The sequence below is a fragment of the Acartia tonsa genome, chromosome 2, assembly GCF_053477335.1.
Source record: "Acartia tonsa isolate MP-2025a chromosome 2, ASM5347733v1, whole genome shotgun sequence".
In the NCBI taxonomy this organism is placed as follows: domain Eukaryota; kingdom Metazoa; phylum Arthropoda; class Copepoda; order Calanoida; family Acartiidae; genus Acartia; species Acartia tonsa.
In genome coordinates, this window is record NC_137261.1 from 56,091,330 (window position 1) to 56,163,418 (window position 72,089).

The following is a 72,089-nucleotide window of genomic DNA, read 5'->3' on the forward strand; positions in this document are numbered from 1 at the left end:
CTCGTAAAATTGTTTCTTTTCAGTCTATTTTAAAATCAGCAGGGCTGTGTTTATTGTGTTTGTCGATTTCTTTGGGAAGGGTGGTGGTACCCTTCGGTACAAACATACAAACACAGATATCCTTTATTATAAGGATAGGATACAAAATTTTTTACAGCTATACATTAAAATACCCTCAAAATTGGTGTATAATTATTCTTAAAATGCACAAGAGAAAATGTTTCATTTGCGGAAGGGGAGTAGTTTTCAGGGATTAGATATATATTATGTCAAATAATTATGTAGTTATCATATCACCATAAACATATGTACATTGTGTTTTTAAATAGAAATAGAAGAATAGAAGCATATTCTGAACCCTTTTTTCGTCAAATCTAAGAAGTAACATTTCTAGCAGACAAAAGTATTGTTTACTTTCGACTCAAGCTGATGTGGATTCTTAAGAAATTATAGACTCGCTACTCGATAGTGAGGCAAAATTATTTTTGTGAAAAATCATACAAAAGCACATTAAAAATCTACAAAAATTAAACAAAATCATATGTTAATAACCCTTTTAAGATTTTATTTAATTTTTGTAAATTTTTTTATTTGATTTTGGAGGATTTTTCACAAAAATAATTTTGCCTCACCAGCGAGTAGCCAGCCTAACTTTTTTTTAAAGAATCCACCTCGTAACTAAGCTTTCAAATTTAAACGGAATTTTTTGGCAATTAATTCTGATTCCGCAAAGCTTTCTACTAAGAAAATATACTGTTTACAGCTGACTTTTATCTAAGTGTGAAATGAAAAAAAACATGCATTCGTAACAAGATGTGTACAAAATTTCAACCAATGAAATTAAATGTATGTACCGATGTGATTCTCCTATTGGCTCAATCAGAAATTCCCTCTCTTTCTTAGTACCTTTATTTGTTTTTATTTAATGGGACAAAAGTATTGCTTTATTTAACCCACTTACCATTGGCAGAAGATGAAAATCAATATTTCATTTTCTTCATTAATATGGGATATTTTGTATTAAAAAAAATTTCATAGTTTTCAACAAACTATCCTTTTTAAAAGTTCCTTATTTTTGGATATTAATGGAGCATGGCCATAGAGAAAAAAATAAAAGAGAGGAATCGAAGCAACTAGAAGACGAAAATAGGCAGTGGGCCTAGAGGCCTACTCAGCGCTGTTGCCGCGCTAATATTTATTGCTATTCCACTACTTTTCAAATGGGAGGATTAAAAATTATTTTAAAAAATATTTTTTTACTTTTTACTATTTCCATATTTAGGGCAAGAATATTAGATTAGATATTTTCGTTTTAATGTTTTAATTAAAAATTACATAGAATTTTATTTTTATTTTAAAAAATTTGTTCATGAAAGATGAATCCTTCTATTTCTAAAACGGGGGAAATTTTTTTCATAATGAACATTCAGCTGATTCTGACCGCCTACGGCTGTTTGCTAAATATCGCTTTTCTTTTTATTCGCATTATTATTTATGATTGACTTACAAAAAGCCCTGGGCGGCTTTTGATTTTCGTCTGCTTCTAAATTTAGGGATGGGGAAGTAGTATTTTACCATGAAAAAGGGGTGAGTATTCATCCTCTTATCCTTTTTCCTTATGAGCATGGCCAATTTAAAAGATGGGCAAAAATGCGTACATTTTTAAATTCAAATTGCGCAGCTTGTGTTAACAGTAGAAAATTTTTATGCATACCGTTAGAATCATTATAAAATGTATTTTTTAAAATAAGTATCATTTATGTGCTATCTGTAGTTTAGGAGCTACGGGGGAAAATGTGGGAAAGGTTCAAAATTTTTAAGTCAGTTGGAACATTTTTCTACGTAGTTTTTAAATAACCAACTGATCCAGATTTAAACTGTTTTTAACCTATTTTTTAGTCATATATCAAAAATATACTATGACACCAGTAGAATAAGACTGCAGAGCCCAAATTTGAATTAAGTCCCCAATAAACTTTTTGGGGGGGATTTAAAAATTAATTTTATATGTTGTTGTGATCATTTTGACGGGAGCAAAAGCAACTTTTAGTTTGGGGTTAAATTGTTTCTTACAGAACAATTTTATATGATTCAGTTTATATCAATACAATAATAAAAAACTCTACTCTGTTTGATGGAAATAATTTTTTTTCTAAAACAATTAATTTCAGTGAAAAATTTAACATAATACAATAAAACACATAATGCTAAAGTCAAACCAATAAAATAAAGTTTGAATAATCTTATTTTATATCATATTTGTATGTGTCAAAAATAATTTTGTTGTATTGCATAAACATTTGTTAACATCTTGTCATGTTGACATCAAATTTAACCCTTTACAGCCAATTTTTATGTGTTTAAAATAGGTGAAAGAACAGAAACATGTTAATGTTAATTCATTGGTATATTGTAAAGATTTAACTTTTTAGTGAATTTTTATAGTAAAATCATAAGGCCTAATTTTACTCTATACCAGAATACAATATTTATGAAGCAAAACACTCTAAAAGCTACGAATTTTACCCAAAGAAAAAAAAGACTTTTTGCTCCCGTCAAAATAATCACAGCAACATATAAAATTAATTTTTAAATCCCCCAAAAAAAGTTTATTGGGGACTTAATTCAAATTAAGGCTCTGCAGTCTCATTCTACTGGTGTCATAGTATATTTTTTTATATACGTTTTAAAAATAGGTTAAAAACAGTTTAATAAGATCAAGATTTAATAGGAGTACCTACAACTATAAATTACAGACCATTTTCCTTTCCCTCCCTGAAAATAAGGAACTTTTTTAGGGGAAATATGGGAAATTAGAAAATAATTAAGTGTATCAATGTGTGTGTCATATATGATTGCTTTATTACTGTGTAATACGTAGATTTATTGCCCTAGATGCACAATCAGATACAATAATCCTTACAATTTAAAAAGGAAATTTTTAGCCAACGAAGAGATTGGTTCATAATTAGTCCCATAGACGAAATTTTTGGCCGTTGTGATTAGCCCCTATAGAAAATCATTATCCGAAATGTTTTGAATTACGTCATATTAGAATAATTCATTTGTCTAATATGACCTCATTCGGGATACTTGAGCCAAAAGTTTTTAAATTGAAGCTCTACTGGTATAGTTAAACAATTGGGGATCTAGGATTTCTAGTTTTATTGTGTAATTTCTATGTTGTTGTAGATTAGGGGGGGGGGGGGTGGGTTAATTGTCATTAACATTTATCCGTAACCTTTTTAAAAACGAATCTTTTCTATAATTATAACATGTTGCTTATAAACCTATATACCAACAATTTTTATGTGATATAATTACTTTATTCCTCTGATTTTCGGAATACTTATTCCTAATTTATCAAGGTACAATGTAATAAGCGAAGTTTATCTTTAAACAGGTCCTTAAAATGTAAATATGTCCTAAATTTACGCAGTTTTGCAACAAATTTACTTAGAATCTATTTTAGATTTATACATTTATATTCAGTTCTGACGCTCAACACGTGTAAATGCTCGTTAGTACTACCATTTTAGAGCTTCGATTTTATGGATGTTACCATCCTTGTTGTGGACTAAGATACGGTTCACTGTGAGCTACAATTGAATCAAGACAAAAGTAAGTGCCGAGCCCTGGGACCTATGTAGGGTGAAAATAGACATAAATCCTTGATGATTCCAGGTGGAGACAAAATATTTCAGCGGGGTCTTTTGGTTTTTTTTTAATTTTAAGTTCTGAAAAAAAATTGAAAAAAATATGAAAATCTTTAATAAAAAACAAACAAAAAATAATTTTCAATATTTTTTTTCACAAAAAGATACAAACAACTTATATAAATACTATAAGCTTTAAAAAAATCACAATTTTCAAATTTAGACTTTCAATAAAAAGATTTGTAGAAAAAACCTAACAACAAATTCTAACATATTTCTGATCAACATAGCAATAAAACATCTTTTGCAAAATCTTTATCATCAAAAATAAATAGCACTTACTAAAGACTTTTTTTCATTTAAACTTATACTTTTCACATTAATTAACTTTAAAGATTGATTTTTTTAAAAAGAAAGGTTGCGTGATTTTTTTATTCATAATTAATTGCCTAATTTTGAGATTCAGATAAAAAACTTTACTGCTTTATATCATGGGATACTCTACTAGCAGCGGCTACGCCTCTAGAGGCATATGAGGCCCTTAGGTTGGGGGGGGGGGGGAAGACGAACCCTCCCTTACAATTACAGTTTTTTTTAATGAAAAAGTTAAAAACATTTATTTTGGAGAGTTAATTCTCTTGGGATAGTGATGGTAGCCTTCCCCGAAATAGTAATAAACCTTACCAGGACATATAAGAAGCTACCATGTAAAGGAGAACCATATTGGTTCAGTGGTTAGTGAGATCCCTTGGTGCACAAAGACTCACATAGAATCTGTTACTTTATTATAAAGATACATATATACACAGAAACTCTACAATCAGAGTATGTCTGTTTGTTCATCCGTCTGTATAAAAATATTACAGAATATATTTATTTGGTACTAGCGGCTACGCCCCTAGAGGCCTTTAGGGGCACTTGAGAGGGGAAGAAGTGGTTGAATTCTACAACTAGATTTTTATTTTAGACTTAAAAAAAGAAGTTATTTTTGTGTGTGAAATGGGGTCCTTTTTTAGGGGGTGATTTCTCCTAGGATGGTGGAGGTACCCTCCCAAAAAAAGTAATAAAACTTCCAAGAACCAATGAGAATCTACATAGAAAAAAAAGAACCATTGATCATTGTTAATTACTATTCAGGGATCTAAAGGGATAAGACAATGACCGCTAAATTGATTTACATTCCCAAATATGATACATGGATAACCCTTTTGTATGTTTCAGTTAATGGTTGAAACGTTGGGCACCTAATTTAATAATCCAACCAAACAAAAATCGAAACAAGTCCCCTAAGTAGTTAAGGCAACGAATAACAAATTGCTATATTAAACAATGGGGACAAGTGTAATAAACAGTCCATTGTCCCATCTCGCTCTGATTTATATATCTTTGCATCTGTATATTACACTTGCTATTTTCTTTATTTGTATTCTTTTAAACTTAAGAGCCTCACTAATTATGGATGTTGTCTTTTTCCCTTGTTAAATCCAATTACCTAATTCTGGATATTCTTTGAGGTTGATAATTACAATTATATTTTATTAAATGGAAAAAGAACAATTTAATCAAAATTCAAGATAAAAATTATTTTATCACTAGCGGTTTTGCCCCTAGAGGCATCTAGGGGCCCTTGATAAGTGGGGGGAAGTTGACCCCTCCCCTACTTTCAGTTATAGTATGTAAAAGAAAAAGTTTTTTTTAAATGTTGGGTAGGAACTCATTTTTTTCTAAACTCAAAACTTCTCAGGACCATGAAAAGCTGGAACCAAAAGGAGAACTACATCAGTTAAGCGGTTACAAAGAATCTTCGGTACCGATAGACACCCTCTCACACACACACACACAAACAGACAGACACAGAAACTGTTACTTTTATATAAGGATTAATAGACACTAAACTACTCCTTAATATGTTGATCCTATCAGTCTAAAAGATAGGTCAATAAAGAAGAACTAAATTGGTCCAGCGGTTAGCAAGAACTTTAGGCACAGACAGAAAAAACACACAGACATCCTATCTTTTTTATACAGGGATATAACTTTTAAACGATAGGAAAAATTTTTTTTCCAGATGATATTTCTCTCACTGCTTTAAAGCACTATTTATGATACAAAATAGATTGATGTCTGTTTGTCCATCTTTCTGATGCTTAAGAACTAATATGGTTCTTTTTTTACTTTACTATGTAGCTTCTCATTGGTCCTTGGAAGGTTCATAACTTTTTTTGAGAAAGAGAAGAGAAATCGCCCCTTAAAAAAGGACCACAACAAACAAACAAAACTTTTCCTTTTTAAGCCTAAAATAAAAATATAGTTGTTGAATTCAACCCCTTCTTTCCCTCTTAAAAGCCCCTAAAGGCCTCTAAGGGCGTAGCCGCTTTAGCAAAATAAATATATTCTGTATTGTTTTTATACAGACGGATGAACAAACAGACATACTCTGATTGTAGAGTTTCTGTGTATATATGTATCTTTATAATAAAGTAACAGGTTCTATGTGAGTCTTTGTGCACCAAGGGATCTCACTAACCACTGAACCAATATGATTCTCCTTTACATGGTAGCTTCTTATATGTCCTGGTAAGGTTTATTACTATTTTGGGGAAGGCTACCATCACTATCCCATGAGAATTAACTCTCAAAAAAAAATGTTTTTAACTTTTTCATTAAAAAAAAACTGTAATTGTAAGGGGGGTTCGACTTCCCCCCCAACCCAAGGGCCTCATATGCCTCTAGAGGCGTAGCCGCTGCTAGTAGATTATCAATTAATATAAAGTAGTAAAGTTTTTTATCTGAATCTCAAAATTAGGCAATTAATTATGAATAAAAAAATCACGCAACCTTTCTTTTTAAAAAATTCAATCTTTAAAGTTAATTAATGTGAAAAGTATAAGTTTAAATGAAAAAAAGTCTTTAGTAAGTGCTATTTATTTTTGATGATAAAGATTTTGCAAAAGAAGTTTTATTGCTATGTTGATCAGAAATATGTTAGAATTTGTTGTTAGGTTTTTTCTACAAATCTTTTTATTGAAAGTCTAAATTTGAAAATTGTGATTTTTTTAAAGCTTATAGTATTTATATAAGTTGTTTGTATCTTTTTGTGAAAAAAAATATTGAAAATTATTTTTTGTTTGTTTTTTATTAAAGATTTTCATATTTTTTTCAATTTTTTTTCAGAACTTAAAATTGAAAAAAAACCAAAAGACCCCGCTGAAATATTTTGTCTCCACCTGGAATCATCAAGGATTTATGTCTATTTTCACCCTACATAGGTCCCAGGGCTCGGCACTTACTTTTGTCTTGATTCAATTGTAGCCCACAGTGGGTTGTCATAAATAAGAGATGGCTTAATTATAACACAAAATTCTTTAATGATGAGAATAGTTATTTCTCGTATCGTATTATAAACGGCTTTCCGCGGATATAGAATGTACAATTATAAGATTAAAACTAGTTTTTTTAGCCCCGTGGTGCCGAAGGCACCGGCTAAAAAAAATAGTTTTAATCTTGTGATTGTACATTTCTATATTCGTAGGAAACTGGATATAATACGATGCTAGACATAGTTTTTTCGTATGGATGAGAACCGGTTCCTATCCACCGGATTCGAATGAATACGAGAAAAGTTATTTATCGCATCGTATCATAGACAGCTTTTCGCGGGTATTAAAAACTAGATTAAAACTAGTTTTGTTAACCCTGAGGAGCCGAAGGCCTTGCTAACAAAAACGGGTATTAATCTCATGATTTTTAAAATTTCAATATTTGTGAAAAATTGCACTGTATATTATACCTAATGGTCAAAAAAAAACTAAAAAAACGACCCCTTATTGGTCGACTTAAAAACCTATCATTAAATCTTGTTTTGGTTGTATAAACTTTTTCACCAATAATATTATTCTACAGAAGAGATAATTTTGTTTATTGTACTTGGGATTATGAATTAATTTATCGCCCATTGTCTTATCTCTTCAGATCCCTGCATGTAAGTGTGTTATAAGGGTGTTCAAATAAATCAACCCAAGGATAATCAACAAATTTTCCATCTGTAAATTAAAGCCATTTGTGGAAAAGTTTGGACATATCCAATTAAGATTATTTAAAAGTCCCCAAAGATTTTCCGCCATTGATTTCGAGATCGTTTATTAAAAACTTTGGGGACCAGTATAATTCACAGTCGAATGCAGCGATCTAAAGGGATAAGACAATTGACTATAATTATCATCCCTTATGATGATACCCAAATTACCCCTTCTGTAGATTATAAATAGTGGTTGAAGCGTTTGGCCACTCAACTTAATGAACCAAACATTCAAAATTAGATATGTCTTCCAAGTTTTAAGCTAGCGAATATAAAAAAACTTTATTATAATACTTTGGGGACTAATGTAATAAACAGCCCATTATACCCTCCCTCCTTTTTAAGAACCCAAATAAGGATCTTTTGCCACACGGTGAGATGATCTCTCGGAAGTTGTGTTATTAAATCACGATTATGTGTCGTGAGAGAATTACTTCAGATATCAGAGTTAAATTAGAGGGTGCTACACCACCAGGTATATTAAGGGGTAAGACAAGTGATGTGATCCCCATTGATGACAAACAAAACTACCACTAAGGTAGATTAAAATTATTTGTTGAAAAGTTTAGACACTACTAGTTTGGAGTCTACCAATCAAAATTCAATTAAAGTCCTAAAGATTTTAAGCCAACGACTAAAATAAAATGTTTAAAACTTTACAGTCCAATTTCCCCTCCCTCGTTTGTTTTACACATTTTCAATCATATAAAGTAACAGGATGTTTGTATTGTATTGTATTTTTTTGGCTACTTCATGACCAAGAAAGGATGACAACAACCCTACGTAGCGAAGCAGATGGAAAAGGATAGCCTAGCAGATGAAAGGGAAAGTGATTTTAACGATTGGACAAAACAAGTTTTTAATAGAAAATATGTGCATTGTTCACCCAATCCTTAAGAAAACGAAGCAGTCTTGTGAATTTTGCTATTAAAGAAAATCCCTCAAAAAATCACTGGATAAAAATGTGTTGAGTCTAGATTCATGGCTCTAATAGCTAACAGAGTGAAATTTATACCCATCCGTTAAATGGTGACGGATAACCTATAGTCACATAATGTACGCTAGATTTACAAGTACAAAAACAAATAACCAATAAAATACTGTTCTACAAGTTGAATTAATATTTGGCTTATAAAATCTCTTTGTTTTGTACATTTCTGTAAATAACCCTTTTTAAAAACAGTGATTGGAGGAGGTGGGGAGGGGGGGTGCAAACAAACATAGGGGGTCCATTTTTTTACTTAGCAACTTGGATTACAAATCAAACCAATAAAAGGGGTTAGTAAATATTGCTTTTGGGGTTAAAATTGAATAAAGGGGGTTAACAAAAATTTATAGGGTGATCAACTTTTCATGATAGGGATATAAACTGAAAATTGGGTGTATAAAAATTAATAGCTAGGGGTGGGTAAACTATCTATGATGTGGGGGAAAAAATAGCATGAGGGGTGTAATGAACAATGCTTAGGGGGTTCAAATTGAAGTAAGGGGATACAGAAATAATTCGTATTATTCTTTGAAAATTAAAGGGACCAAATTTTAAAAGGAGTTCTTATCTTCTTCGTGTTATTATTTTGTCAGAAAGAGGGGAACTTTTACTACGAATGTATGGGATGGTGCCCTGTACAACATCAAACCCTGAATTTGCCTGTCATCCCAGCCTTTACATACTTTAAGTTGGGTATAAAAGATCTAAATACAATGTTTTATGAATAAAGAATTATAACAAATTTCCTGTAAAATAAAAAGTTTATGTTAATTTTTGGCCTTTTTTAAAATCAAATCTCGAGCAAGAAATAGTCAAGGACGTCTAATTGAGGGGATAATTTTTATAGAGAGTGGAAGATGGGCTGTTTAATACACTAGTCCCCAAAGTTTTAAAATAACGTTTTCTTATTCGCTGGCTAACAATTTTGATGATTTCAGTAAATTTTTATTGGTTGATTCATTAATATGTGTGTTAAAAAGCTTCAACCACAAATTTCAAGCTAAAGAAGGGGTAAATACTAACATTGTGTATCAATAGATATGTAACATCAATTTATCGGCCATTGTCTTATCCCTTTAGATCTCTGATAATTTTATTAATACATAGAAAAGATTATTAACCCTTACTTTATACAAATCAGGTGAATTTTATGCATTGCAATTGGATTTTATCGCTTATCCTGTTATTAGCGTAAAATACTAGATGGAGAAAGGGTTAAATAACTGTATCTTCCCATCGCAACCTTTCTATTGGGTCATTAAGAATCAACTAATATGGTGTCGCTTATATTAACACATCAAAGTAGCAGAAAATAATTTAGAAGCAGACGAAAGAGGTCTTTGAAAAACGAAGGGAGATTATTGTCTGTATATTCATCTATGCTATAGATCTGTTATCCTGTTTTTGTATTTTTTTCATTCTTCACCCCCTTAAACTGATTTCGAAGCATTTTTGAAATGGGTAACAAAAAAACCTGTAGAATCATACAGCAGAGATTAAAAGAATTATGACCCGCATCAATTTTAACAACTCCGCTCTTATTGAACTTGTTCATAGAGATGATTCGCTCACAACATTGTTAATGATTATTCTAAAATCAGTATTTAAAATATTAAGGTAATGTGATAATTTTATATATTATAAAGCTAAAATATCTTTGCGGACTTTTTGGCATTTATTAAAAAGTTCCTACACGTTCTTAATTTAACTACGACATTAATCATCAAACTAGGTTTGAAATAGATATGACAATTCTAACATGCCTAAATTAACAACAAAAGCTTTCCATTACGTACAATTATATTAAAACAATAGGTAGAGGGGGAAGGGGTCAAATAACTGCATGTCCCCATCCCAAGGACCTTGTTCAGACTCTCATAAATCAACCAATAGTGACAGGGAATATTGGCACAACCAAATAGCATTTGCTAGCAGACGGAAATGTAACATGCGAAAGGGGAGCAGGTAGTTACTAGTATGTATATACATATATACTATAGATATGTTGACAGACGTACGGAACATACGGGAATAGTCCCTTTCGTGGCAACGATTGGTCGTATTTTTTAAATGACTTTTTATAGGTTAGGTGATTGCCCCACAGGGTTAGGCAATTGGCCCCGCAAGGTTAGAGACCCCACCCCCAGGGGCTAAAAATAGGAGAAAAGCTACTGTGAAAAATACAAAGAATCGCCCCTTAAGGTGCATTGCCACCAAAGGTCTATACCCGAACATACCCAAATGAAGAAAACTTTCGCTTTTTAAATGTACCAAAAAAAGAAAAAATGGGAACAAGACAATTTTATTATTCATGATAATAATAATATTAATATTGCATCATCTTTGTAGAAAAGTTCATACACAAGCATTCAATAATAATAGCGCAATTTAGGAGATACATAGATAGATAGTCTGCAGAGATACTGTATACTAATTTAATTAACAATTCATTAACATAAAACAATAAAAGGATTGATCATAGAAAAATTTGTAAAGCAGACCACATTTAAAACATTGAAATTTTCTGTATTAAAGAATTACTTTTTTATTATGAGCATTTAATTTGTAAGACATAAAAAATTATAAAAAGAAATTCTTTAATTTTAACAGTGCTTTATATAAACTAAGAGATTCGCTTGCGCTTAAAAAAAATATTCTACAATATTTTTATAATTATAAAATAACGAGTAAGGTTTCTTTAACTGTATGCAATATTTATAAGGACAAAATTTAGAAGAAAAAAATACATATTATTTTGTAGGTTTGGTTATAACATAAATTTTCCTAACAATTCTACGAAATAAATAAAAAATAATGCCATTCTTTTGTAAAAAGTCATTCAGTTAAGATATTTAAAAGCTTTTTTGATATGTTGCATTTTTTATAAAATTGTATGTAGCTCTAAAAAAATATTTACTATTGAGTATAATGTTTATTTACTATGCAACATGATTCAAATCAAGCATAATGAATATATAATAATAATTAAAGAATATAAATGATCATAAGCTTGAATGGTTCTTTTGTAGTGAACTTGTACTCTAGATTTGAACTTGACTTATATCTCCTCGCAACAAATTTCATAGGAAAAATATACAACTTTGTCTTAATAATGATTAATTCAATAAATTAAGAAAATAATAAGGCAATGTTATTTTTTTAGTTCACAATGTTTTTGGATTTTATTATTAGTTACAAATAATTTTCGTGAATTTTTTCAGGGCTTAAGAATATTATTTAAAAAACCATTGAAATTTTTTTTTCTTTTGAATAAAAATAATATTGACTTTAGTAGATTTATTTATGATATCTATATTACTTTATTAGTTAGGTAATGTTATTTTCTTTAAAAATAATCTAAATCTATTTTTTGATGCCCAAAGTACAATGTAAATTTTCATGGATTTTTTTAACACATAATTTAAGGAATGTACTTTACACTTTTTTCCGTATCGCTTCGAAACCGATTAATATCTGGTAGATTAGAACCGGTTCTCAGCCTTACGGAAAAATTATGTCTAGCATCGTATTATATCCAGTTTTCTACGAATATAAAAATGTACAATCATAAGATTAAAACTAGTTTTTTAGTTCGTGCCATCAGCAACTTGATGCTAAAAAAAACTGGTTTTAATCTTATAATTGTACATTTTATATCCGCGGAAAGCTGTTTATAATACAATGCGAGAAAGAGGAAAGTAAACGATAATTTTGATATTACACATCCCTTCATAACACAACACGGCTATACTAATCTAAATTTTGTGACTTGATGGTTCAATTTTTTCTAGCTATAATAATACTAAACAATGGTAGCTCCTCCTTCGGTTTTCACAGGTTGTTCAGGTTCTTTAGTCTGTTCTTCGTCGTATGATTCCAGGAAAGCTATACAATCTTTAACGGCATGGTACAGAATGTTCTGAAAAAGTAAAGTTTTTGGTGGGATATTACTATTATAAAAAGTAACAGGATGTCTATTGCTTTATATCTTGCTAACCGCTGAACCGATGGGGTTCTCCTTTGCAGTGAAAATTCTTATAAGATCAGGGAATTTTTCATAACTATTTTGGGACAAAGTCCCCAAGAGAAACCGCCCCCGAGAAAAATGCCTCCGCCAACCCCCCCCCCCCCCCCCCAAAAAAAAGTTGGTACTTTTTTAAAAGCTAAAGTGGAATGATGAGGGTCGACTAATCCCCACTCCCTTTCCCTCAAGGGAATTAGAGGGATAATCCAATGGATGATAAATAATACCTAATACATCCCCATTTCCCAATGATGATAAATTAGATTATCCCTTCTGATTTTAATTCAAGTCCCCAAGGTTTTTGACCGAAAAATGTAAAAGGTATCATTATAAAACTTAGGGATCCAAAATAATTGAATGTCGTCCCCCGCCCCCTAATTAATAACTCACCTTAATTTGCAGTTTATCTTCGTGGTTAGTATGCGAATCAGTGAGATGTCTGAACTCTTCAGTCTGATAGAAACACCACTCCAAGTTCTCTGGGGATACAAAATCCTCCGCCACCTTGATACAGTTGTGGATGTTGCGCACCTGAAAAGCATAAACAAGTTAGTTTGCATTTTATTAACGCAGCTGCTATGTGATATAGGCACATCAAAATTATCTCTTAACCTATGAATGCAGGGATTTTAAGGGATAAGACAATGGACGGTACATTTATGTTCATTCTAAAGATGATAACAAAAAAACCTTTAGCTTGAGAATAAATGTATTGGTCCATAGTTTAAATACTGTTAGTTTCAATAATACAATCAAAAGTCCTCAAAAACAAAAGTCAAAGAATAAGAGAACATGTCTTAAAGAGGATATGTGACTTACTAGGTTGTTTAAAAAAATTATACCCAAGACTACTATACGGAGCACCTACTTTATAAATGTACTAGCTGCTACACCCCTAGAGGCCTCTAGGGGCACTTGAGGAGAGTCGAATTTAATAACCCATCTTCTTATTTTAGATTTTAAAAGAAAAAGTAAAAAAAATTTTAGATAAAAAAATAATTTTTTTTGGGTGGGGGGGTTAGGGGTGTCCCAGCCCCCATGAAAATAGTTAAAAACCTTCCCGGGACCTATGAGAAGCTTCCCTGTAAAGGAGAACCCGATCGGTTCAGCGGTTAGCGAGATCCTTCGGTACAAACACACAGATACACAGACAAACATCCTGTTACTTTAGTTCCCTAAGTTTCATCAAAAGTTTTCTTATTCGTTGGCTTAACAACTTTTGGGGGCTTTTATTGAATTTTAATTGGCTAGACTATAAAGTTGAGTGCCCAAACGTTTCACCCTCTGATTGTAATCTACAGAAGGGGTACTTTTGTGTATCATGATTGAGTATTTACATCAATTTATCCACAATTGTCTTATCCCTTTAGATCCCTGTCATATTTAGTGGCTGTGTTTTTGAATTATCCTAAGGGTAAACATTTGTGGTTACTTGTGGTAAAAACATTTAAATAAACAACCAATTATAGTTTTCAACAGAATAAAGCCAGTTTTCCTCAATGTGTTGTGCATATTCGCAGGGATCTAAAGGGATAAGACATTACACTACTTCCAATAATGACACACAAAATTACCCCTTCTATAGATTAAAATTAGTGTTGCAACGTTTTAACACTCAACTTATTAAACCATCCAACCAAAATTCAATAGAAGTACCTACCCAAAGTTGTTCAGCCAAAGAATAAGAAAACGTTATTATAAAACTTTAGGGAATAGTGTAAAAGAAAATTACATGGGTATAAAGGGAAAGACAAACGAAATCTGTGGATTGAAATAAAAATGGTTTACAAGTCTAAAAACAGCTAGTTTACACCAACGAATCAAACCCAAAGTTTGTAAGTAAACAAATGAGAGATTGTGTTTACAAAACTTTGAGTGCCAGTATAATTTACAACCCAATGTCCCCTCCCTCTTTATAGAATTAAGTTTTTTAGGGAGGGGGAGCCCCACCCCCTAAGAAAATAGCTTAAAACCACCACAGGGCCAATAGGTATATAACCTGAAGAGTAGAATCCGATCGGTTCAGTGGTTACCGAGATCTTAAGGGACGGACGGACAGACAGACATCAAGCTACTTTGTATAATAGATATAAAAATCTACTGTATTTTATGAACATATTAGTTTCCAAAAATTGCAACTGTAGGGTTTGCATTGAAGCTGTAATGGTATAAAAAGGACATAATAGCTATTCTAAGAAAATTTACAACCGTATCATAATCTTTAATGCAACACATTGCGTTCAATAATTAACTTGAAAAGCAAAGCTACTCGAAAAGTTTGTGTTGATTAAATAAATTCACTAAGCAAAGCTATAGGCATCATGAGAAATTTAACTATCTAAAAAATTAAAGCTAACTAACTTATCATCAGTTCTTTTTCTTGTATTCATTCGAAACCAAATAATATCCGGTGGATTAGAACCTATTCTCATCCATACGAAAAAACATCGTATTATATCCAGTTTTCAAAAAAAAATGTACAATCATAAGATAAAAACCTGTTTTTTAGCCCGTGCCTTCGGCCTCACGGGGCTAAAAAAAACTGGTTTTAATCTTAAATTGTACCGTTTCATATCCGCGGAAAGATTTTTTTTTATTTTTATGACAAAATAAGAAACTAAAAATTCAATTAAACTCCCAAAACGGAAGTATAAAATGTGTGTGTGGGTCTGTGTGGAGAATACGCAGGGATTTTAAGGGATAAGTAAGATAACATCCAATATATAAATACACCCCTGATTATGATAAATAAATATCCCCTTCTATTTTTAAACATTATTATACACCAATCAATTAAGATTTGATATAAGATTTAAATTTTCTAAGCCAACAAATATTAGAACGTGTACAAAAAAACCTTTGGTTACTAGTATAAATTACAATCCAAATTCCCTTCCATCCTGCATATCCGAAACTTATAACTTTTCAAGAAAATGATAATTATTATAGTTAGCACAAGGCTTATTAGGTTCAAAGGTAGGACAGCAATTCTAATGTTAGTCTGTCTGTACCGATGGATCTCGTCAACCGCTGAACCGATCGGGTTCTCCTTAACATGGTAGCTTCTCATAGGTCCCAGGAAGGTTTTTATCCTTCCAAGAGAAATTACAAAAAAAAATCGATTTTTTTTAAATATTCGTAGGTAGAGACTTAGAAACATAGAAATCGCACTTTTCACTTTTTCTTTTTATAACTTAAATAAAAAAATTGGCCGTTGGAATTCAACTCTTCTCAAGTGCCCCTCGACGCCTCTAGGAGCGTATCCGCTAATAAAAATAAAAGTAATAGCAGGGAAGGAGAGGACATTGCACTGGAAATTAAGTGGCCCCAAAAAAGTTTCATAAACATGATTTCTCGTATTCATTCGAATCCGGTGGATAGGAACCGGTTCTCATCCATACGAAAAAAACTATGTCTAGCATCGTATTATAAACCGCTTTCTACGAATATAAAAATGTACAATCATAAGATTAAAACCAGATTTTTAGCCACGAGGTGCCGCAGGCATGGGCTAACTAAATAACTGGTTTTAATCTTATAATTGTACATTCTACATCCGCGGAAAGCCGTTTATAATACGATGAAAGAAATAACTATTCTTACTCGTTGACTTAAAACTTTGAGGACTTGATCAAGCACTACAAACTTAATAGCAGTGTCTAAACTTTTCAACAACAAACTTTTTGTCTATCGAAATCAAATTATCGTCCAGTGGCTTATCCCCTAAAATCCCTGGGGATAATTTTGGAAGCTAATTATCCTGACACATGAACAATGTAAATATGAACAATTATTTCTCAGGGAGGAGGGAGGGGACAATGGGCTGGACAATCACATTAGTCTCCAAAGTTGTGTAATAACGTGTTCTTATTCGTTGGCATAATAACTTTGGGGACTTCATAGAATTTTGATTAATTCGTTTATTATATTGGGTATCAAAACGTTTTAACCACTAATTTGATAGGGATAATTTTGTGTATTATCATTGTGTATGTACATTTATTTATATTCCATTGTCTTATCCCTTTAGATCCCTGATTATATCTAGAATTATGTCAAGCCTGTGGCTATGCAGAGAAAGCTATTTTAATAATTCACATTTTCTTTATTTTATGAAAACAAGACTAGCGGTTGCGTCACTGGCATCTAGCGGCTTAATATTCGAAGTTATATCGAGGGGCAAAAAAGCCTGAAACCATACCCAGACTTACAAAGAAATAGCCGAAAACAACCTCAGGACCTTTAAGAAGCTTCACTGTAAAGGAGAACCATACTAGTTTAGCGATTACCTAGATTCTTCGCTACAGATAAAAGCTTACAACTTTATATAATAGGATTTATAATAAGATTTTAGAAAAATAATCGGAGTAAAAAAAGCTTTATACATTATTTTATCGTTTGTCGTCCTTTAAAATCCCTAAAAATTCTAGGGCATTTGTAGCTGCTACGCAAATGTTAAAATTAGATTATAAAGTAATAAAATTTGGTTTAGAAATTTTTATAACTAAGAAATGTTATTTTATTTTATACTAGCGGCTTCGCCCCTAGCCTCTAAAGAGGTGATAAATTTTTTTTTTTTGGCGAAATAAGTAAAAGGACCAAGGAAATCTTCTACAAAAAAAAAATGGGGGGGGGGGATTTTTTGTGTTTTTTTTTGGGGGGGGGGACGGGGTGTCCCACCCCCAAAGAAAATAGCCTAAAACCACCACAGGACCAGAAGGTATATTCCCTGAAGAGTAGAATCCGATCGGTTAAGTGGTTACCGAGATCTTAAGGGACGGACAGACAGACAGACAGACGGACGGACAGACAGACATCGTTCTACTTTGTATTATAGATAACTGAGATCTTAAGGGATAAGACATTGAACATATTGTCAATGATGATCAACAAAATTACCCCCTTTAAAGATTAAAATTATCGGTTGAAAAGTTTGGACACTGCTAGTTTGTAACCGACCAATCAAAATTAAATAAAAGCAACCAATATCCCTTCTTCCCTGGATTTGTTTAAAATAATTCCCACGAATTTAAATAACTGAATTGATTCTAATTAGAGATTATCAAATAAAAATATGTATGTAATTCAATTCAATATTTAGCAGGGAGGGAGGTGACACTAGCACCAGTTTTTTTTACTGGGTTTTCTTATTTGTTGGCTTAATAAATTATCCTTATTTTTTGTTAGTTTTAAATTTGCAGTGTCAAAACTTTTTAACTTGGTAATAACTTTCTTCTAAAGAACATGTAATTTTGTCTACAAGGAGTTTTTTCCCTCTCAATTTATCATTCACTGTCTTATCCCTTAAGATCCCTGATAGTTAGAAAGTGAAAATGTACAGTATGGAAGTTACCAGCATTGATACGTATTAAAATTATCATTCAAACAAGTTACATTTATATATCAAACTCTGGGATCTTTATGGATAAGACAATGGACGATAAGTTCATCTCTGATGATGATAATACTTATTTCTCGCATCTTATTATAAACAGCTTTCCGCGGATATAAAATGTACAATTATAAGATTGAAACCAGTTTTTTAGCCCCAAGATGCCAAAAGCTGGTATTGATTTAATGATTTCTTATTTTAATATTAGTGGAAAATTGTCTGTAATACGATGGTATAAATGATTTTAAAGACAGCGGAGAACCGGTTCTAATCTTGCGGATATTAATAGGTTTCGAATCCATACTGGAAATATTCTTCTAGCCATCATATGAACACCGTTTAATATTAAGTTGTATTGTATTATCAAATATGGAAGAGTTTTATAAACAGATAGAAAATTACTGTGTCCGGTATTTTTTTTGTACGATATTCTAATGTTGGCTTGAAGGATTATATAAGTATTATTGCAGCAAAGAATAACAATTGTATTTATAAGTTTCGATACAAAAATAATTAGAATTTAATATTTCAAAAATGAAGTTCAAAAGTGTAAGAAAAGTGTCTTTTTTATTGTGACATCCGTAGTAGAAATAAACTTAGTTTAAAGAGCATATATCTATTAAGAGATATAAGTTTTCCGGAATTTTAATGTAGGGAGTAGATTTGAAATCTGCATCAAATTTTAAGGATTTTTTATAAAATTCGTTTTTTGTAAAATTCTTTATCTAAAAGCGAAAATACATTTTAAGTGAATTAATTTTGACCAATAGGATAGGTGGATTTTAAACTACCTGCGCTCTAATTGGTTGAATGATGTACGACATCCAATCAGAGCGCAGATTTTTTAAATCCACTAATCACAGATGCCAAAATTAATTAACTTAATTTGTATTTCCGCTTTTAGATAAAGAATTATACAAAAACGAATTTTATAAAAAATCCTTAAAATTTGATGCAGATTTCAAATTTACTCCCTACATTACAATTCCGGAAAACTTTTATCTCTTAATATCTATTCTTACAAACTAACTGATAATTTGTTATTTGTTAGTAATTAAAAAAAAACTGAAACTAAGTTGATAACTCTACTTATGAAATGTCTATTTTTGTATATTGATACCAACAATATGAAAAAAAGGCTAACCTGATGCGGAGCTCCCGCAGGGATGAAGATAGTATCTCCCTGGCACTGTGGATATGCATATCCCACCACGCCATACTCGTCAAACAGTCTCTGTCTCAGTACCCCGTCCAGGTACACACTCTGGTCGTGGATAGGATCGTTGTGCGGCTCCAGCTTTTGGCCTTTCTCCAAAGCAACCTATACAAATAAATAAATTGAAATTGCCAAACTGTAATTTGCATAAAAATACAAAATAAAAAAAGCGAGATCAGAGGTCATGAAAACTGATGCCTTTATGAAATAAAAAAGTGACTCTCTTTGTGAACATACATACAGATCAAAGTTCTGAAGATTACAGGCAAATTTTTTTTTAATATGAAAGGAAAAAATACAAAATTTCATTTAGACAGACACATACATCCTACTACTTTACTTTAGCAGACAGGATTCCAATTTAATTAATGCTTAACAATACTTTTTTTGCGCTACTGATGAACATAATCATCTTTTCTTAAGTCATAACAATTACTTTACCTTATTAAGGAAGCTTCTAATTTTGTCCGCGTCTCTGGGATGATAGACGTGCCAGAGAGCCCCCACAAGCACACCCTTCTCCCGGACACGCTTGCGGGTAGCATAGTCGCACCCAGCCTCGTCAACAGCCCGTATGCCCGCCTGAATATGCTCGTCCTGGCTCCCGTCCTGCGGGATGCCAACATACACGATCACGTTCACGGCGTCCGACATGTCAAGATGGAGGTTGGTTGATCCGTATTCGGGATACAGCGGGCTGCCGTAGGCGATGTACATCTTGGGGCCCAGATCTGGACGCACAAAGAACTCTGGAATGTAGGAGGCAAGGTTGAAGCGTCCCTCACGTCTTGTATAGTCAGGTAAAGGTATGCAGCGCATAAAATCTTCGAATCTTTTGGGGAAATATTGCGCAAAATCCTCTTCGGGCGGCCAGTCTTTCAGTTTCAACAGCATGGGCATGCCATTCTGATCCAACATTCGAGAATTAAGATTCTCAAATCCGTCCCAAAACCATTTCAATGGAGCTTTGGGAATAAGCTTGTGAGTCTTGCAGTTGATGATGTCATGTTCAAGATGTCCAAATTCTTCGTTGAATGCATTTGGATGCCATAGCTTCATATCAAGTTTGGTGGAGACATTGGCGACAATTACAGGCTGACCACGCCGCCACTGTTCCTGAAACAGAGGTAGGTTGCTTTCACTTGCGCTGTCGGTCAAAACCAACAGACGGCCGTCGCAAAGCCACATGTGTGGCGGGCCTGCTTCGTCCAGTATCATAGATGTCATAATTCTCACTGGCGGCGGTTCTTTGCCGCCTTTCATGATGGATGTTAGACGGCTGCCGCGGTTTTCCTCATCCGCTTCGCTGGACATGGATTTGACCAGCCGGCGGAAATCAAATTCTTGGTGAGTTTTTAATTTTTTTCTTGGTTTATATGTTGTCTCGGTGCTTGGTGTCGACTCTTTCTCTTTTTCTTCTTCAACTTTCTCTGGTTGTGGTTGCTCTTGTGTAACATCAGCCTTAACATCTTTTATTTCAGAAGCATTTTGACTATCAACAGTATCAGCAGGTTCAGTTTTAACAGTAACATCTGTAGCTTGAGATGGTGCACTTTCAGCATGACTGTTCTTTGGCATTTTAATGTTAAAATTCTGGAGTGACATCTCAAGAATGGATTTCTTGGCATCTGTGACAGGTTTCTCATTGTCCTCGCCTTCACTTTCATCGCTGGATGAGAGGAAATGTTTCTTGGATGGACTTGTGTCCTCCTGCTCCGGCTGCTTAGCTGGATGTTTTACTGGCATACCCCGAGGTCGGGCTTCATATTCTATACCTATAATAAAAAAGATTGTTTAATTTTATGAAGAATTTAAGGCCTTTGTTTAAGTATTTTTTATCAGGAAAGTTTAAACGGGTTAGGTAGGTATAGAAAGATAAATTGGTTAAATATCAAAATAATATTTTTGGCTGTTAAAATACTGCAAATTGGAATAATTTTCATCCATTTAATTAGGTACCTACATAAAAAACTTAGAACATTACATTATAATGTATAAAATTGTAATAATAGAAATTGTAAAAAAGTATTAATACCTTGATCTAATAGCCATTTCTTGAGGAATCCATGCTGGGTCAAATAATGTGTGGACAGATTCAGGAAATGTTTGTGCTCATGATGGCAAACCGGACAGATGAACGGAGCAGTCACGGGCAAGATTTTGCGCAGCCTGTCCTTGAAATGCTGCGAGGCATAGTGGACCTCCCGACGAGCTGTTACTCCTCCATGGCAAAGATTGCAGTACCATTCCGTTTTCACATTGGCAGCTGAGGCCAGCGGAGAACTCAAATCACCGCCAAGCTCGTCAAATCCTTCGTTGTCAGATGTTGTAAATGAGGCAGATTTGATTGGTGTTGATGGCATTCTTGGGCTTGTTCCAGCGGCCGGCGTAGATGTCTGATACTTATTGCGACCCCGTGGTGGGTTGGGATCGAACCATTCAGGCTTTTCTTCACCCTGGCAAAGGGCCAGCCATTCATCATAGATCTTATGTCTACCCAGGTAGTGGCAATGCAAGTTCATCTTAGACTTAAGTTCTTCCTTGCAGACAGGACATTCAAACGGACGCTTGTCCGACATCTCTGCATTGAGCCGCGGCTTGAAGTGGCTGACAGCAAAGTGGTAGATGAGCGAGTACTTGACGTCCTCGCCGCAGATGTTGCACTTGCCCTTGGCGTACTTGTCGTCCCCGTGGGAGAACTCGCTGTCCATGTTGGTGGACTCGGAATCAGATTCCTCCACTAATCCATCCACCTGAAATTTAAAAAAAATATTTTTACTTACATCCAATAAATTTGAAAAATGTTGAAAAGACCATAAAATAATAATTTGGTACCTACTGAAATACAGCATGACCCTCGAAAAAGTATTTTTAAGCATCTGCAGCCCATATTTCTCAATAAATTATCAAAAAATGTATATGTCCTGTCCTTGTTCTCTGTAGATTTCCACATAAGTAGATATAAAAATATTTTTTTTTACATCAATTAACAGCTGAGATTTTTAGAGCCAAAGTTTTGAAGAAGTGGCTGAGGAAAAAGTAACTTTTCAAGAAAAAAGTGAAATGACATGTTTTCTACATAATTTCAATACTTTTTATAAAACTTTTATAAAGATGTTCCTAAGAAATTTATTTCAAGCTGAAAGCACTTTTTTCACTTGCTCTAAAAGGCATTTTTAGATTAGTGTAAATTGCAAAAACACCCTTACAGAAATAAATCCTATAAAAAATAGTAGCAAATTGAAAGTTTACATAAACAGAAATCAAACACTTTTTATTTTATCAAAATAAGTTAAAAAACCAAAAAGTTACAGCTACAAACTTTTATTAAACATTTAACAATTTAAATGATTTTTATGTGTCTTAGATTAATTTGATGAGTGGGCGTGAATTTATTGGTAAAGGTGGCGCTAATCCTTCCGGTAATGAGCATAAATTGGGGAGGGGTTTATTTAAGGTCATATTAATAAGTGGGAGATATTGTAAGATTTGAGGGAAAATGGTTATAAGAAAAATGTATTCAATAAAATTTGAAAAGTAGTTTTTTACATGTAAAAGTAACGTTTTTTAATGCAATAAAAAATGTATCAATTGTAAACTTGCTCTTCTTTCTTATTTGTTTTTTAACTGGTTGATAAAAAGTAATATACTAATAAAAAACTAAGAAATATTTAGCAATATCCAGTTTCTCAAGCACTTTTTCCAGACTTTGGCTTTAAAAATCTCGGCTGTTAATTGATGTAAAAAAAATATTTTGATATCCTTTGATGTAGAAAATTATAGAGAACAAGTACATATGAATCTTTTAATATTTTATTGAGAAATATAGGCTGCAGATGCTTAAAAATACTTTTTCGAGGGTCATTTTTAAAAATAAGTGGAATGGTTGGGTGAGGGGGTAGATTTCCCCCCTATAAATAACCCTAGTACGGTTAGCCAGTACCCACTATAACCTAGCCTTACCTAAAGTAATAAACGAACTAAAAACTATCCTCTCCCCCCTATTTTCAATTAATAATTCCAAATTGAGGAAGGAGGATACTGGGTGGGGGACAGTGTAAAAATAGATACTATGTGAAATAACGCCGATTTTTCTATAAAAGTACTTGAAAATTCATTTATCTATGTAAATATTTAGGTAAAAAAGTTATTTTTAAAAGTAGTATTTTCAGGTATTAACAATAATTTTATGTTATGTCTTATGTTATAGGTATATACTTAGATTTGAGTAAGATTGAATAAATTCTCCCAAATCCCATTATTGATTACTAGCATCTGCGCCCCTAGCTTCTATGGACTATGTATTAAAAGATGAAGGGAAGGGCAGAAAAATAGCCTAAAACCATCCATGACTTAAATTTAAAAGTTAAATAAGCTTTAAACCTTTCGTCGTAGACCTATACAAAGCTTCTTTAAACTGGAAAAGCCAATCTGTTCAGTAGTTATTGAAATCTTAAGCTACAGACAAAAAAAACTTTTATATAAAAGGATTGAATTATCCTACCTGACTGTTGAACATATAGATATCTTCATTATCCATAGACATTCTTGACAAGGAATCAACAACGTCAATATGTTCATCACGACCAATAGTAAAGCGATGCTTGTTGACAGCTTGGTTGAATATCATCTCTACCTCCATGTCTGCTTCGTCTAATCCATCAACCTTAGATAAAAATATTAATAATAGATGTATTACTACTAGATGGCCAATTCGAAACAATATGGATATATTATTAATTGGACCTAACACCAGATTTTTTATGTTGTCCAATAAAGTGAAACAGGCAGCAGCGGGCTAAAATAACGATACCCCTCATCCACCCCCTTTACTCCCTCTTCCCTCTTACTGGATGAACGAACTGGCCAATAAACGAGTTCCATGTTATAGCAACTATATTAACGACATTTTATCCCCTGCTATAATATCCACGTATATTTTACATCAATTAAAACAACAATCTGTCCATTTAAAAATGTTTGTAGCAAACTAGATTGGTTAAAAACTTATTACCTACTCAAACTCATAGCTTAAGAAATTCCACTTTTTATAGCTGACTTATTTATAATAGAATTTATTTGAGGGGATTATTGAAAAATGAACAGACACTTCACATCAAAGAAAGAAAAATCAATATAAATGATTATATTTCTTTTACACGATAAATTGATTTTCATCCCCATCGATGATTAATTACAAAAATACCCCATCTGTAGATTATAGGTTGAAAACTTTTGGCACTAATTTCTAACAAACAAATCAAAATTCGATAAAATTATTTGAGTCAACAATTAAGATAACGTGGTTATAAAACTAATTTAAAGTCAAAGTATCTACAATAATTCCTTCGCCCTTTATAATTACAACACATAAAAATTACCTAAATATTTAGTAAACGCAAAATAATCGAGAAAAAAATGTTTTTACCTGCATTATTTTTTCAGTCTTGGAATCCAGAATACCACCGCCAGTATCCATAAACTCCGCCAGAGTAACATGCTGAGATCCCAGTCCTGTGTCTTGATGTCCTGACACACCTGCATCGTGGTGGCCATTAGCTGTTGTTGACGGCTGTGGCGTACTTTCCTTGCTCAGGCTAGCCAAGCTTGGCAGGGTAAACTTGGGCAGTGTTATATGATGATGTTGTTGATCTATTGATGTTGTAACAACAACATGTTGTGGTGGTGGTTGTTGTAGATTTTGGGTTCCATTCACTGCTCGGCTTACAATTTGATTCAACTGATCATCTTGTTGGCTAAGATCAAGCTGTTGTTGTGTTGGGGGTTGCTGAAGTAATATCTGCTGTGGTTGAATCACTTGATGGTGACCATTGTTAATTTGCTGTTGGTGATTAAGATCATTGACAAATGGTTGTTTGCCCTCAGCCTTCATCTTTTCAACAGCACATTGGAGATAATGATCAAGAACTTTATGTTTGCTGATCATATGTCTAAACAGCTGTTGCCTGTCCTTGCTTTCAAAGCTATCACACCGGGGACACCTCATAGGCAGATCTTTTCTTAACTCGGATATCATTTGATCTCTAAAATGTTTCATAGCCAAATGATCCATTCTTTCTCTGGACTTATTCTTGGTTTTGGGTTCAAATCCGCATAATTCACAAATTCTTGTCGCACTCATACCAACATTTGGAGTATTCATTGACTTGCGCCTGTTGAAGACCGGTGTACTGGTCTGCATAGGAACATCAGCACCACCAACATTATCATGTTCAGAATGATCATGGTTAGCAGCAGCTGCAGCAGGTTCAGGAGATGGTAGAGCATCAAGAAGTGTTTCAAAATCACCCGCATCATCACCATGCATGGAGGATAGTGAAGCCTCCAGGTCAGCATTAGAAAACTCAAGATCAGTTGACTCAACTAAATCTGTAGATCTCATAATGCCATGGGCTGACGAGTAGTGATTTTCAAGGTGATCTTGATTTGGAAACCACGGCATTTCAATGCAAAGCATACATTGGACTGGATTATTTGTAGTTGATGGTTTTGCAATAATACCAGTGCTATGACTTGGACCCTTTTCTAACTGCTGTTGCAGAATTGATGTTCGTGTTACAGTCTGCTGAAGTTGTTGTTGCTTCTGCTGATGTTGTGCAGCAATTTGAGGATGGGGCTCTGTTGGCAACAACATTTGTTGCTGTTGTAAAGTCAACTTTGTGGTGGTAGTTGATGTACTTGGTGTTACAGTTGTAGATTTTACAATTTGCTGTTGTTTAGTCTGCTCAAGATGTTGTTGGGATTGTTGTTGTAACAACATTGCTAGCTCACTAATCTTCTGCTGTTCCGTCTGCTTTTGTTGTTGCTTGATAACTTCATCCATAACCTCTTGTAGTGATGAACCACTTAAACCAGGTTGATTGCTTTGAATAATGATCTGTTTGCCTGGCTCTATAGGTTTCTTGGCTCTAAACTGGACCAGATATGTCCTACCGTTGTGCTGAACAATTTTAGATTGAATAACTGGCTCAGCATCCTTAGATTGCACTGAAGCAGCTGCAATACCTGGATTGGACACAATTTGTTGCAATGAATGTCCAGCAGCCTGTTGTTGTTGCTTTTGTTGTTGAAGCCTTTGCAATAATAACTGTTGTTGCTGCTGCTGCTGTACTTGAATCTGCTGTTGAGGTATTTGAGCAACTTGATGTTGTGCAAGCTGTGTTTGTCTGCCACTACTTTCAACAACAACTGTTTCATGTGTTATATTCTTGCTCTGTCCACCAGCTGGCTGTAGTTGCACATGATTACCGTTAATTATCAACTGCTGTTGCTGTGGTTGATTTTGGACAACTATCTGTTGTTGACCTTGAGTTGTTATTTGGTGTTGTTGTTGGGCCACAGAACTTGCGATGGAAGTATGGGGCACCTGTACAACCTGTCTGGCAATTTGAAGTTGTCCACTTGGTGTTGTTTGAACTCTAACCAATTGTTCTCCATTTGGAGTTTGAATCTTAAGATACTGTTGTGTAACCTGTTGCTGCTGACCGGCATGCTGTAGCTGAACACGTTGACCGGACGGCATTTGTAGCTGAATTGTGCCTCCCTGGTGACCTTTGATAAGATTGGGTGGTAGTTGAATCTGAACAGTTCTAAACTCTTGCTTTTGTTCTTGCTGTTGTGGAGCAGAGGCTGTTGTCAGCACAAACTGTTGGGCAGGTTGTTGTGTTGATGGCGCAACGGTTGTTGTATTAACAACATACTGTTGTGTAGATACTGTTGTTAACAATGGAATATTTGCTGATGTAACTGACTTAGATTTTAACTCTTGTTGAATAAGAGAAACCGGAACTGGTTGCTGTGGCAAGGTTAATAAACTACTTCCACTTGAAGATTTAACAGGAATACCTTTCTGACTGTCGATTATCTGCTGTTGTTCATTGATCACATTCTTAACCTTTTGATCTAAAGATACTTGATCAGTGCTGAGAATAATCTTTTTATGATTACCTTGGTCAACTGCATGAGGAACATTCTTATCATTCAGAACATTTGTTATAAACTTGGTAAGGTCTGATTTGGGCAGTTCAACAGCAAGTCTACCTGACATACTTGTGGATGGTTTAGATTCACCAGCAGTGCTTGTAAAATTACCCTTTTGTTGTTGCAATTCTTTGATCTTGCATAATAATCCTTCGCCGGAATCCAACTGATCTGAATTAGAGCCTGATATTTGAGAGGAGGGCCGGGCAGTTTCTACTCCTGCTGTGACAAGAGAAGTATTGCCGCCAGCTATGGTCATACTGCTCATAGGCAGCTGCTGTACAGGTTTAGCTGGATTGCTATCCTTGGCCATGATTTCTCTGTTGCCAGGCTGATTAGCCCACGCCTCCGGGTGCTCGGCTAAATATTTTGCAAGCAGACGTTCAACATGTTTGTGCACAGAACCAAAATGTCTGGCCCAGTCAGGCTTGTGCTTCGTCTCAAATTTACATTCTTCTTCGGGACACTTAAATGGCAATGGATCACCATCTATTTTGGGTGGTAAAGACTCATATAGGGTTTCTTTGAAGTGATGCACCATGTGTTGAACTTTATTCATGCTTCTATTTTTACCTTCATACTCCTTGCCGCAGATTTCACAATACTTTTTAGGTGTGGGTGTTGTAACACTGGAAGGAGTCATTATAGTTCTACTAGGACTCATTGAAGACTTATTCTTTTCGGGGGTAGTTGGGTTCGAAGCCCCACCGGAACCGTCCAAAGACTGATCCCCAATGGATGTTGGATCAAAAGTGCCGTCTATCTGCGGCTCAAACTGCATGTGATGGTGGGCAGGCGGAGCCGCCTGGTGGTGAGAATATGCACTATGATGTGCCTGGTGCGGATCCTCGCCTCCTCCGGTATTGAATGAAACGCCTGGATTGTCCAGGAATTCAGACAGGGATGGTATGGAGAAGTCTGAAGGATTGACAGTCTCCAGATTGGTGTCGTACTGTTGTGGATGGGGGGCTGGAGCAGCGGCTACAGGATGGTGGTAAGAGGGTCCAGCCGCAGGATGGTGATACGCCTAAATAAAAAAATTATTAACATTTGTATGAAAAAAAACTTTTTACCGGCTTTATAACTGTTTAATATCAACTGGATAGAACCGGTTCTCAGCCATACTGAAAAATCATATTTTAGACAATTTTGCCTGATAATTAAAATAAAAGTCATAAATTTAAAACCAGTTTGTAAGTCCGGGCCTTAGGCCAAACAGGGCTAAAAAACCTGGTCTTAATAGGGTAAGGGGGGGGGGGGATTTCGTTTTTTTTTCGTTTTTTTTATAAAAAAAAAATGGGGTAAATATTAATATTTTCAAATGAAACCAAGACCACTAGAAAGCTTACGGAAAGGACTATCAGGTCCTAAAAGGACGTTATCCTAGGACTTTTAGAAGTTGGTCGAAATTGGACTCGAAAGAAATTACCGAAAATTCCCCACCAGGGGGGGAATTTTGGGTAATCATTTTCAACCTAACATAAATCGATGAAAAACGGCCAAACGGCCAGTCAAACATAAATAATCATAATAAGTATAGGTTGTAGGGATTATCCACAAAAATTTTCATAATGATCGGACTATTCCTTCTATGTTAAAAATGAATTTTTTTAAAAGACGAGGAATTTCGAATTTTTTTTTTGAAAAAACTTAAAATTAATTTAAGAAAAAAACGTATTTTATTACTTTTTAGGCCTGATCCTAAAAAAGCTCACATTGAACTTTAGATTTAGCCCAAAAAACATGAAAATTGATTAAAAATTGACCTCAAAAATTGAATTTGAAGCAAAAGTGTCATCTTTGCAAAAAATCTTTACTACATTTTAACCTAAAAAAAATCGATGAAAAAAGGCCAAACGGCCAAACAAGCGTAATAAATCATAATTAGTATAGGTTATTGGGATTATCCACAAAAAAATTCATAAAGATCAGGCTATTCCTTCTATGTCAAAAATATTTTTTTTTCAAAGGACTAGAAATTTTGATTTTTTTCTCGCAAAAATTTGCTTCCAAAAATAAAATAAATTTTTTTTTATTTTTTATCTGTTCCATTCATTTTTAGGCCTAATTATTAAAAAGTCCATATAAAATAATAGATTTGACCAAAAAAAAACATGACCTTAAAAGTTGAATTATAATTTCTTTTGAAATTACCGAAATTTCCCCCGGCGCCAACTTTGGTCATTTTTGAAAAAAAATACTACTCGATTTTAAAGCTCTCAACGGATTTGGAATGGGCGGGCAATTCTTAGTTCAAAAGGTTTTTAAGGATCAGCTCTAGGTCTTACCAATTTTTGTGTAGGTCGATCTTTACACACCTAATAAAAATTTTTTGAAAAAAATTTTTTTTTGTCCGACTTTGAGACCCAATAAGTACCCTTAATATCCATCTTTTTTTTCTGTCATTTGAAAGGAACATGGAGATAAAGGTCATTTTATGAAGGTAGGTCGAAATTACCGAAACTTCCCCCGCTTGACCCTATTATTATTTTTAGATTTATTATCCGTGAAAAACTGTCTGTAATATGATGCGATAAATAACTATTATAGAAAGTATAAAAATGGAAGCCTATTATTTATTATGTAAATTATTATTTTTTTGAGTAAAACTCCAGATCTTAAAAAAATCTTTTAATAAATGAATCATGATAAAAAAATTTTTCAGGAAAATCATTAATCTAACCCTTTCTCTCCTTCTCTTTAAATGATCATTTGAAAAGCGAAGCTGTACTACAATTCTGTTACGTTAGTATAAACTTTGTCCTTTAGGAGGAGATACATTTTTTTATCTGTTTATCATTTTCAAACAAAGATGACAATATCCAATTGTAAAGAAGCACAAAAAATCAAGGATTGGCTAGATACGGACAGTGAATTATAAGGCGAATGAACATTGTTCAGTGGAAAAAAAATAGGAAGAAAAAAAATTGAAGAATAATGATGAAAATTACAAAAACTCAGAAATTTTTGTCTATTGCAAATATCTATTTTTTAAACCCCCAATAATTAAAATTAAATTGTGCATTTTTGCTAATTTATCAAAGATTTTCCTACAGCTTTGGTAAGATTTCAGGGGTGGATATATATTCTGCACAAGTTTTTTTTTATTTTTACCACCCTAGTTTTTTCCACCAAGGAGGGGGGAAAATGGAAAAATATTTAAAGAACTCTCTATTTTATTTACTTTATCTCCCTCCAACATATTGTTAAAAAATTGAAGAATAATTAAAGGGGTAGTTTCACGAAATGCATTTGAACTTAATTTAGTTACCGCATATTTTATCCTAGTTAATGGGTCTAACTATACCTATTTATATGGCATATAATTGAAAGAATTTTAATTTTCTACCACGTAGTTTTTAAATTATCAAGACTTGAACATCGTCTTTTTAAATTGGTTATATCACAAAATAACGATTTTCAAGTCTTGGTATTTTCAAAACTACGTGTTAGAAAATTGAAATTCTTTCAAATATATGCCATATAAATATATAGTTTAACCCCTTAACTAGTAAAAAGTATGCGGTTCACTAAATTAAGTTTAAATGCATTTCGTGAAACTATCCCTTTTCTATTATTCCAATAGATTTCATTGTGCATTTTTGCTGATTTGTCAAAGATTTTCCTATAGCTTTAGTAAGATTTCAGATTTTTACCACCCTAGTTTTTTTCACCATGGACGGGGGAAAATGGAAAAAAGGTTTTCAGTTCTCTTAATTTTTTCATTTCTCTCCCCCCCCCCCCCCCCCCAACCACATATTATTATTCCGCCCCCCCCCCACCCTCCATTGTTTTCAGTACACTTTATTTTAAATTTTATTTCCCCTTATAATCTTGTACCTGATGATGAGGAGAGGGAGCACCATAAGTAACAATACTCTGTTGCGGACTTGCCACAGCCTGTTGGTACGGATAATGTGCGGCCACACCTCCCACATAACCACCGGCTGCCGCAGCGGCCGCATGATGTCTAGCCGCTGCATAATCATAATCCATACTCGGCGAATTCATACGGACAGGCGTCCGTGATCTGCTTCGCGATGCTGACGGCTTTGTGGGCGTTGCAAATTTGTCAGTTGCCATAAAATCTGGAAACTTTTGTGCCAGAATTGTCTGTACAACTTTATGCGTCATACCATAGTGGCGTACCAGGGCTTGTCTGGAATCTTTGGTTGTATAATTGCATCCAGGTATAGGACACTGGTAGGGTGTACTTGGATTGTGATTTATCATCCGTAGCAGGTCTTCCTTCAAATGTTTGTCACACATGTGCTGCCAGAAAGCATACCTGGCGGAAAATTCAAGCTCGCATTCGTCAATAGGACACTTGACACTGATCTGTGGCGAGGTGGGGACCATCTGTTGTGGGTTGCTGTTGTGTCGTATCTCCGGAGGTCCTGTGTTCACATACTTGCCGACTATTTGGACACCAATAGCATCCTTGATTTTCTTGTGTGTCACTCCCAGATGTCTAACGGCCTGAACAATGTCCTTATTCTCATATGGACACATTTGTACAGGACACCTTAACGATCCAGTAGGACCAATGGGAGGACCAAAGAATTTCATTAGGTAATCCTTGTAATGTGTCTCGGCCAAATGTCGGAAAAATTCACTGGGTTGACGACCTTTGACGGCATCACAGTAACAGCACTGAATCCCGAAGGGTCCTTGCACACCAGGCTCCGGCTGTTGAATATTAGAATCTTTTGGCGGCGGCGAAGACGCGTCAAATGACGGTTTGTGCTGGTATGTAGGACTAGCAACGCCATGGTTGCCGGCCGCAGGCAAGTGTGCCGGGTTAGAATGAATAACAGAGCTGCCGTAATCTGGACCCGGATGGTGGGGTGTAGCAGGTTGGGAATAACTAGCCGCCGGCTGTGGCGTTGACGGGTTAGTATAATTGCCGGTGCTGGATTGCGGCGTTGGCGGTTGTTGTTGTTGTTGTGCAGGACGGTAGGCGGGACTGAGCGCAGAAGATTGTGGTGTACCAGGCTGGGAGGTATGATGTTGGGGTGTTGGAGGAGCGGGAGTTCCAGGGTTGCTATGCTGAGATCCTAAATAAAAAATAATTTTCAAAACATACGTATAACATTTCATTTGAAATAAAAAATAAGATTATTGACCAGTCATCTATAGACACAACAACCCCACATAACGAATAAAATTTTTTCAAAATCTGATAAAAAATTACCAAGATACCTATGCAATATTCTATATGGACAAATATCATAAACTTTGGAATCAAATCACTGCAAAAAAAAGGCAAATTATTTTTTTATGCTTATAACAAAAAAAAATATAAATCCAATGCAAATTGGCCAAGATACGCAAAATCTAATTTAAAAGACACATTCTTCTTGGGTACCTAGACATTTAATTACTGCCTTAACCTATCATTTTTATATTGTGACATAGATTTAATTGTTTTAGAGGTATTTTAAATTAGGACTAGGTATGTATTTTAGAAATGAAGAAAAGGTACCTAAATCTAAAGAGGCATAAATAATATTTTTTTTCATGCTATTCAAAATCATCAACAAAAATTGTTCTCTTAACTTGCAAATTTGCAAAAAACTTACACCTACAACTTTATATCTTTTTTAAAATTGACTTTACCAAACTAAATTGAGTCATACAGAAGCGACAAATTTTCGATATTGTCATCGAATTAATGATTGGCATAATAATAATTATCAAATAATACATTTGTTGTGCCTCTTTCTTTGATGATATAAATATGACAGTATTTTTTTTCTAAACCAAAGGGACTAGAAACGAAAGAGATCACCTTCCAGCATTGCTGTAAAGCATTTTTATACTTGTTTTTTTTTTACATAGGAATAAAAATGAATAAAAGAAATGTAATGTCTACCATTGTCTTAACAAAAAAATCATTTATCATAAAATGCTTTATAACATACGTATACTTTTTTGACAAAAAATGTATATTTTAACCTACCAAACGGGGTGGTAATTTAAATAATATAAACAGTTTTTTATATGTATTTTTGCATTTTACAGCATCTGATGATGCTTTTCTGTGATATTTTATTTTGTGCTTTGAAGTCTAAAAATAACCTAATATTTTGTTAAAAATGCTTATATTTTTTTCTCAAAATAAACCTATGGTGAAGATTATTTTTTTAGTTGATGGGTATAACTATATTTAACATTAAAATAGTATATTCACCAAAACAATACTCAAAATCACTGCTAGAAGGTGCTTAAAATCACGTGCTCTTGTTCGTGCATACTCCCTTTTAGATTGGAGAAAAAAAATAACTTTACCTGGAGTCATGGGCATCCCAGGTGTGTGGGGTGGTTGTCTGTAAGGATCATTCACCATCACATTCAACGGCTTCTGCAGCGGCGAATACTGATTCTGTCCACCACCTTGGGCTAGGTTCACCGGTTGACCGCCCGGGGCTCCGGGCGGATATTGCGGCTGTGGCTGAATTGGCTGGTGCTGCGGGCTTGGATGGCTGGAAAAGTCAAGAGGCTGGTTGGCCTTGGAAAGATCTTGCGGCGCAGAATGTGACATGCTTAAATCTTGAGGCTGTTGCGAGCTTGAAAGATCTTGAGGTTGGTTGTGATTATAGCGTTGTTGATGATCATAACCACTGTAACCACCTCGATAGCTGGAGAGATCCTGGGGCGAGGCATGACTAGGAGTTCGCGGGGATGTTAGTCCGCCCGCGCCTCTAGGCGATGGCGCAACATACGAAGGTGATTTATATTGCGGGGAAGGATAGGGTGATGAGTATTGTGATTGTTGTGGGTCCACTTGGTGGTAAGCTGGACTTTGTATGGGTGTATGAGGACTGTAATACCCAGGACTTCCCATCTGATCAGGATAACCGGTGTGGCGGGGAGAAAATGAATCATTATGGCTGTAGCCGCTAGGAGCTGGCGAAGGCGATGCGCCTGTTTTATCATCATCCAAACTATGTATCCCCATTTCATTTAGATATTTAATAACCATTCGATGAACAATTCCGTAATGGCGGACAAACGACTGTCGATCCCGCGCCACCTGCGGACATTGCGGACACTGGTAGATAAGACCCTCCCGGTCAGGCATGTTGTTGCACATTCTATCCTTGAAATGGGTATCAGCCAGATGTCTAAGCAACAGCTGCCTGCATTGAAATGATCCTTTGCACAGCGGACATTGTTCTCTTACACCGCGTATCTCATACTTTTTTAATATTGATGTGTCAAAACAGTTTGGCTTTCCAACTTGTTCATTAAAGATCTTAATTGCCATTTGATGCGACACACCCCAATGCCTGATCATATTAATTTGATCCGGGAAAGTTTTGGGGCATATGGGACAGCCAAACGGCGGTGCTATTGGCAGTTCACGAGCGAATCTTTCATAGAAGTGGAGATCAGTGGCGTGTTTGCACAGCGAGGTTGCATTGGGAAATGTAGAGCCACAGTTCATGATTGGACAACTGTAGGACACCTCTTCTTGTCTGAGTGGAGAGGGTTGTTGTTGTTGCTGTTGGTGACGCAGGTGCTGTTGTGAATGGTGGGGTTGTTGTTGGCTGTGGCCGTAGTGGTCCATCCAACTTTGTCCATACCTAAATAATTAAGTGTTATTTATGAATTTGAAATACAGAAATAATGTGGAATTTAATACTGGCGGGTGTTACCAGGAATAAGCCAATGACCGATAAATTAATGTACATCCCCAATGATTATTACCCGTTCTGTAGACTATTATTAGTGGTTGAAACGGTTGGACACTCAACTTAATAGACCAACTACCAAATTAAAGTTTAGTAAAATTCCCCAAAGTTGTTAAACCAACGAATAATAAAACGTCATTATAAAACTTTGGGGATTAGTGTAATAAACCGTCCTTTTTTTCCAAAATTGGCTAATTGGAAGAGAAAATGCAAAACAAATTCAGCGGGAAAGGGCGGATTCTGGCAGGAAATGGCGGTAGCGGCGTTCAAAGTTCCACATTGAACCACATAAAAGCAAAGGTCATGCTAAATTTTAGTGCTGTAATAAAAGTTTAATTTTTAAAAGTGTATAATCCACCCACACAGCGGTCTAAGGCCGGACATTTCGCCAAAAATCAACTTTGCAGTTTCTCTAAATTAGTATATTATTTTGAAAATATATACCCTATCTCATATAAAACCGAAGAGTTTTTGTCTTTTTAACTATTGGTTGATGAATTATGAACTTTGAAACATGAAGGTTAAGGATTATTTTCACGTCATGAATTTTACCTTTTGAATTTTCACCATCTCTGGAAAAAATATGTTTTTTCAGTGTTACATTGATACAATGAAGTTTCTTCACCTATTTATATTTATAATACTACATGATCTATTAGTAAACTGGAGTGAAAATTTTTTTTCTACTTTTTTCATCCATTTTTTGTTGTTTTTGAAAAATTTTCATGTCATTTCTTAAATATTTTTGCAAAAAATTTTGGCAATAATTTTCAGTTTTTTAAGTTTTTCACCAAAAACCGGGCCCCGCAACATACCAAACCATATATTATTCTTAATATACAGGTATAATGCCATAGTTTGATGTTTAGTTTAGGTTGTTGCAGGGCCCGGATTCTTGCAAATTTTAACTTTAATTTAAGGGGCCAAACTCTAAAATTACCTACAATACAAGAAGAAAAAATTGTTGCAATTTTTTTCTTTTCATTGTTAATTTTAATTTCTGATGCATTTAATATTTTAAACTGCCCATAAAGTGCCTACGATAAATTAAGAGACTTTAAGAGATTTAAAATGAATGTTTTAATCTTTTTTAAAGGGGGGGGGGGGGGTGTTTAATGCATCCTTTTCGTAATCATGCGCAAATGGCACTTAGAATCCGAATTTTGTTATGAAACTCGCATAAATATTCCTTGGTAGGTCTATTTTCCCTAAATCAAACAAAAAGTTGGAAAAGTAATGGCTAACAACTGGCGGCACAGCCGTTTAGCAGTTTTTTTTTGGCTATTTTCAGGGAAAATCCATCATTTATTACATAGGAAACAACTTCTTGAAACATAATTTTGCTATAATTGATGTTAAATGTTACCAATAGGGATGGGAATCCGTCGAATTTTTGGGCCGGATTCGGATTCCGGATTCTGAAGGAATCCGTCAAAAAAAGTGACGGATTCTTGCGGATTCCGGATTCCTATTTTTGGCGGATTCCGGATTCTAGCAGTATTTTAAAAGGCCGTCCGTCACAGAGGGATAGCTTTTTTCATTAATTTAACACTATGTTACTTGGTTGAAGCCTTGATTTGTTTAAAGTGTTAAAGTGTTAAACTTTTACATCACATTAGTAATTATTAAAATTTGTTATGTACAAAAAAATTTAAGAGGGAGTTGTAAGAAAAAACTCAAGACGGTAATTTTAGCCTACCAATTTAGAATCCGGAATCCGCTATAAAAAACGGATTCCGGATCCGGATTCGGATTCCAAAATAGGCCGAAAATTGGGCGGATTCCGGATTCGGATTCCCATCACTAGTTACCAATAGCCATTTTAAGAATTTCTTGTACCAGCTGCTCAACGGCTAGAACTAGCGGAAACGGCTGGGAGTGGCCAAGAGTATTATGTGTAGTTAGGGCTTGTGTCGTGTCTAGCTAGGGGTAAGTTTTTAAGAGAAAATAACTTAGTAAAAAAAGGGTGAAGAAACTTGAATTAGTTGTATCAAATGTATGTTGCACAAGGTTGGTGATTGGGCATTTACCTTTTTATAATTATTTCTACAGTAATATTTATTAATGCTTCAAGGTTTTTCAATGTTTTATTGCTATAAAACATCGAATTTAGGCTCTTTACCAATTAATAAAATATTAGGAAAATATGAAATTTTAGCTAAGTTTCAAAGTATTTTCTAGACCAGTTGGCTTTTGTTTTTCTTCTCTAGATGAATATACGAGTTGAATTGGGTAATAATAAGGCGCAGGCTTTTTATTTTCTACAAGCTATCTATTCTATCAACTACAAGCTGAGAAAATTGACTTTGAGTAGAGTTAGGTGAAATGTCCACCAAAAGGCCAAAATAGACCACTGTGACCCATCCACAAAAATATAAGAAGGCATATACCTAAAGATTTTACTAGGTATAGAATAGATAGATATTTTTTTTTTAAAGATAGGATTTAGTTGAGTTATTGAATCTTAAGCATAACAAGGATGACAACATCCATAAGTAGCAAAGCACAAAAAATTGTGGATGGGAATACGTAGAAGTAGATTTAAAGTGTATTTGTTAAAGTCAAGAATAGATTTATTGGAGAAATTAACACGAAACCTTGTTTTATTTTGTATGATGAAGACGGTTAAAGTAAATTACATACTAGATGCGAATAACAATGGGAAAAATATTTTGAAACTGTTAATGCAAAAAAAATTTAAATTGGACCAAAGATATATGGGGAAATATGTCAAACATATAAAAATAGCCAAAAACCTGCTAAAAGGCAGTTTGGCCGCCATTGTTTCTTTTCTTAAAACGCCAGAAATTTGATTTTAATATCTTTAACTGAAAACTCTTTAAAAATTGGACCATAAACACCAATGATATGGGAAAAATCTGAAAAATATAAAAAATAGCCAAAAACCTGCAAAAAGGCAGTCTGACCGTCATTGTTGTTTTCTTCAAACGACAGGAAAGGGGTAGTTTCACGAAATGCATTTAAACTTAATTTAGTGAACCGCATATTTCTTCCTGGTTAATTGGTTAAATTACATTTATATGGCATATATTTGAAAGAATTTCAATTTTCTACCACGTAGTTTTAAAAATATCAAGACTCGAAAATCGTCTTTTTAAATTGCATATATCACAAAAAGATGATTTTCAAGTCTTGATATTTTCATAACTACGTGGTAGAAAATTGAAATTCTTTCAAATATATGCCATATAAATGTAGTTTAACCAATTAACCAGGAAAAAATATGCGGTTCACTAAATTAAGTTCAAATGCATTTCGTGAAACTACCCCTTTAATTTTGATATCTTTAACTCAAAAAATTTTGAAAATTGGGCCATAAACACCAATAATATTTGGGAAAAATGTGAAAAATATAAAAATAGCCAAAAAAAACTGCAAAAAGGCAGTCTGACCGTCATCGTTGTTTTCTTCAAACGACGGGAAATTAAAATTTGATATCTTTCACTGAAAAAATTTTGAAAATCGGACCATAAACACCAAAGATATGGGGAAAATTTGGAAATTATAAAAATAGCCTAAAACCTGCTAAAAAGCAGTCCGACCGCTATTGATGTTTTATAGTTTTATAGTTTTAATTATGGAAATGTTGTCAAAAAATTCAGCTCTCTGTCTTTTATAGGAGCCGAGAAAATCACGTTTCCCCCAATTCATTAATCACGGATGGACGGACGGACATTGTGAATTATAGAGTAGCTTCGCTACTAAAAACATAAAATGGCTGCTATGTCATCGTCCATTAGAAAGAATTTTTTTTCTGCATTGATTTCAATTTGACATTTGTCTAAAAAAAATTCAATTTTTGAGAGATTTTTTTGGCATTCTTATAAATGTAAGTTAAAACATTTTATTTTTATCAATAGGTATAATGAAGTTTTTAATATTAGGCTTGAATTAAAATTAATAGGTAGGACTGAAAAATATTTTATAAATACAGCTGTCAAATTCTGTTCTAGTCTCAAATAAAACATAAGATTTTATCATGACCGCCTTTTTGAAAGGGAAAAAATATTTACAGACACACAAAACAAATTGAAAATCCCATGAAAAATGGCTAAGATACGCAAAATTTCATTTACATAATTCCTAAGTGTGATGATCCTACAAAATTGAAAAGTACATATGCAAAATTAAATGAAGGACTGACAGGCAATGAAATTGTTATGGAGCTTCAAAAGACCATGTGTGTGTTTCTTAGTGTTTGGACATAATAGTTTTGGAAGGCAATACAAATGACGAGAAAGATAACGTAATTTTTGTGGTTGTTGAAAAAGTACCTAAGAACTAATACATATGCAAAAATGTATACATGCCCTTGTTTTAAAAGGTCATAAAAAATAGTTAGGTATTTTTTTAGCAATTTCAAATAAAGCTACACTGTAAAACATCTTACCTTGGAGAATGATAACCAGAAGAATAGGGAGAATGTCCTCCAAGCCCACCAGCCAAATGATTCATCAATGACTTGCCCATATTCACCTCGGGATACGAGGCATGGGGCCTCTGGACAATGGGTGCCGGTGGAGGAGGGGGTGGCGGAGTCGGGTCCCTCGGAATGTATCCATCCGCAATCATGTATTCCTTGAGTAGGTTGTGTTTGACCCCATAGTGGCGTACTGTCATCTGGTGAGATTTTGCCTCGTACGTGCATTTGGGACATTTGAATGGCGGCTGGGATGAATAAGCAATGTCTTTGGCTAGCCTAGTGAAGTAATGCTGGTCTATCAAGTGATTATTCAAGGCGTTTTGATTCAAAAAGAATTGTGAGCATACTTTGCAGTCGTAGGTAACTTCATTAACTTCAGTCACAATGCCTCCCATTTCTTTTCTTACAGCACTATTAACAACACGATGCGACAGGCCGACATGTTTCAGCAGCACATTACGATCGCGTCCGGTGAAAGAACATTTGGGACAGTCATAGCGTCCTGGCGGTAGGGCCTGCAGGAGGGATTCACGGAAATGGTTGACCTGATGGTTGCCTTTGTCACGGGTTTTGTTTGTGTTTGTGAATTCTTCGCCACAGAGCTCACACATGTTTTGTGTCGTTTTGGCATTGTCCAACTGGTCCAGTGACGGCAATACTGTGACGTCCAGGCAGTCTGGATCCTCCAGAGGACGTAGGGGAGGCGGTGGGGGTGGTAGTGGAGGCGGCGGTTGTGGCGGTGTTGGTGCCGGGGGAAGATTCAGGTACGGGTTGGGCCGTTGCTGGTAGGATGGAGCACCAGCCATAGAGGCCAGTGCATGGGCCGCAAGGGTTTCTGCCTGTTCCTGCGCTGCCGCGTACCTGGCCTGTTCAACCAGCTGCTGATGCTTGGCATAGTCCATCTGGTATTGATTAACCTGATCTTGGTATGTGGCATTGGCTTCGCCCTGCTGTTTAACTGTTATCTGATATTGTTCCAGCTGACGCTTTTTCTCTTCAGCAGCTTTGGTGAGATCAACCTCTTTCATTGGCTTACACCAATCATTCCAACTAAACTTATACTCAGACTCCATCAGCCGTTGAAGATGACCATGGACAGAGCCCAGATGTCTCCATACTCCCTGCCGGGTCTTGAAATCCGGATGCCTGCATCCCTGTTCTGGACACCTGTGCGGCCCATAGTTGCCAGGATCGGGTCCTATCAGCTCGCACAGCTTCTCCTTCAAGTGGTTGTCAGCAAAGTGACGGTAGAGATCAAGTTTTGTAAAGTAACGATAGTTACACAGTTTGCATTTTGGAAATCTTTTATTGTCAAGCTCATTATAGCGTTCTGTTTGTACAATGGACATGTGGGCAGATCTATTGGTCGTGGTGGAGGGTGATGGAAAGTGAGTGTGTTCAGAAATTCTCTCCTCCTCCAGCGAAGATCCGTTTTCCTGTTTGACAATGAAGTCCATGTCGACCATGAGGGTGGAGGGGTCCTCTTTGAGGAGCTCGGCCACTACGTTGTGTTGGAGGCCGTAGTGGAGGAGCAGGGTGATTCTGGAGCCACCGATGAATGGACATCTGGGACATTGGTAGGGTTCAGCTTCAGGCAGATCCTGAAAATAAAAATTTGAAGTAATAATAAAGTCAAACTAAAATCAATCAAATAACAAAGTAAAATTAAAATTATCAAAAGTTTGTGCTTTCTCATAAATTTCATATCAAGCACTAACTCCTTTCCCCCCCCCCCCTTTGATTCCTTATTTTAAAATTAATCTATTAGTATAAATTCTCCTATGCTTATCCCCTTTGACGCCCCAATCCTTATAATAAAGTAACAGGGAGGATGTCTGTCTGTCTAAGGAAGGATCTCGCTTACCGCTGAACCGATCGGGTTCTCCATTACAGGGTAGCTTCTCATAGGTCCCGGGAAGGTTTAAAACTATATAATTTTTGGGGAGGGTACCACCAAAGTAAATCGCCCCAAGAAAAAATTCTCTCCAAATTTTTTTAGAACTAAAATAAAAATGAGGGGGGGTGGCAGGGATGCTTGGTTTTAGAATGTTTCATAAAAAAATCACCTAGGTAGGTAGGTTACAATTTCGAAATATTATTTTACGGCAAAAAATCTAATTATAATCGAAATAAAAAACTATTGATAATTCCAAGAAATGCATTCAATTAAAAAAAAACATGTGATTAAGGGGGGGGGGGGAAGTGACACTTTTTGAAACCAAAACTAAAAGTCAACAAAGGAACTCAACTAAAAAAAGAGTTACAGGTCTGAGATTTTGCATGACAGTTGCTATATAGGGGTACAATATGGAACTGTGAAGAAACGGCGGCGCAACCGCCGTTTCCCGCCGAAATTTTTTGCCTTTTCTCGGCGGTTGCGCCGCCGTTTCTTCACAGTTCCATATAATATTGTACCCCTATAAAGCAACTGCAAAATGTCAGACCTGTAACTCTTTTTTTAGTTGAGTTCCTTAGACTTTTAGTTTTGGTTTCAAAAAGTGTCACTTTCGCCCCCCCCCCCCCTTTTTCCCCTGTTAAATGATAATTTTTAAAAATTTTACAACCTATGAATTTCCAATATTATACCAACAACAACAAAAAACAGGTTCTGACGAACAATTCTTAATTAGTCATTCTTACCCACTTCCCTTTTTTACATAACAAACAAGTTTTATGCAAAGTGCGTAACTACAGTGTGTTATTTTTATGAGAACTTTTTTGAAAGCAATTTTACTCCACTTATAGTTATCAGAATTTAATGATTAATGGCTTATTAACTTCGTTTTTTAAGGCAATTAATAGAACAACAAAAAAATATTTCAGTTTTTATTTAAAAAGTACAGTAAAATCTAAAATTCAAAACGTAGGTGTTAACATCTAAAAGTGGTTTTAGCGCATTTTTCTTATGCTCAAATAATCAACCTTTTACAAGAATGGCTGCTAAACACTTCAAAGTTGAGATATAGAGCTAAAAAAGTATACAGATACTATTAGGGACATGTACTAGAACATATCAAAGTTTGAAGGTCATATCTCAACCAGGGAGGGAGTACTGGCCCCCCAAAGTCGACTACAGAAGTTCCATTTCTTAAAGAAAAATGCGCTAAAACCATTTTCATATGTTGACACCTAAGTTTTGAAATTTAGATTTTACTGTACTTTTTAAATAAAAGCTGAAATATCTTTTTGTTGTTCTATTAATTGCCTTAAAAAACAAAGAAAATAAGCCCTTAATCATTAAATTCTGATAACTATAAGTGGGGTAAAATTGCTTTCAAAAAAGTTTTCATAAAAAAAACACACTGTAAAATATAAAAATTTTCAGTAGGTAATTTTAAATGGAATAAGTTTGCTCAATCACAGACCCTGGTTAAAGTAAAATGCACTTCATGGAACTATCCCTGTACTACATACCTGATAAACTCTTTTCCTAATATGGAGGAGCGAGTGCTTGAGATAATCCATCTGGGTGCTGAAATACTTGTTACAGAACTGACAAATATTGTTATTCTGTCTCGGCTCATTGTTAAACTCTCGCGACAACTGATCCAGCGGTATGTCCAGCTTCTTGGCCAGGAACGGCATGACCGCCTTGTGGCGTGTACCATAATGCAGCCGCAAACTGCGCAGGTCATTGCTGGTGTAAGGTCGTTCAAGCGGACATTTGGGGCACTTGTAGGGCGACTCTTTGGGAAGCTCTGAGTTGAGTTCATCCTGGAAATGATCGTCCGCCATGTGGCCCCACATGTAGCGGGGTGACGTGAAAAATTTGCCGCATAGCCGACATTTTGTTTTGGTTGTGTCGTTTAAATTTTCTACAGATCCTTCTGGGGTTTCTTCTAAAACTTTCCATACTTTACGTTGGCATCCGCCGTAATGCATCAGCAGATTAAATCTATCCCGACGCTCAATAGTACATCCTTCGTTGGGGCAGATAAAGGGCTTAAGTTTGGGTACATCTTTGAGTAGACGATTTTTAAAGTGAACTTTTATAAGATGGCGTTGATAGCTGGCAGTATTTTCATGTTCAACATGACAAATCTTGCAGTTTTGTACTTTTTCTTCTTTGATTGGCGCCATCATAGAGGGTCTACCCCGTGGAATTATGGGGATAATTCCCTCCTTCGACTGGGGAGGCGTGAATACTGGTTTGCATACAATGTCTTCATACAGCTTGTGGACAAATCTATGGCGCACGCCATAATGTCTCGCGACGTTTAACTGGTTTGGATTTTCAAAGTCACAGAGAGGGCACTTGTATGTCCCCTTTGTCTTATCCTCTTTGCTTGGACGGTAGATAAGCTTGGCATACATCTTCTGGCGGAAATGTTTTTCAACCAAATGACGTAATAAGTCTGATTTTGTGGTCAACAGCGGGCAATGGTCGCATAGCAAGCAGGTTGAATTGCTGTCATCATCCTGTTTCTCCTCTCCTGGCGTTGCATCATCGCCAGATGCTTTTTCTTCAGTCTTAACCTCAGTACCATCCTCACTGATCTCTTTCTTGACAGTGACACTAGGATCGAGTCCTGCCAAAGCAGCTGTGGCTGGTTGATCAATATTCAGCTCTTTCTTAACTTTATCAATAGTTTCTCCTTTCATGGTTTTCTCGATGGCAGCCTCAACTTTGCGTTCAAGTTCTTTCAGCTCAGCTATCTCCTTGAGAACCTCTTCTTCTTCTTTAGAGTTACCAGACCATATGGCCGCTGTACGTGCAAGCTCAAGGGCAACATTGCTGTTGGGCCCGGTTAGTTTCTCCACTCTGGGACGGACAAACTTGATGCCCGACTTGGCTAGGTTGTCCCTGGCGTCCAGGAGGCCCATGTCCTTCAAGATGGTGTTGAATATCCCGTGATAGTTTCCGTAGTGCTTCACAAGACCACCCTAAATAAAAACAAACTGTCAATTATTCAGTTAAAATATAAATGTTTTAATACCTAACCAAAGCCACGGGCTATAATGGTTTTAATCTAATGATTGTACATTTTAAAATTCGTAGAAAACTGTAGATAATACGATGCTATACAAATTTTTTTCAGTATGACTGAAGCGATACTGGTGAGAAATTTTACGTATTTGGATGCATATTTTAGGTTTGGTTGGAGAAAAATAACTACCTCCAATTATTTTCAATATATATTTAATAATGTGGTTCAGTGCTCAACATGTACTTTTAGGTAAAGCTCCACAAATATCATACCTGAAATTCATTGACATGCGGACAGTTGGGGCATTTGAACGGCCTCTCCTTGGGCAGGTGAGCAATCTTTTCTTGGAAGTGTCTGTGAGCCAGATGGAAAACCATGGTTTCAGGTGTCACCTAGAACAATACATAGTTATTTCTCGCATAGTATTATAATCAGCTTTCCGCGGATATAAAATGTACTATTATAAGATTGAAACCAGTTTTTTAGTCCCGAGATGCAGAAAACACGTGCTTCTAAACTGGTTTTAATATTATGATAGTACATTTTAATAATCGTAGAAAACTGAAACATAATAAAAGGAATTTGTAAATTCTTAATAAAAATCATCCTAATATATAAATTGATATTAATAAGTGTCCGTTTAAACCTTATTAACCACTGAATCGATTGAGTTTTCCAATTATTTAGGTCCGGGGATGGTTTTAGACTATTCTTTATTTTCAAATTTAAGTCTATAGGTAAATGGTTTTAATCTACTTTACTTTCATCCTTCCCCCTAAAAGCTAGGACCGCAACCGCTAGTACATTGTTAATCAAATAATTAAATTATGATATAGCTTTGCTAATCAGGGAAGAAGGAGGGGGACCTTTGACTGTTTATTACATTAATCCCCTAAGTTTTAAAATAAGGTTTTCTTGCTCGTTCTGCACAACAAATATGGGGACTTATTTGTGTATCATTATTGGGGATGTACATTAATTTATCAGCCATTGTCTTTTGGATAAATTTGTGTATCATTATTGGGGATGTACATCAATCTATCAGCCATTGTCTTATCCCTTTAGATCCCTGTATGCTAATGATTTTACAAAATCAAGGACGTACCTGTTCATCACAAACCAGACAAGGCTGGCTGCTAGAAGAATGTCTCGTGGCTCCGCCTCTTCCTCCATAGGAACCTCGGCCACGCCCACTATACGTCACATTTCTCATGGGCGTGGTAATGGGGGTGATGGAGACTGAGTTGTTCAGAAACATTGACTTGTTATGATTCGCTGATTCACCTTAATAAATTTAAATACATTTAAAAATAAAATCATTCAAGTTAAGTTTAATATTTTTTATATTGAAAATTATGATTTACTTGACTATGAGGTTATACAAACATTCAAGGATCTTATTGGAAAAGAAAATGGACAACAAATTACTATGAACAAAATTATCCCTTCTTAATATTAAAATTATTGGTGGAAAAGTTTGAACACTGCTAGTTTGTACAAACCAATCAAGATTAAATAAAAGTCTAATAAGCTTTTATATAAAGAATATGATAATGTGATGACAAAACTTAGTGGACCACTATCACTTGCGATATCGTTAATGCTTTACCTTTTCCACCAATTAAAAATAAAAAAAACTGCATTATTAACATTTGTATTGCCCCTAAAAGAGCTCTAAAACAATGGTGTCTACTTACCCATAAAGCCCATGATCCTATTGTAATGTCTGAATACTGCTTTGTGTTCCACCCCGTAGTGGGGCACGAGGGCTCCCTTAGTGGGGAACTCTTTGCTACATCCATCCCCAGGACATTTCACTGGCCCAGACTAAAACAAACGATATTTGTTAAATATTTATTAAAATTTTTTCCAGTATCACTTTGAAACCAATTAATATCCGGTGGATAAAAACCGGTTCTCAGCCACATTGAAAAATAATATCTCGTATTATAAAGGTATAGTTTTGTAATTGTAATTTATTTCCTGTGCAATAACTGCTCGCCTCGTTTTATTGCACTGCAGCATTACAGGCATAATTGACCATTCTACGAATATAAAAATCATAATATCAAAACCAGTTTTATATCGGCATATCGGGGCTAATAATTCTAGTTTTAATCTTATTATTGTACATTTTTATATCCGCGTCAAGCTGTTCATAATATAATGCTATAAATAACTATCACAATTATAGCTTTTTGCCAATTATATATTTTATTGTTATATTTAATGCAAATTGTTTCAACCCCTTGCTAGAAGATCTTGCAAATTACAATGAAAGAAACATGGATTGCACATCCCCAATAATAATAAACAATAACCCCTACTATAGATTAAAATTATTGAAAAAAATGTGGACCAGAAACTGCTACTTTAAACCAAGCCATCAAGATTTTATTAAACTTCTATATATTTTTATCAAGGAAAAAGAAAACGGGTTTAAATAACTTTGGGTACCAGTGTAATTAACAATCCAATATCCCCTCCCGCCTAATGATAATTTTTACCTGATTTGAAGGCAACTGATTCATAATCTCCATTCTAAAATGGCACTCTGCCAAATGTTTGTGCAGATCAGTGATCTTCTGGAATCCGGGAAACTCCTCACAGAGTCTACACTCCGGCATATCGGGATTCTCAGCCCGCCCCTTCGACTGGGGGATGGGTGGCACGTAGCCCAACTCGTCCATGCGATTGTGCTTTTGTAGCCAGTCCTAAAAAAGGTGATTTATCACAAGAATGTCAAATTTTTAAGTGTAGCCAAACTTTTGTAAAATGACTATTTACTATTTCTTAATACAAATCTTAAAATACACCTACCTACCTACTTAATTTTAACATTATTATTTTTTAGCATGTTTTTAGGACCGGCAGAAATAATCGGATATAGAGGAGTAGTAGAAAAACTAGTTTTTTTACCTTAAGGAAGAATTCTACGACCCCATGTCTGGTTGCAAAATGTCTGATGAGACTGGTTCTTTCCATGGCAACGTAGCGACACCGCGGGCACGAAAATGGGAATCCTTTGGCCAACATTGGAGACATTTTATCCTGAGAAAAATATAAAAAAATATTAATTCAAAATCTTACTAGTAGCAAAGCTACTCTGCAAATAAGACATGAACGTCTGTCATAACGTAAAAGTACTTTAGGTTAAAAATATTTGGTGACTTTTTCGTGATATATTATACTGGCATTTAAAGTTCTCTAATTTGTTGGCTAAAAAACACTTTTTACAATCTAAGACAAAAATTAGGTAGGTATCTTGTTTTTTTTTCTATAAATTTATGTACTTAAAAAAAAACTAACCTTAAAATGTACAGTCAAATGATCAGTTCTGTGTTTGGATGGTAAGGTGGCACCACAAATAGGGCATCTAAATAAATAATTAAAATTATCATCTTCACTTCATTATTATCTTATTCTCAAAAACAACTAGGTGCATAATAAAGCACAGAAAACCCCGCCCCTCAACCTATTTTAAAGTAAATGGAAATAAGGAGGTGCTGGTTTCTTTAGGTCAGGTTGGGATATTAGGTACATGGTAGCCCCGCAGGTTTAGGGCCCTTACAACAAAAAGAAGACTACCCCCCCCCCTTTATTTTCCATTTATTTAAAAAAAGGAGGTAGGGTGATTTGATTTCTCCTAGGCCCTAATACATTTTATTTGTAATAATATATGTAAATCCATTCGTGAATATAATGAGTTATGAATTTTTACTCATGAAGGGAAAGGATATAAAACTGTTAAATAATTTTTAAAGGCCTAAACATCTAGAAATATGTCAAATCTTTTTTGGATTGAACAAACCTTTAGCCAAATGTTTAAACCCTCATAAATCAGATTTACTATAAAAAAATTTGTTACCTGTAAGTGGCTGGCAGTGCCATCATATCCGACCTGATGCCCGGCACACTCTCCACCACCTTGCTGTTGCCGATCTTGTTCTGGTCCAGCAGCTTCGCCACGGCCTTGTGGTTCAGTCCGTAGTGGATGGCCAGCTGGTTCAAGGTCTGTACGGCAAGGTTACAGGCTGGCCATGGACATCTGAATATGAGTATTTGTTTGTGTATCGTCTTACGACTTTTTATTAAGAACGATGGATTGGATATCATATGGACTTTCCGTCTAATAGACCAAGAATCACATAGAATTTTTTACAGAAGCCTTTTTAGATATCTTTTGAACTTGCACAAAAAAATCTTAGAATCTCCCCTTATATCTTGTATTCTAAATATGGGGGAGCTATAGGCTATTTTAAATTAATACCATTACTCCCGTAGATTCTAGTGGCGCAGCGGCAATAGTAAAAACTAATATAGCTCTTTTATTCCAATCTAGACTTTCAGAAAAATATTCCCCCACATTTTTCTCCCCTACTAGTACTACACTTTCAGTAGGCAAGTAATTAGCACAAAATATTAGAGGGAATATATCTGTCAACATTATACAAATTCTATAAAGAATGAGAAAAAAACATTTAAAAATAATTCCAGTATGGCTTCAAAACCGATTAATGTCCGATTGATAAGAACCGGTTTTCAGCCATAATGAAAAAACTTGTGTAGCATAATGTTAAAGACAAATTTCCGCAAATATTGACACCAGTTTTGTTAACCCCGAGATGCCGATGTCACGAACTAACCTAACTGGGTTTAATATAATATTATGATTGTACATCTTTATATTCGTAAAAATCTGGATAAAATACGGTGGCTGAAAACCGGTTCTTATCCACCGGATATTAATCGGTTTGGAAGCCATACTGGAAAAAACAGAATACTAACCTGTAGGGACTCTTTCTGTCAACACCCATCATGTTAATGAGTTGATCAAAATAATGTCGGGTTGCATAGTGTTTGTACAGATCAAATTGCCATCTAAAAATATATTGTTATTTATTAGAAATTTAAAATCTTATTGAAGTTTAGCTACTTTGAAAAGTTGTCCGTAGATTAGTTTTAGAAGATAACCAAGCAAATAAAACATTTACATTGTGGTTTTGGATGAACGTAAAACAGTTGGAACTTGTATACTAGTTAAAGCTACCACTCAAAATAATGAAATATATTAAACTATATATTGCTAGTATGATTTTTACAAATTTTGTTACAACAATATTCATTGAAAAATAACTTAATAAAAATTACCGATCATATTTTAATTCAAAACTACACTGTTTAAATTCATGTTCATTTAGAATACTGTCTACATGAACATTATGTAAGTAATAAAAATTAAGAAATACGAGGAAAGGGGGAGGGCGGGTGTGACACTTTTTGAAACAAAAACCGCCTTTCGTTTCTTTACAGTACAGCACTAAACCTATCTAAAGCAACTCGTATGCCAAATATCAGTGCTGTTACTCTTTTTTTGGTTGAATTTCTTTGATTTTAAATTTTATTTTTTTTTAAATATGTCTGACCCGCTCCCTCCCTTTAAACATCACTTTTGTGTTATCTAAAAAAATTTGATTGTTTACCTAAAGGTTTCATTACTGCAAAGCTGGCAAGGGAAGAAAACATTTCTACCAGAATTCACCAAGGAAACGGATGACTAAAAAAATGTATTTTGACTTTTAATAACTAAATTATTAATCTTAGGAATAGTATATATCGCATCGTAAGACAGCTTTTCGTGGATATCAATATGAAATTTATAATATTGAAACTGGTACTAATTCATGATTTTAATTTTAATATTAGTAGAAAATTGTCTGTAATATGATGGTATATATAATTTTTCAGTATGGCTGGAAACCGGTAATAATCCAGCGGATATTAATCGGTTTCAAAGCCATACTGGAAAGTTTGTTATCGAAAGAAAAGAAAACGTAGGTAATCTGTCACAGAAACCATCATACCATAATTGAAATCGATAGGACAATATTAACATAACATTAGAGCTATCCATTACAAACGAACTGACCCAAAGAAAAAGCTTCGCTTTTAAAAATATTACCTGTAGCCCAAGGAAACCATCATCCTGGGCGTAGAGTCCCTTGATCTCATCCTGCTGGTGGCAGAACTGCGGGATGTCCCACTTGATCCTGAGGTTGTGAACCTTCTTGGCCAGGTCCACCAGGCAGGTCTTGGGGATGATAGCGGCCAACATCAGGTTGTTGATATGGTGTTGAGATCCTACAATTATTCAAATTATCGTGATATGGTTTTAATGATAATTAATTTCATAAAGCTTTGATTGAAAAGAAATGGCCGATAAGTTGATACACATCTCCAATGATAAACAAAATTACTCTTCTGTAGATTATGATTCGTGGTTAAAAGTTTTGGACACTCAACTAAAAAAACCAACAAGTAAACATTCAATAAAAGTTCCAAAGGTTGTTAACCCAGGATGTAGGAAACAATTTAAGAATGGGGAAATCGTTTACAAGAATGTATGTAGAATATAAGTGAATATTATGACAGGAGAAAAATTGTCGTCCATTTAGGTTGCAATTTACCCTCGCCTTTATTGGTCAGGCCGTTTATCCAGTAGAAGGCGAAGGAAAGGGGTTAAATAGGAGGATGGGGGATATCGCTATTTTAGCCCGCTACAGAGTTCACTTTATTATAGAATATGAAAATCTGGTTCAAGATCCAAGTAATAATATATCCAATTTTACAAGAGTTTTAAAAACAATTTTCTCCAAAATGTGGGCAGCAAAAACCCGTTATGAGGAAAATAAATCATCAAATGGAATTTCAACAGCCATTATTTTGTTAAGTAATGCAAGAAAATTATAGATGGAGAAAAAACTTAAAAATTTTGTTGCCCGTCCAAACCAACCAAAATTACAGAGTAGCATCGCTAGTAAGAAGAATAATTACCTGTTGTACAATAAGGCCACTTGTAATCATCTGTATTCTTATCAATTTCACCCTTGTCGTTGTCCTTAACCAGGCCACCGCGGCGGAATTGATAACAATCCAGGCAGACAAACAGACCACACATTCCACAAATCCAATGGTGGTTGAACAACGTGGTCTTACAAACGTCACACATTTCACGGACACCCTTGACCGGCCGTTTCCAGGTGATATTTTTGTTATTGCTCATGTGCAGACTCATACATTTTCGTTCTTGTTGCACCATGTTGCAAAACTGGTCACCAATCATGCCCAGAATATATTTAACCTTGGCAATGTCAACATTTTTGGGCGGCTCTTTGGGGTTGGGCGTCCACAAGGCTATGTCAGATTCCTTGGGATCCTTGTTGGGGTCCAGGTATCCGTCCACCATAAGGTACGCGTTGCGGGTCATGCGCAGCTTCCGGAAAGCATAGAATGAGCAGGTTATGTTGGAAGTGTCCTCGGCAAATTTTCCTAAAATTATATTTAGTTATTTTCATAAAAAGTTGCCTTTTAAAAAAACAAACAGATTATTGTACTGAACAGACAATCCCCATAGAACGAATAAAAATGATTTTCCTTTTTTTAATGCTTTCAGTCAAAAAATCTCAAATAGGCCAAGAAATACCGAAAGTTGTTATAAGGGCAGACACACAGACAACTGTATGTTTTTTTTTTTTTGGCGGAAGAAGTAAAAACTATATGCATATTTTTCAAAAGACTTAAGTAAAAAGTTCTTAAAATGTCGCTTTAATATTAACTAGCGGCTACGCCCCCTAGAAGCCTCTAGGAGCACTTAAGTCGACCTTATCCTATTTTCATTTGAGTTTTTAAAGAGTAAAAAAACAGTTCTATTGGGGGGAGGGGGTGAAGACACACTCCCCAAAAATAGTTTAAAACCTTTCCAGGACCTATATGAAGCTTCACTGTAAAGGAGAACAATATCGGTTCAGTGGTTAGGGAGATCCTTCGGGACAGGCAAAAAACGCTTACTACTTTATATAATAGGATGAAACTAAATTGTATTATACTTAAGCCAACCCTGCGAATATTTATGCACAATGCAAATTGCAATTCTTTAGAATCTTTAAGAAAATTCCATCTAACTAACTTTTTTTCTGCATTAAATTCAAATTAATTGTATATAACATTAACTATGCAAAATTAGAATAATGTTTTAAGTTACATATAAAAATAAAATCATTATATTTATTTGTACAAAACAAGCAGCTGTGCCCTATGGGCTCTCTATTCAAAGTGGCAAGAAGGGGGCAAAAAATAGCTTCAAACCATTCCAAAACCTATGTGTACCTTCACCAAAAAAGAGAGCTCGATCAGTCTAATAGTTATTAAACCATTAAGCTAGAGACAAAAACCTTACTACTTTACATAATTGGGTATTAAAATTTACAATACTAGCGGCTTCGCCCCAAGCCTCTAGGGTCTTTGCCCCAAGAGGTTTGATCAAACTAATTTTTCGTGTTTTAGATTTAAAAGAAAATAAAAAAATAAAAAATTTTGGGGGGGATTTTTTCATTTTTGGGGGGGTTAAGGGTGTCCCACCCCCAAAGAAAATAGTTATAAACCTTCCCAGTACCTATGAAAAGCTACCCTGTAAAGGAGAACCCGATCGGTTCAGCGATTAGCGAGATCCTTCGCTACAATCAGACAGACAAACAAACAAACAGACAAACAAACATCATTCTACTTTGTATTATAGATATAAATATCTTATTTGGAAATGAACATGGAGCAGAAAATAAAAAATACCTTTAAGGATTAATTCTTCTCTTTCCTGAACCGGTACCAACTTACATTCTCTGCACAGGGCAAGCTCTGATGCCACCTGATAGCAAGGTCCATCCTGCAAGAATGTATCACCAATCTGTCTCTCCTTCAGAAGTTCATCAATCTTAGCTTTAATTTCAGCTTGACGTTTCTTTTCCTCTTCATCCTCTGCTTGCGACTCTTCGTGTTCTTCCAACAACTGATCAATTTGATCCTCATATTCATTGCTCTCGAGGAAATCTTTGTCTGGTTCACGTTCCCGTGTTGATTTGGCCTTTCTGGTGGTTTCAGGTGTGTCACGGTCACTTTCGCCACTCTTTTTGTATTTTAACTGGCGTTTTAATTCTTTTTCTAACTCTTCCCTTTCATCTTTGGATAGATCATAGAGATTGCCTCGCTTTTTCACCTCATCACAGACATACCAATGTCCTTTGGCGTGAATTTTTCCGTTAATAACTTTGGGTTTTTGTACCATGTATCTCCAATAGAATTTGTTGCATACGCGGACAATCTTGCCGCAGACACACTCAATACTGTACTCATCTTTGGCCTTGCAGTAGGCACCATCCTTAGTGCGGAGATTATCCTTCAGCATCCGCCGGAACTCCTCCATATTTTTGGGTTTATCCACCGACGCTCGGCCGCGGCCGCGGGATTGTTTACTTTCTTTTGAGCCCTGACTTTCAGCACTGCTTGAACCGCTGGCAACACTAACAACACTGGCAGAATCATCATTTTCTGCATTCTTACCATCTTCAACGCTGACAACCTCATCATCGCTGTTATCCTCATCACCAGCAGCAGCTGCTGGGCTGTTTGCAGCAGTTGAATTAGCGGATGCCTCCAGCTTTGCACTGTTAACAACCCAGGACTCTGCTTTGCCGGCCTTGATTGAAATTTTCTTTGTTAACCACTGCTCTTTACTCGAGGAAGATTCACTAGTCGATGATTTATTGTTTGAGCAGTTCTTAGAGGATTTGGTTTTGTTGGTTGAGCTGTTGGCTGTGTCCCAGCCAACAACGTACTGTGACATGTACTTGTCAATGGCAGCGTGTTTAATGCCTACATGGCGTAATAAGAGTGGAAGGCTTTCTGTGGAAAATTTACATTTCTCCTAAAATAAAAGAAAATTAATATTTTTAGAAATACATTGACTAAAAAAATTTCGTAAGAATCCCCCCGCTATCTTTCTTCGGGGGGGGGGGGGTAGGGGGGGTATATTTGGTTCTAGGAAGCGGATGGGCTTCAAGCCCCCCCCCCCCCCGCTCTTTTTCAATTTTCACAAAAATTAAGGGTAAGTGAAGGCTTCCATAAAAAATTGAAAGGAATGCACCATTAACTATTCAAACTTGATATTACGATAAAACGTGCTCAGCTCAAGTATTTTGTACCTTTATGATTATGAACGACTGTATTTTTTTCTAACGACTCTCAAAACAAAACTTTCAAAAAAAGACTTACCCTTGTGCAATTAAATGGCTTTGAGTTTGGGAGCTTGTAATCAGACTTAATTTTTGAAGAGAAATGTTTATCAATTCCATGTCTCTTTATGACAGATAAATTTGGTGACTTGTTGTTGCATATTTTACATTGGAAAGGCCCCTTTAATCTCTCCTTGGAAGAATCTTCTTTTTTAGCTTCGTCCTAAAAGAAAAATTAAACTTATTTAAGAAATACAACTAAATCAGGGTTGGCATAAAAAAAACCAAGTAAAAAACCCAAGTTGGGTTTTATTGGGTTTTTTAACTCAAAAAAAAAACAAAAAACCCGGGTTTTTTAAAAATGTACCTTTTGTCGATAATGTTAACTCTATTTTGACTCATAAGGAGTACTATTTTCAAACAAATAATAGAAATTATAAAAACATTTTATTTTAACTATTGTATAACTGCATTTTAATTCCTATTTTTTATATACAAGTAACGGAATGTCTGTCTATATGTACCAAAATAACTCCCTAACCACTGAACCGATATGGTTCTCAATTAAAATTAGCTTCTCACGGGTCCGTTGAAGATTTTTAACTACTTTTGGGGGGGGGGGGGGGAGGCGGGGGCAGATTTCTCTTAGGAGATTTGTGGTGCCCTCCCCCAAAATTAGAATAAACCTCCCCTGGACCTATGTAAAGCTCCCCTGTACAGGAAAACCATACCGATTCAGCGGTTAGCGGTTGGTACAGACAAACATCCTGTTACTTTATAAAAATTATTTAACCTTATATCTTAAAATTCCTAGAAACAATAAACCCAATGGGTTGGGTTATTTTTAAAAAACCCGGGTTTTTACCATTCCTGAACTAAATATTTAAAAATCTTAGAAAAACTAGTCTGGTTTATAAATCAAATAACGGATCGTTTTTTGCTTGGCTTTTAAAATCCTTACAATTTGGGTATTTTCATTTTAACTTTCACAGTTCTAATTGTAAATTGTCAATGATGTAAGAAGTTCCTAGTTATTTATTTTTTGTTTAATTAAAAGGGTAAATATTTATAATATGAAAACCTTTTAAGATTAAAAGTTGTTTAAATTAAATATGACTTATGACCGCGCCGTTATCTTATTTCTATTCTTGTGAGAAAGAAAATTGGGATTTTAAGATTATAACAATTTAGATGGCATAGTAACATTACAACTTATCAAATTTAATTATCTTTCATAGACTTACAATTCTACTATTTTATTCTTAGTTTACAAAGACTGACTGCTGCTGTTAAAAGTAAAACTAACCTCTGATGAGGCCTCATCATCTGTCACAGCCGGTGTACTCTCTTTTGTTTTACAAGCAGTCGACACAGCTGCTGCTTCCACGGAATCTCGTTTATTATTAGCGCCCGCGGTGCTGCGCCGCGACCGATTAGCCGCCAGCCCAACGTGCGGCTCGTCATCTAATTCGTCGTTTTCTTCACCATTATCGTCCGAATTATCGTCACCGTTTTTCTCATCACTATTCACGTCATCAACGATGTCGGGTTCACTATCTTTTTCATCATTGTTTTCAGTCTTTTGGGCATTTTTAGCTTTTTTCTTCTTTGACGATTTTTTCTTGTTTTTCTTTCGGTTTTTGCTCTTACTGCCACTTGCAGCCGACTCGCAGCCGCTATTATCACCTGATTTGCCGTTGGTATCAACCATTTGAATGTCCTCGTCCTTGGATGTTTTACTGCTATCATCCAAGTCGATCACTTCTGGTGAGCCCGAGTTTTCCTTGCGGCCAGAACGTTTAGATCGCTTTTTAGATTTACCACTGAAACAGAAAAAAATATGAATATTTTCAAACTTTATTCCATTTTCTAGCTGCTACGTTCCTGCAAGCTTCTACGATCACTTTAGGAAAGGGGAGAAGGGTTTAAAATTTTATTTTTAAGGTGGGAGGTTCCTTAAACATAATATATTTGTGAAAATTTCCCGAAAGAAGCTACACTATGAAGGAGAACCATTTTGGTCAAGCAATTGGCGAGATCTAGAGCTACAAACACATATACGGACATAAAAGGATTGAGAAAACATGAATTTAAATGTTTTCAATAATTTTTTGTATATCAAAATATATGGAAATACTTACACTTTAACAACTGGTTTTGAACTTTTCACAGGGACGTCTAATTCATCTGAGAGAAAATGAGCTATCCTATTATGGAACTTGGCCAGGTGGAACATCAACTCTTTCTTCGTGTTGAACATGTATTTTTGTTTCCTTGCTTTACAGATGGCGCAAGTGTTGTCAACTTTAAGTTCTGCCTCGAGGCTGGTCTTGTAGTGGGCAGTGGTGTAATGGCGAAGTAAGGCATCCCGGTCTTTTTTCAGTTCTTTTGTTAATTCTTTGTCACATAATCTGAAAAATAATTTGATTATTAATGACGTTATGTTGAAATTTTTGAGAAAATTTCTTTTTATTCATTGGATACCTAGGTACTTATGAAAAGCCTAAGCCAACCTAATCAAAATCCTAATTTTTCAAGGAGGTGTGGGGGGGGGCATTAAACTGATTAGATTAGATTAGATTTATTATTCTTGGGTGTACATACATAGAAAAAAAAATAATAACTGAATTAAATGAATATTATATACATTTATATATACAGTCAAACATGATTGATATGGTTAATTTATAAAAAAAAATTTCTTCCCAAATGTATATTACTCTGGTACCCACAGTCTTAAAACCACGTCACATAGCTCAGAAACTTTGGGCAACTTAGATGTAATTAGGTGTAATTTTGTTTAGAGATGCGTTTCAGTTTATCGTCCATTATTATACCCTAAAGATATCTGTAGGTAATTTTTACACAAATAAAGAAAAATATCCCAAATATTTGTTCTTACCTACAGGCATCCTCTGCGTGAAGATCAATAAAATCTTCTTTTTCCTCACTCTCCTCCTTTACTGCAGTCCCATTAGTTTTCTTCCGGTCAGCAGAATCTGATTTATCCCCTTTCTCCTTGTCGTTCGAGGAATCTTTCTTCGTTTTTACAGCCGAGGAATTTTTATCAGATTTTGTTTTGTTATTAGGAGGGGGTGTGCCATTGCCGGTAGCTTTGCAGCTTCTCCCCCGCCTGGGTTTAGCTGCACTAGAGTCAGAACTTGATCTCCTGGAAGGCATACTGTCTACAGAATCCTTAAATAATTCAAAATTAAGTATCTCACAGGACTAAGAGATTAACCTATAGAACATGGTAGAAGGATGTAAATATGTTTATTAAAATCTTTCGAACGGCTGATCCGATAAGATCTGTCCAAAGTTTTCAGAAAAGCTATTAATTTTGGCAAGTTTAAATTGTTGGGGGGTAAGTCACTCGCCTTAGTAAGTTGAAGTTGATGAAGTACCTAATAATCTAGGTCTTCTCTAAAGCCTAAAAATGAAATACTCATACAAAAGTAATGTTATCAATTTACTAACCGGAACACTGTAGTCAGAGTCTGAATTTGACGTGCTAATATCTTCGCCAAGTTTCTTTCGCCGCCTGCTGCGGGCAGATTTGATCAGCGGCTTCGACGGTATTTCTGCAACCGGACTGGGTGCCTTCACAAGAACACCAGCCGACCGCCGTCGCCTCGCGGTTGAGCTTGATCCTCCTGCAGACTTTACGCGGCTGCTTGGGGGCGTCGGCGATGCCGAAGCCCCACGGCGCTCGGACACCTTGCCGGAGGGCGTGCCGAGATAGGCTTCACAGGCGTTTAGGTATTCTGACATGAGCAGTTGCTGCTACTAAAATATAAAAAAAAACTTCGTTAATTTTGATTAATTACATCCTTGTTTAAATAAGGAAAACTGTAATGTAATTTAAGTTTTAAAATTGCTGAAATATAAATATATAAATGTACTTGAGTGGTTTCAGGCTATTTTCTTAACCTCCCCTGCTTTATAATTCCTAGAGGAGGGGTTATATAGAGAATATTAAATAGGAACATATAATCAATATATGACCAGAAAGTAATTTCCATGAAAACCAAGATACAGCTAGAGGTAAGATTTTGAAATTCATCCGGACTTATAGCCAGTTGTACGGACAGCAATCATTCTAATTTGTTTTTATCAGTGTTCTGTTCTGGAGCCGGAGCCGGGAGCCGGGAGCAGCAACATTTTTGGTGGAGCCGGAGCCGGATCCGGAGCCGTATTTTTCGTTAAAAACGGCTCCGGCTCCGGACTAGCTAAAAATGATTTTTAAAAGTAATATTATAATTTGGCAACGGTCTATTTCCATATAATAAACTGAAAAACTATTGTTACTTAACAAATAGACACACATCCTTCTACTTTTATATAGCTTTAATCAAATAAAAGCAAAATATTTTATATTATTTATTTTATTTTATCAAATTCAATAATGAAAAAAAATTGATATATTAATTTTAAGGTAGGAGCCGGAGCCGGAGCTGGAGCCGGAGCCGGGAGCCGTATTTCCAAATACGGCTCCGCGGAGCCGGAGCCGGAGCCGGAGCCGCATCAAAATTATACGGCTCCGGCACCCTGGTTTTTATGGATATCGCACAAAATATATAAATAGAATTAAGTACATTTAAAGCCGACACTGTTTAATAACTAGATATAAAATGTACAATAGTTTTTAATCTAAACCCAATTATATGACATTACAACCTTATGACATAGCTCTCGTTTATGGAATAAGAAAAATGAAAAGAAATAAGTTATAGGAAATTTATGCAAATTTTTCATTTTTTGACCGGCACAGAAGTGTAATAAAATCGGGCGATTTTTTTCATATTTTTTATCACTTTGTCTCAAATGACAGAATAATGTAAAATTAGTTTTAATATTTGATTATTTCTAATAACTTTTCATATAATTCACATGTAAAATTGAAGGAAAAATTAAAAAAAAAAAAAAATAATTCTAATATCCACGTACTGAGGGCTGTTCTTTAATCGGTCATTTTTATATTTAAAAGACATAAAACATGTCAAACAAAGTTACCTGTAGAAAAATCTACATCTCTGCCCGTTTATGCACTCATTCATTAGTCATTTAGATAAGTTTTTTCACATAAAATAACCTATTAATAATTTTAAAACTTGCTAAAAACGACGCCAGTGTCCTGCCGCCATCTTTATTTTGTTAATATATTTACCGCGGTGGAGTTAGCTTTCCAAACATTGCAAGATATTCCACCAAAGTTGCGTTGGCACAAACCTGGGGGGTAGGGTTTTCAAACTATATTCCTATTTTTCTTAGTTTTTCTTATTTGAAAGTACCAGGATGTGTGTCTGTTTTAGGTCTTTGTATCTCTTACATCTAAAAATCTCCCTAATTACTGTTTAAATTGCAGTGAAGCTTACTTTTTTGAAGTTGTTTGTCCAAGATTTTTAAAAAAATTTACTTTTGGGGGGAGGGGGGGGGGGGTGAAGGAGGGGGATTGCTAAAAATAATATAATATATATATTATATATTTATAATATATTTTTCAAAACTAAGATGTACGTGGTTCATTTCAACATTATATTCTTAATTAAAAAAAATAGAAGGTCGACCTTCCCCATGGCCTGGCCATTATATAGAGAGAAATTGGGATAGAGAAACATTTTTTTGTAAAATAAATAATGAGCTTAAAATAACTTAAGTACCAAAAAAACGCTGTAAAGTTTTAAAAATTTATTTGATTACCTTTTTTTAAAACAAATAATGCCTTGACATAATTATTTAAAAACTGAGCTTTCGAGGTTTCGTGAATAAATCCATAAAAGTGAAAGTCGTATTCCAAAATTATTTTTAGGGTTTTTTATTTTATTAAAATTCATAAGAATTTGATAAAAGTTTTCAGGTAACTTTGTATGTTTCAGCAGTTTAACAGCTTTTAATACTATAGTAGACAAATTAATAGCAGAAAAAAAACTCTGGAACAATGATTTTTTTTCGAAAAAAGGACAGTTCACATTTTTAAATGTCTTTACTAAAAGAGTTAAAAATAGCTAAAAAAACTTGCTAAGTGCCTACATTTGGCTTTTTTGAAGTAGGCAACTCATCAGATTATGTCCTTAGCGAGGTCTTAATTGGCAATATTAGTTCAATGTTTATAAATTAATATTAATTTATAAAAACTAATATCGGACTGTCCTTTCATAGATCAGCTGTTTTTAAAAATGTCGCGCCAATTTCTTTTGAGATTTAAAATTTTAAATCTACTTTGCCGGCGTAAGTAATAATAAGAAATTAATTATAGTTTGTCCGTTGGTCATTCCGCTTTCTAGCAATGTTCAGCTAAAGTTTACAGTATGTATTTACATTTATATTTTTATAATGATTATGTATTATTTAGGTACTTTTTCTTTAAAATCTTTAGTATGTTTGTATTATATTTTCGAATATTCTTTTTAGATTAGTTTTTGTAATTAGTGACTGTTTTTGATAAGAGGTAATATATTTATTAGATAAATAGTTTAAAATAGTTTAAATAGTTTGGTTGACAAATTTTATTGTTGGGGTATTCTCTTTAATTAATCGTTTTAAATCTCTTTTGTGGTACCTATAATAAGATTTTCTAATTGATGACCATATCAGTCCAGTCGAACGCGACGGTAAACGAGATCTTAAGCTACAGAGACACGCAGCTATCCTCTTACTTTTGTCTAAGAATTCAACTATTAAATATTTCAGACAAATTAACCTTATTTTATAAATCAAAATGTCTGGACGCGGCAAAGGAGGCAAAGCTAAGAGCGGCGGCAAGTCCAAGTCTCGCAGCAACAGAGCCGGTCTTCAGTTCCCCGTTGGCAGAATTCACAGGCTCCTCAGAAAGGTAAGACTATATATTATTAGTCAAGTCCAAGTTTCACTGTAACAGAGCCGAAAACTTTGGTGATTATTTGTTCTTGGAGCTATTTCTCTTTATGAAGGTGATGTAACTCTCCAATAAATGAGTTATTTAAGCAAACAAAATTTAGCATAAATGGATATTTAATACCGAGTGATTGTTTTCTATAACTGACTTCCAAGTTTAAAGAATAGCCTAGCTTTGCTTTCATTATAATCGTTTAATGTATCGACTGCTCTTAAGTTCCCCCTTTGTTGTTAAGACAGAAACTCAGGGTTTTATCAGTCGTATATGAAACTCCTATGCTTCACCTAGATTGCTTTTTTAATAAGCTTTGCTGGTTTTATTTAGGAGACACTATAAAGATAAATATTTTGATAAAAGCCTGTATTTTTATTGGACTAGTGGCTGCGACTTAATCCTCATAAATCTTTAACTTTAGGAAGGGGAATTTGCTCAGTACCTGCTTTTAACTTAAATGGAAAACAATCCTCGATTCTGACGATTGTGAGATTTTAACGGACTGACTAAAAATGTTATCTAATCCAAATGATAAGACAATAAACAATAATTTGAATATGTCAAAATAAAAATTACCTTTTAGATGAACTGGTCATTAACAACTAAATATATGTTTTTATTTGTAGGGTAACTATGCTGAGCGTGTTGGTGCTGGCGCCCCTGTCTACCTGGCAGCTGTCCTGGAGTATCTTACTGCTGAGGTATATTTATATGCTTTGTATAGCTTTTGGACATCAAAAATGATGTTCTCAAAAATGGTTGTCTGTTCGTTTATATGTTAGATTTTGGTTAGTTATCTAGGAAAATACGTTTGAAGACGTTAATAATGGTTATACTGCTGTTAGAAGCAAGAACATATGGATTTGAAAGAAATTTATTTTATTTATCTTTAAAATAGATAAAATATCTATGTAGTCAAAATATTTTGTACCTATGTTCTTTTAAATCTCCTTCTTTAAAGTTAGGTGTATTATATTATATGGTTTGATATTGTTTAGTTCACATTTTGAATGAAGTTGGATTTCTCTAGATTTACAAATATTTTTATTAGAATTCATGTTTAAAAAATATACCTATTTTATGCAACTTGTAGTAACAATATAACCATATGTTTTTGTCGTTTTCTTAATTTCTGACTAATGGATACTCTCTACCTAAACTTATTATTTTACATTAATTGCAGGTTCTGGAGTTGGCCGGTAACGCAGCTAGAGACAACAAGAAATCTAGGATTGTACCGCGCCACGTACAGCTGGCTGTCAGGAACGACGAGGAGTTGAACAAACTGCTAGCCGGAGTCACCATTGCTGACGTAAGATTTTTAATTGTTTGATTAGGAACGTAAGGGGGTTGGTTACAACAATTTTGGAGGACTATTATAGTTGTTGTACCCTCAAACCCTCTAAGGTAATTGTAGTGTTATAAAGTTAAGATATATCAATAGGTACTCTTTATTAAAATTAATTAAAACTAAAAAAAGTTTTGATAGCCCGCGAAAAATTGTAATGTTTCAGTATAGCTGAAAACAAATTTTAATCCAGCGAATGTTAATCTGTTCCGAAACCTTACTGGAAACCTGTTCGTTTTTCATTGTAAAAGATACATCGACCATATACTAGTTCACAATCCCAATATCTGATTGTGTGATTTTTCTATCTATTTTTAACTTCTTTATTGTTAAGTCTTTCTTGGTTATTTTTTTAATACCCTAAACATTTCTTAATTCTGCAATGTCAAACGTGTGACACTGTGGGCTATAATTGAATCAAGACAAAAGTAAGTGCCGAGCCCTGGGACCTATGTAGGGTGAAAATATACATAAATCCTTGATGATTCCATGTGGAGACAAAATATTTTAGCGGGGTCTTTTGGTTTTTTTTCAATCTAAAGTTCTGAAAAAAAATTGAAAAAAATATGAAAATCTTGAATAAAAAACAAACAAAAATTGATTTGTAATATTTTTTTTTATTTAAAGATACAAACAACTTATATAAATACTATAAGCTTTAAAAAAATCACAATTTTCAAATTTAGAGTTTCAATATAAAGATTTATAGAAAAAACCTAACAACAAATTCTAACATATTTCTGATCAACATAGCAATAAAACGTCTTTTGCAAAATCTTTATCATCAAAAATAAATAGCACTTACTAAAGACTTTTTTTCATTTAAACTTATACTTTTCACATTATTTAACTTTAAAGATTGATTTTTTTTAAAAGAAAGGTTGCGTGATTTTTTTGTTCATAATTAATTGCCTAATTTTGAGATTCAGATAAAAAACTTTACTACTTTATATTAATGGATAATCTTCTAGCAGCGGCTACGCCTCTAGAGGCATATGAGGCCCTTGGGTTGGGGGGGAAGTCGAACCCCCCTTACAATTACAGTTTTTTTAATGAATAAGTCAAAAACATTTATTTTGGAGAGTTAATTCTCTTGGGATAGTAGTGGTACCCTTTCCTAAAATAGTTATAAACCTTACCAGGACATATGAAAAGCTACCATGTAAAGGAGAACCATAGTTCACAAAGACTCACATAGAACCTGTTACTTTATTATAAAGATACATATATACACAGAAACTCTACAATCAGAGTATGTCTGTTTGTTCATCCGTCCGTATAAAAACAAGAATATATTTATTTTGCTATAGCGGCTACGCCCTCAGAGGCCTTTAGGGGCACTTAAGAGGTGAAGAAGGGGTTGAATTCAACAACTATATTTTTATTTTAGGCTTAAGAAGAAAAAGTTTTTTTGTGTGTTGTGGTCCTTTTTTAAGGAGCGATTTCTCTTCTCTTTCTCAAAAAAAGTTATAAACCTTCCAAGGACCAATGAGAAGCTACATAGTAAAGTAAAAAAAGAACCATATCAGTTCTTAAGCATCAGAAAGATGGACAAACAGACATCAATCTATTTTGTATCATAAATAGTGCTTTAAAGCAGGGAGAGAAATATCATCTGGAAAAAAAAATTTTCCTATCGTTTAAAAGTTATATCCCTGTATAAAAAAAGATAGGATGTCTGTGTGTTTTTTCTGTCTGTGTCTGAAGTTCTTGCTAACCGCTGGACCAATTTGGTTCTTCTTTATCTTAATCTTAATCTTTTAGACTGATATAGCATCAACATATTAAGGAATAGTTTAGTGTTTATTAATCCTTATATAAAAGTAACAGTTTCTGTGTCTGTCTGTTTGTGTGTGTGTGTGAGGGTGTCTGTCGGTACTGAAGATTCTTTGTAACCGCTTAACTGATATAGTTCTTCTTGGTTCAAGTTAGTTCCTACCCAACATTTAAAAAAAACTTTTTCTTTTACATACTAAAACTGAAAGTAGGGTAGGGGTCAACTTACCCCCACTTATCAAGGGCCCCTAGATGCCTCTAGGGGCAAAACCGCTAGTGATAAAATAATTTTTATCTTGAATTATGATTAAATTGTTCTTTTTCCATTTAATAAAATATAATTGTAATTATCAACCTCAAAGAATATCCAGAATTAGGTAATTGGATTTAACAAGGGAAAAAGACAACATCCATAATTAGTGAAGCTGTTACGTTTAAAAGAATACAAATAAAGAAAATAGCAAGTGTAATACATACAGATACAAAAATATATTAATCAGAGCGAGATGGGACAATGGGCTGTTTATTAGACTAGTCCCCATAGTTTAATATAGGAATTTGTTATTCGTTGGCCTAACTACTTAGGGGACCTGTTGCGATTTTTGTTTAGTTGGATTATTAAATTAAGTGCCCAGCATTTTAACCATTAACTAAAACATACAGAAGGGTTATCCATGTATCATATTTGGGAATGTAAATCAATTAAGTGGTCATTGTCTTATCCCTTTAGATCCCTGAATAGTAATTAACAATGATCAATGGTTCTTTTTTTTCTATGTAGCTTCTCATTGGTTCTTGGAAGGTTTATAACTTATTTTGGGAGGGTACCTCTACCATCCTAGGAGAAATCAACCCCTAAAAAAGGACCCCATTTCACACACAAAAAATAACTTTTTCTTTTTAAGTCTAAAATAAAAATCTAGTTGTAGAATTCAACCACTTCTTCCCCTCTCAAGTGCCCCTAAAGGCCTCTAGGGGCGTAGCCGCTAGTACCAAGTAAATATATTCTGTAATGTTTTTATACAGACCGATGAACAAACAGACATACTCTGATTGTAGAGTTTCTGTGTATATATGTATCTTTATAATAAAGTAACACGTTCTATGTGAGCCTTTGTGCACCGAGGGATCTCACTAACCACTGAACCAATATGGTTCTCCTTTACATGGTAGCTTCTTATGTGTCCTGGTAAGGTTTATTACTATTTTGGGGAAGGGTACCATCACTATCCCAAGAGAATCAACTCTTCAAAATAAATGTTTTTAACTTTTTCATTAAAAAAACTGTAATTGTAAGGGGGGTTCGTCTTCCCCCCCCCAACCTAAGGGTCCCTATATGCCTCTAGAGGCGTAGCCACTGCTAGTAGAATATCCAATGATATAAAGCAGTAAGGTTTTTTATCTGAATCTCAAAATTAGGCAATTAATTATGAACAAAAAAATCACGCAACCTTTCTTTTTAAAAAAATCAATCTTTAAAGTTAATTAATGTGAAAAGTATAAGTTTAAACGAAAAAAAGTCTTTAGTAAGTGCTATTTATTTTTGATGATAAAGATTTTGCAAAAGACGTTTTATTGCTATGTTGATCAGAAATATGTTAGAATTTGTTGTTAGGTTTTTTCTACAAATCTTTATATTGAAAGTCTAAATTTGAAAATTGTGATTTTTTTAAAGCTTATAGTATTTATATAAGTTGTTTGTATCTTTAAATAAAAAAAAATATTAAAAATTATTTTTTGTTTGTTTTTTATTCAAGATTTTCATATTTTTTTCAATTTTTTTTCAGAACTTTAGATTGAAAAAAAACCAAAAGACCCCGCTAAAATATTTTGTCTCCACCTGGAATCATCAAGGATTTATGTATTTTTTCACCCTACATAGGTCCCAGGGCTCGGCACTTACTTTTGTCTTGATTCAATTGTAGCCCACAGTGGTGACCTTTACTTTAATAGTACAGTTCCATTGTTTAGACACGCCGTCATATCAATGTTTTTTTTTTATTTTGTAATTATAACAAAATGTCTTTTAAACTTTTATACATTTAGGGAGGTGTTCTGCCTAACATCCAAGCTGTCCTGCTGCCAAAGAAGAGTGAGAAATCCTCCAAGTCCACCACTCAAAGCCAAGAATTCTAAACCCGTGAAAAAAATCTTAATCAAGACTAAGGATGTATTTATAAAAAATCCGCCATCCATAAAAATGTACCTGCTGCTAAATAATGTATTTATTTTTATTACCTAAAAGATTTTGTGTTTATAAGTTGACCTAAACTTTTTTTTTATTGTCAAACTACCTACTAAAAAATAGATTTAAATAAAGTAACTTTTATCATTTATGTTTTTTGTTGATTGTTTCCTTGTATAAAAGTAAGAGGAAGTCTGTTCTAGTATAGCTCAAGATAACTAAGCGATGGATCGATACAGAGTTCCGGATCCGCAAGGATCCGCATATTTTTGAGTCCAAGGATCCGGATCCTTGGACTCAAAAAAATGCGGGGAAAATGGAAAAATCTACCTAAATTTTTATAAAATCTCAGACATTTTCTTGATGAGAGCCAATCTTTAAGGTTTAGGTTCAGACTTGAAAATTAAAAGTATTTTTGACTTCGAATTAAAGAATAAAATTTGGTGATTTTATTTTTATTGTCAAGGATCCGGATCTGCACTGACCAAATTTTGAGGATCCGGATCCGCATACAATCAATGCGGATCCGAAACTCTGGATCGATATAGGTTCTTTTGACAGTAATGCTTCTTATTGGTCCAGGAAAAGTTTATAACTATTTTGTGAAGGTTGCCTCCATTCTCCAAATAGACATTGTCCCCGGAGAAAAAAAAACTTATTCCTATTAAATCATGTTTACCCCCTCCTAAACGTAGCTGATAAACTAACATTACATATCATTTTATAGCTTCGCTACTAAAACAACTTATTGGTGCAACGTATAGAATTAAAAGTAATTTTAAGAATACTTGTAGTCTATGAGACTGATTATTCTAATGAAAAATGACTCTTGACAAAACATGCAATGTAATAATAAACAAACAAGAATGTCTATGTGATATAATAGAGTAGCTGTAATTAAATAGAATAAGTTCTCGAGCATAAGATCTTGCTAAATGCTGGACCTATTGTTTTTCCTTTACAATGAAGCTTTGTATAGGACCTAAAAAGGCTTTTATTTATGCGAGGTAGTGTATCTACCCTCTTAAGAGAAATTATCTCGGAAAAAAGGATTAGTAGGGGAGTAGCCGCTTGTCTATAAAATGGGGGGAAAATTTATTTCCTAAAACAATAATATTTGCTCATCATATCCTGATTAACGCACACAGCTCTTGTGCGCGACCTCCTACGGTAGCCTGAACAAATTACGTTTAATGGTAATAAAAATATGTCCTTCCTGAATGATTTACAGGTATCAACACTTGCAGAGTAGCTTCGCTACTAAAAAAAAACTTGGGTTAATACCTTTTATGACATTAATGATTATCATGAAACAAGGACGCATATGTCCATTAACTTGGTTTTTCAATAACATTGATGATGACTTATTACTTATCAATTACATTTCAACTAGCTGCTGATTCCTAGCATCTAAAAACTCTTGGGACCAAGCCTTAAATGGAGAACTTCATCGGTTTAGTTGTTGGCGAGATCTTAACGGACAAACATTAAAACCTTACTACTTTTATGTTATTCAATTAGACATATTTGTGTTAGAATCCTTATTCAGATGCTTTAACTTAGCCATTTGTCTGCGTTTGTTATTCAAATTATTTTTAGTAGCAAAGCTACTCTATAATTCACAATGTCTGTCCGTAATTAATGAATTGGGGAAAACGTGATTTTCTGGGCTCCTATTCAAGATAGACAGCTGAAATTTTTAGTAAAGATTACCACTATATATGCCCATCTAATTTATATATACATTGTTTTGTCCGTCTGTTTGTTATTTGGGGTGCTAGATCGATTCCTAGATTTTTACGTTTTTGTAATTTTCTCAACTCCTTTTCAAGACAAAGGGCTGAAATTTTCGGGGATTAATTAATTTTATATTCTACATATTTTCACCAAGTTTTTATTAATTGGGATTCCTAGATTTTTAGGTTTTCATTATTTTCTCAATTCCTATTCAGGATTGACGATTGAAATTATCAGAGATTGAGTATGCTCATGTTCTACATATTTCTATCAAGTTTCATTAAGATTTGTCTATTAATTGCGGTGCTAGATCGATTCCTATATTTTGAAGTTTTCATGATAAGGTTGCGTGATTTTAAAGGTGTGATGATTTCCCTATTTTACCAATATTAATATTTATTATATGACACTGCTTTATAGAATTTTTTTCCTGATATACAATCATAATTTTTTAGCTTCGCTACTTATGGATGTTGTCATCCTTGTTATTTGATTAAGATATCCAAAACAGCTAAATTATACTTTAGCTTATTCAGCTTGTCTTCCTCTAAGATGTATATTCACAAAAAACAGGGAAAAGTTGTATTGAACACAAATTGCGTGTTTAAAAATACAGGGATCTTAAGTAATAAGATCATGGAGGTTTAATCGTAGAGACACCCTCAATTATGATAAATAAAATTACCCAATTTGTAAGTAGATTTTTAAAAATATTCGTGGAGAAGTTTTAATACTGTTAGATTACGTAGTTAACCAAATCAATATAAATGTAATAGTGCGCAAATGGTTTTAAGCCAACGAATAGGAGAACGTGTTGACTAAAATTCGGGGAACTTTACAATTAACAATCCAATGTCCCCTCCCTCCTTGGTGGTAGACAGTGACCTTGTTGGTTTTATATTATTTTTTTATATGCTTTTGCGTAATTACAGTTTGTACAAAATGACATGGATCTAAAGGGATAAGACAATTGCCGATAAATTGATGTGCATCGCCTATGATGATACATAAAATTATCCCTGCTGTAAATTAAAATTAGTTGTTGAAACGTTTGGACACCTAACTTAATGAACCAAGAAATCAAAATACATTAAATGCACCCAAAGTTGTTAAGCCAACGAATTAGAATAGTTATTTCTCGCATCGTATTATAAACGGCTTTCCGCGGATATACAGGGTGCGGCACAAAAATCGAGACATTTTGTAATTTTTAAAAAAAACTAACATAAAATCATCAATTTTAAAGATTTTATTGAATTTTAAAAACTGGGAAGCAAACTAGGTATATGACTAGTAGATTATTCAATAAAATCGCCGCCAGCCTCAATCACCTCCTCAACCGCCGGCAGGTCCAGGTTAAAATGTACCTGTCCAAGCTGACGTAGTTCTCCTTGATAGTGGCAATTAGGGACGTTTTTGTGGTATGGGCACGTCTATTGGTGCATGCTTCAAAGTAGCCCAAGGCCCAAAAGTCCATTAAATTAAGATCGGGCTGCTGGGAGGCCACATTTCCTTAGGAACATGAGTAACCGCCAAATTGACAAAATCAATGTTTTTGCTCTCGTTTGGGCTAGGATTGAGCTACAGTAGACTTTAAGTACTCAAAATGCGTGTCTCGATGAGCTTAAGACGCACACAAAATTTTGGGTCAAATTTCCATCTCCTTCCCTGTCGGACCCTACTGTTTGTGATTTCTTAAGGCTCAAAATCTTGAAAAATCGACCTCATTTCGGCTAGGATTGAGCTACAGTGGACTTTAAGTACTCAAAATGTGTGTCTCAATGAGTCTAAGACACCCACAAAATTTGGGGTCAAAATTCCAACTCCTTCCCTGTCGGACCCTCCGTTTTGTGATTTTGCGCATTAAACCACCGGCGCATTTGGAATCTGCCTTGTTGAACATATGCGCGGCCAGCTCGGTGTACACGTCTATCTTCGTCTAAAGATTTTTTTGTGCTAAAAGGTCATTATCTAAGCTTTCTATAGTGGGGTCAAACGTCCTGATTGGTCAAGTAGTTTTCGCGCCATGGCCGTTTAAAAAATGTCTTGATTTATGTGCCGCACCCTGTAGAAAGTACAATTATGAGATTAAAACTAGTTTTTTTAGCCCCGAGGTGCCGAAGGCACCGGCTTAAAAAAACTGGTTTTAATCTTATGATTGTACATTTTTATATTTGTAGAAAGCTGGATATAATACGATGCTAGACATAGTTTTTTCGTATGGATGAGAACCGGTTCCTATCCACCGGATTCGAATGAATACGAGAATAGTTATTTATCATATTTTCGTAATATTGATGAATGCTAGAAAATATATTAAAACTATGGGGACTTTTGTAAAAAAAAAACAGTCCAATGTCCCTCTCTCCCTGACAAAGTGAGCTTAAAAAGTTTTTTTTTAACAAATGTAGTTGGTTTTTTAATTTATAAATGAATTCTAATTTTCATTCACAATGAAATCTCTTTAACTTTATTCTTCTATATAAAGTAGAAATGATTTGTTTGTCAGTTAAGATCTCGCTGACTTACAAACCGATAGAGTTGTCCATTTTTGGGAAGCATTACATTGATCCTGGGATGGTTTTGTCCTATTTCTGCACCCCTTGAATACAATACAGAGCCCCTAGATGTGAGCGTTGTACCTTGAACATCAACGGGTATGTTAACAGCCCGCACCCCATAAAATCAAAATTTATGAGGCCTGCCTTCTCCTTTGTTGATACCTAGAAGGTTAATACCATCCTAGCAAAAACCTGTGCAGGTCACTGATATTATATAAACGACAACATGGAGTTACACCCCCCTGGAGATTTTATTAGATTTGTGGGTGGATGAGGATGATTATGGTACCCCCCGACCCCCCCCCCCCCCCCAATAATATCCTTTTATATAAAGTAGTAAGCGTTTTTTGTCTGTACTGAAGGATCTCGCTAACTGCTGAACCGATTTTGTTCTCCTTTATAGTGAAGCTTCTTATAGGTCCTGGGAAGGTTTTAAACTATTTTGGGGAAGGGTGTCTTCACCCCCTCCCTCCAAAAAATATTTTTTTTGATCTTTTTGAAACTCAAATGGGATGAGGTCGACTTTTCCTCCTCCTACCTTAAGTAAAGTGCCCCTAGATGCTTCTAGGGGCGTAGCCGCTAGTATTTGCATAAACTTAGACAAATGGACCCTAAGCTGTATATAGCAAACTTTGCGCGTTGAAAATATTATAGTTCATGAATTCAGATCAACTGAAAATTGATTGCCTATTTCTTCCCCAATTTCCGAAGTTGTACAACATATAACCCAAATATTGCAAAACCTATTTTTCAGCTATTCCGGTCAAAGAAAAAAGCGATATAATGTATAACTATTAAAATATTATACATTCAAATTTTGATTCTTTTTTTTTGTTGAAGTTTTAAGCTTTTTTTAGCTAGTAGTAAATATTGAGATAGGATGAGGAAACTATGTACACAATCGGAAACTCAAATTCAGCTGACCTGAATTGATACATTTTATATTGAGAAGCCAGGATCGAGCAATAGCTTTATTAACCTAGATGATATATCAGACACAAAATATCCAACCAACTTAAAAAAAGGAATTTTTAGAAGACAAAATTTGTGGAAGATATAAATTCCCGAAAGCTAGCTTTATCGTAAGAATTTCAACGATTTATACCTGACTGATTATACATTAATG

At 34.6% G+C, this 72,089-nt stretch overlaps 2 protein-coding genes across 4 annotated transcripts; one reads left to right on the plus strand and one right to left on the minus strand.

Annotated features, from left to right (window-relative positions):
• Positions 1 to 11,008: 11,008 nt before the first annotated feature.
• On the minus strand, positions 11,009 to 59,713 carry LOC145312210 (uncharacterized). 3 transcript variants are annotated; one of them, XR_013876956.1, is made up of 30 exons: positions 59,502 to 59,713; positions 57,966 to 58,274; positions 57,391 to 57,683; positions 56,630 to 56,899; positions 55,795 to 56,311; positions 54,529 to 54,711; positions 53,050 to 54,181; positions 51,259 to 51,753; positions 50,387 to 50,565; positions 49,908 to 49,981; positions 49,213 to 49,305; positions 48,293 to 48,472; positions 47,734 to 47,800; positions 47,344 to 47,475; positions 46,932 to 47,138; positions 46,122 to 46,251; positions 45,530 to 45,708; positions 44,697 to 44,816; positions 42,911 to 44,380; positions 39,464 to 41,097; positions 33,647 to 34,944; positions 31,196 to 32,412; positions 24,783 to 28,382; positions 23,859 to 24,020; positions 21,390 to 22,107; positions 19,796 to 21,129; positions 19,283 to 19,459; positions 13,137 to 13,277; positions 12,403 to 12,641; positions 11,009 to 12,265 (listed from the first exon to the last, which is right to left on the minus strand). XR_013876956.1 is itself a non-coding variant. In XM_080151425.1 (29 exons), exons 2-29 carry the CDS (start codon positions 58,257 to 58,259, stop codon positions 12,525 to 12,527), a joined length of 16,413 nt encoding a protein of 5,470 aa, XP_080007551.1. In that variant the 5' UTR covers positions 58,260 to 58,274; positions 59,502 to 59,713; the 3' UTR covers positions 11,009 to 12,524. The 3 variants fall into 3 exon arrangements, 1 of the variants encoding a protein (XP_080007551.1); XR_013876957.1 differs by having other exon boundaries at positions 12,042 to 12,240; XM_080151425.1 differs by having other exon boundaries at positions 11,009 to 12,641.
• A 1,298-nt stretch (positions 59,714 to 61,011) lies between these two features.
• LOC145312211 (histone H2A-like) lies at positions 61,012 to 66,816 on the plus strand. The gene is made up of 4 exons (XM_080151426.1): positions 61,012 to 61,320; positions 61,983 to 62,057; positions 62,540 to 62,668; positions 66,527 to 66,816. The coding sequence occupies exons 1-4, from the start codon at positions 61,207 to 61,209 to the stop codon at positions 66,614 to 66,616; spliced, it is 408 nt and encodes a 135-aa protein (XP_080007552.1). The 5' UTR covers positions 61,012 to 61,206; the 3' UTR covers positions 66,617 to 66,816.
• Positions 66,817 to 72,089: the final 5,273 nt, after the last annotated feature.

What these genes read in the sequence shown, in the direction of transcription:
- LOC145312210 (XM_080151425.1), bottom strand. Translation starts at nt 58,259, where the DNA reads ATGTCAGAATACCTAAACGCCTGTGAAGCCTATCTCGGCACGCCCTCC. An exon ending in AGAAGAATTAATCCTTAAAG is followed by an intron (nt 51,754 to 53,049) that starts GTATTTTTTATT and finishes ATATAATTTTAG; the next exon opens with GAAAATTTGCCGAGGACACT. An exon ending in TCGTAGAATTCTTCCTTAAG is followed by an intron (nt 47,139 to 47,343) that starts GTAAAAAAACTA and finishes CACCTTTTTTAG; the next exon opens with GACTGGCTACAAAAGCACAA.
- LOC145312211 (XM_080151426.1), top strand. Translation starts at nt 61,207, where the DNA reads ATGTCTGGACGCGGCAAAGGAGGCAAAGCTAAGAGCGGCGGCAAGTCC. An exon ending in TTCACAGGCTCCTCAGAAAG is followed by an intron (nt 61,321 to 61,982) that starts GTAAGACTATAT and finishes TTTTATTTGTAG; the next exon opens with GGTAACTATGCTGAGCGTGT. An exon ending in CCGGAGTCACCATTGCTGAC is followed by an intron (nt 62,669 to 66,526) that starts GTAAGATTTTTA and finishes TTATACATTTAG; the next exon opens with GGAGGTGTTCTGCCTAACAT.